At 34.8% G+C, this 66,612-nt stretch overlaps 9 protein-coding genes and 1 pseudogene across 11 annotated transcripts; 9 read left to right on the top strand and 1 right to left on the bottom strand.

Moving 5' to 3' along the window:
• Positions 1–1,599: 1,599 nt before the first annotated feature.
• Positions 1,600–6,702, top strand: LOC147941035 (uncharacterized; annotated as a pseudogene).
• Positions 6,703–7,535: 833 nt separating this feature from the next.
• On the top strand, positions 7,536–10,696 carry LOC147941034 (uncharacterized). 2 transcript variants are annotated; one of them, XM_087460201.1, is made up of 12 exons: positions 7,536–7,890; positions 8,169–8,349; positions 8,450–8,512; positions 8,610–8,715; positions 8,798–8,902; positions 8,993–9,069; positions 9,177–9,297; positions 9,395–9,467; positions 9,603–9,794; positions 9,870–9,990; positions 10,077–10,298; positions 10,413–10,696. In XM_087460201.1, exons 1-12 carry the CDS (start codon positions 7,817–7,819, stop codon positions 10,458–10,460), a joined length of 1,383 nt encoding a protein of 460 aa, XP_087316327.1. In that variant the 5' UTR covers positions 7,536–7,816; the 3' UTR covers positions 10,461–10,696. The 2 variants fall into 2 exon arrangements, with proteins under 2 accessions (XP_087316327.1, XP_087316325.1); XM_087460199.1 differs by having other exon boundaries at positions 7,567–7,890; positions 9,395–9,500.
• Positions 10,697–12,306: 1,610 nt separating this feature from the next.
• On the top strand, positions 12,307–13,334 carry LOC147941033 (uncharacterized). The gene is made up of 2 exons (XM_087456592.1): positions 12,307–12,523; positions 12,638–13,334. Exons 1-2 carry the CDS (start codon positions 12,461–12,463, stop codon positions 13,217–13,219), a joined length of 645 nt encoding a protein of 214 aa, XP_087312718.1. The 5' UTR covers positions 12,307–12,460; the 3' UTR covers positions 13,220–13,334.
• Positions 13,335–20,575: 7,241 nt separating this feature from the next.
• LOC104700722 (protein SOSEKI 3) lies at positions 20,576–23,575 on the top strand. The gene is made up of 6 exons (XM_010416283.2): positions 20,576–21,160; positions 21,245–21,314; positions 21,398–21,513; positions 21,587–22,499; positions 22,704–22,994; positions 23,079–23,575. The coding sequence occupies exons 1-6, from the start codon at positions 20,965–20,967 to the stop codon at positions 23,134–23,136; spliced, it is 1,644 nt and encodes a 547-aa protein (XP_010414585.2). The 5' UTR covers positions 20,576–20,964; the 3' UTR covers positions 23,137–23,575.
• Positions 23,576–27,956: 4,381 nt separating this feature from the next.
• Positions 27,957–29,474, top strand: LOC104700721 (transcription factor FER-LIKE IRON DEFICIENCY-INDUCED TRANSCRIPTION FACTOR). Its single transcript, XM_010416281.3, has 4 exons — positions 27,957–28,522; positions 28,607–28,807; positions 28,891–29,067; positions 29,161–29,474. The coding sequence occupies exons 1-4, from the start codon at positions 28,037–28,039 to the stop codon at positions 29,260–29,262; spliced, it is 966 nt and encodes a 321-aa protein (XP_010414583.1). The 5' UTR covers positions 27,957–28,036; the 3' UTR covers positions 29,263–29,474.
• Positions 29,475–29,554: 80 nt separating this feature from the next.
• On the bottom strand, positions 29,555–33,132 carry LOC104704432 (cation/H(+) antiporter 8-like). Its single transcript, XM_010420526.3, has 4 exons — positions 32,273–33,132; positions 31,169–32,185; positions 30,381–31,046; positions 29,555–30,206 (listed from the first exon to the last, which is right to left on the bottom strand). The coding sequence occupies exons 1-4, from the start codon at positions 32,687–32,689 to the stop codon at positions 29,736–29,738; spliced, it is 2,571 nt and encodes an 856-aa protein (XP_010418828.2). The 5' UTR covers positions 32,690–33,132; the 3' UTR covers positions 29,555–29,735.
• A 4,244-nt stretch (positions 33,133–37,376) lies between these two features.
• Positions 37,377–38,806, top strand: LOC104704431 (uncharacterized). Its single transcript, XM_087458363.1, has 2 exons — positions 37,377–37,548; positions 37,996–38,806. The coding sequence occupies exons 1-2, from the start codon at positions 37,377–37,379 to the stop codon at positions 38,694–38,696; spliced, it is 873 nt and encodes a 290-aa protein (XP_087314489.1). The 3' UTR covers positions 38,697–38,806.
• Positions 38,807–40,049: 1,243 nt separating this feature from the next.
• On the top strand, positions 40,050–42,188 carry LOC104700720 (superoxide dismutase [Cu-Zn] 2, chloroplastic). Of its 2 annotated transcripts, XM_010416280.3 has the most exons (8): positions 40,050–40,483; positions 40,864–40,925; positions 41,019–41,058; positions 41,147–41,242; positions 41,341–41,372; positions 41,460–41,535; positions 41,746–41,799; positions 41,965–42,188. In XM_010416280.3, the coding sequence occupies exons 1-8, from the start codon at positions 40,216–40,218 to the stop codon at positions 41,988–41,990; spliced, it is 654 nt and encodes a 217-aa protein (XP_010414582.1). In that variant the 5' UTR covers positions 40,050–40,215; the 3' UTR covers positions 41,991–42,188. The 2 variants fall into 2 exon arrangements, with proteins under 2 accessions (XP_010414582.1, XP_087314115.1); XM_087457989.1 differs by lacking the exon at positions 41,746–41,799 and having other exon boundaries at positions 40,066–40,483; positions 41,460–41,561; positions 41,945–42,188.
• A 9,108-nt stretch (positions 42,189–51,296) lies between these two features.
• On the top strand, positions 51,297–52,636 carry LOC104700719 (zinc finger protein ZAT5). Its single transcript, XM_010416279.3, has one exon. The coding sequence runs from the start codon at positions 51,647–51,649 to the stop codon at positions 52,508–52,510; it is 864 nt and encodes a 287-aa protein (XP_010414581.2). The 5' UTR covers positions 51,297–51,646; the 3' UTR covers positions 52,511–52,636.
• Positions 52,637–61,037: 8,401 nt separating this feature from the next.
• LOC147941032 (uncharacterized) lies at positions 61,038–62,450 on the top strand. The gene is made up of 4 exons (XM_087458362.1): positions 61,038–61,623; positions 61,723–61,857; positions 61,971–62,158; positions 62,211–62,450. The coding sequence occupies exons 1-4, from the start codon at positions 61,038–61,040 to the stop codon at positions 62,448–62,450; spliced, it is 1,149 nt and encodes a 382-aa protein (XP_087314488.1).
• The last annotated feature ends 4,162 nt before the right edge of the window (positions 62,451–66,612 follow it).

The following is a 66,612-nucleotide window of genomic DNA, read 5'->3' as shown; positions in this document are numbered from 1 at the left end:
ATGCTTGGCCATGATTTGGGTTGTAGTGACAATCAATCCAAGATGTACGATGGTGTTGGTCTCTTGGTCAAAAAAAAAAAAAAAAAAAAAAAAAAAAAAAGAGGAGGAAGATGAGAAGAAGGACGTGACTCATGTTGTATTGGTTAGTGATTTGGTCACGTTTGATTCTTATTGACTAGCAAGTTTGCTAGGGCGGTGATGAAACTTAGATGTGCGGTGTGTTGAAAGATCGATCATAAACCAATGGTGATCGTTGGTATCTAAAGACAAAGAAGAAGCCAGTTGGCTTGTTTTATAGATTCGGCCAGAGATTATGTTTTTGGCTAGCACAAGTGTTCCGTGATGATGATGTTTAAGCCGATAACGGCCATCACGTCTCCATGGTGTTGAAGATTGATGGTGATGATGTTTTACCAAGTTTATCCTAATTATGGTTTATTGCTTAATCGAGCATAACCTTAGGAATTGACTCTATGGCTGAGTATAAATGCCACGAAGATGACTCTACGACCGAGTATAAACGCTGTTGATGACCCTACGACCGGGTATAAACGTCGATGACCTAACGGCTGGGTATTGTAGCCGCATTGAACCCTACGACCGGGTATAAATGTCGATGATGACCCAACAGCCGGGTATAAAGCCGTTATTTTGAAGACTTGTCCAATCTCACCCGTGTTACCACGTATGAGCTTGCCGGAGGGTATTGGGAGATGGTGAACCGGAGATCTACCGAGATTGACGGTCGAGATGATAAACCCGAAAATGGAAGTCATGAAGATATTATTTTAGAAGATATTAGATAAATGTTAATATTGATTTAAGAAGTTTAGCATTATCGTATAAATAATATTTAGTTTACATTTATCCTAATCTTAATTTAGGAAACTCATCTCTATATAAAAGAATGTATTTTGTACAATTACAATTATGAGAGTCTAATATAATTCTTCTTTTAACACATTATGTGTCTTTATTCTCATCAAATCCTTCACTAGTGGAGTAAAAAAAAGTTTTGCATTTGTAAACAAATCCAAATCACTAGTAAATCACTGGTCAATCATACATCGCTGAATTCGTTACTAATCCAGTCCGACGCTTAGACTATTAAAAAGCGACAAATACTTTTAAAATGCATTAAGGCTACAAAGGAGACGTGAGGATGGTCCATTCATTCCCACAAGCTAACATGGTAAACAACAAACATTTTTAATCGAATCGACCAATACAATCGGTCAAAAAATCTCATGGTTGAAACATTAAAATCATTCATAGTGTCGCATCCAGAAAAAATATTTTAACCGGATGCAAACGTATGTTTGTGACAAACTATGTTTCACAAACGTATGTTAAAAGTTCAAATGGTATTTAAATTTAGGCGATTTTCAATCAGCGATCTAGATCCTTTAATTTATGTTGGAACTTGGAGACACCAATAAGTAATATTAAACCGCACAATAACTTTAAAGTTCCAAGTTACCAAACCACACAACTTTTTGTAAAAAAATTTACAATAGAATAATTAGGTATCATCGAACTTTGCTGACGTGGCAAGACGAAAAAAAGGGCAACTCTAGGTTTTTTGCGTTTCTCGCACGTATGCTGCAGCCAGCGACTTCTCGGGCCATTACCGGGGAGGCTTCGCCGTCGGTGATGGATCCTGGTTCTCCACGGGTGGATTTGGCTAGTCAGACTTTGAAGACGACAGAGGAGGATGGCTCTGTTAATCAGGGTCCGCGTGAGGACCGCCCTGTCACCAAATGCTCGTATGTGAACGTCGTTCGTAAGCATGTCTACACAAAACAATCCTTCGTTCCAGTGGAAGTGGATGGTCAGATGAAGGTTGTAGTCCCGAAAGAGGTCTTCGATGGAGCAAAGCCACTTTGGGAGGATTTTCTGATTGGTAAGTTTTTAAACGCAAAGGCTCCTCATGTGGGGAAGATACATATGATAGTCAATAAGATTTGGCGACTTGGAGATAAATCCTCGTTGATCGATGTCTATGCGGTAAATGATAACACGGTGAAGTTTCGAGTACGAAGTGATGGCGTGCGGAGGCAGGTCCTTAATAGGGGTATGTGGAACCTGATGGACATCCCAATGGTGGTGTCTAAATGGTCTCCCTATGCAGAAGAAACTCAACCTGCAATGAAGGCTGTCCAGCTCTGGGTACACTTAATGAATGTCCCTCATACGATGTTTACAGATAAAGGTCTTAATTTCTTGTTCAGTGTTGTGGGTAAACCGATCAGACTGCACCCGCAAACAGAAGCTTGTATGTCTTTTGATGAAGCACAAATGCTAGTTGAAGCAGATCTAACTAAGGAGTTACCACGGGAATTTGTCTTCACTGGTGAGGAAGAGGGTGAACTTGACGCTGTGGTAAGGTATACTTATCCCTGGCTACCACCTTGTTGCGAGGGCTGTAGTAAATGGGGTCACACACGAGACTCTTGTCTTACATTAGTTGACACTGTTACTCAAGCACCATCGGATACGCCCTTAGTGACCAACTCTCTGCCTAATGCAGCTCCAGCAGCTGTGACCTCTGAGCTTGTCGAAGTAGAGACTAAGGGTGCTAACGATAAAGAGGTTTCTCAATCGGAAGTGCCTCCAGTGGATGACACAGGGGAGGATCAGGGGTGGACTACCCCAAAGTCAGGGCGTAGCTAGAGTAAACTTAAAGGCCCACCTACGGACGGCAAATCTCTCTTATCGAATACCTTATGTGTCCTCAGTAGACAAGAAGATGGTGTCGATCCTGATGGAAGTGGGGTGGCGGGTGTTCCTGCGGAGGAGGCCCAAGCACCACCGTCTGACATACCAGCTCCTCAAACAGCGGACAATTCTGTTACATCACAACTTAGGCCGTCAGAGGTAACTACGACCTCGTCTCAACTACCTACTGAAGTTTCTCTGCGAACTATCTTTACAACGTGATTCCAAAAAAGCACTTTCTACCACTTCAACTCAATCTGCTAGGACTCAACCTAGGGATCAGAGGAGAAGACATCCCCCCAAACATAATTGATGTCGAGCTTCTTCTGGAATGTTCGCGGCTTAAACAAATCATCTAAACATTCCGCTGTAAAGAAGTGGGTAGCTGAGCAGGATTTTCAGTTTGGTTGTGTAGTAGAGACACGGGTGCGAGAGAGGAAGGCCAACTGGCTTCGTCCTAAATTGTTTAAAGGTTGGTCGTTATTAACGAACTATGAATGCAATAGGCGAGGTCGTCTTTGGGTGGTGTGGAGACCGGATGTCCGTCTCACTCCTTTCTTCAAAAGTGACCAACTTATTACATGTTCAGTCAAATTGGAGAATGAAGAGGAGGAATATTTTTGTTCGTTTGTCTATAGTTTGAATACTGCAGAAGAGAGACGCCGCTTATGGGATGATTTGCGAGCTCACAAGGACTCACCAATCATCAGTAACAAGGCATGGTTAATGTATGGGGACTTTAACAAGATTCTAGACTTGGAAGAGCACTCTCGTACGACTGCTCATCCTACTGCTCACTCTAGTATGCGTGAGTTCCAGCAACTGGTAAATTATTGCACCCTTGTGGATATGCCTTCCCATGGGCCTCTATTTACTTGGTGTAATAATAGGGAGCATGATTTAATATCAAAGAAGCTGGACCGCGTTCTAGCAAATGATGTATGGTATCAGAAATTCCCCCAGTCTTACTCTGTTTTTGAAGCAGACGGCTGTTCTGATCATCTGAGATGTCAGATAAACCTCAATACTGCTGCAGTGGGAGCAGTACGAGGTAAAAAACCTTTTAAATTCGTCAATGTTGTAGCGGATATGGAAGAATTTCGACCTCTGGTGGAAGACTACTGGGCAACCACCGAGTCTTTGCATATGTCCACCTCCACGCTGTTCCGCTTCACAAAGAAGTTAAAAGCTCTTAAGCTGCAGCTCCGCACGTTGACCAAGACCAGATTGGGTGATCTTGTTAAGAAGGCAAAGGAGTCTTATGATGACCTATGTCAAAAACAGGAAGTGAATCGTTTAAACCCTTCTCCTGCTAGTATGGCTGCCGAGAAAGAGGCGTTCGAACGATGGGAACGGATTGCAGGTCTGGAGGAGAAGTTCTTAAAACAACGTTCTAAGCTTCATTGGTTGCAGATTGGAGATAAGAACAACAAGGCGTTTCATCGTGCTATATTGGCAAGGCGTGCACATAACACTATTCGGGAAATTCATAAGCCTGATGGTAGTGTTCTCACTAAGGGGGAGGACATCAAGGCAGAGGCCGAACGTTTTTTTCGCGAGTACTTGCAACTTATTCCCAATGACTTTGAGGGGGCCACTGTTGAGGACCTGCAAGCTCTTCTTATTTTCCGCTGTTTTGAGGATGACCGGAGTAAGCTTATAAGACAGGTAACATCGGAGGAGATCCAAAGAGTTCTGTTTTCTATGCCTAACGATAAGTCCCCAGGCCCTGACGGCTATACTTGTGAGTTCTATAAACGCACATGGGATATAATTGGCTCAGAGTTTGTCTTGGCGGTTCAGTCTTTTTTCGAAAAAGGTTTTTTACCAAAAGGAGTCAACTCAACCATCCTCTCCCTCATCCCAAAGAGGTTAGATGCCACAGAAATGAAAGATTATCGACCGATATCCTGCTGTAATGTTCTCTACAAAGTCATCTCCAAGCTTATCGCTAACCGGCTAAAACCAATTCTCCCCAAGTTTATCGCAGGGAATCAATCCGCTTTTGTCAAAGACCGCCTCCTGATAGAAAATATTTTGCTTGCCACAGAGCTTGTGAAGGACTACCACAAAGATACCATCTCTGGACGTTGCGCCATTAAGATAGACATCTCTAAGGCTTTTGATTCAGTCCAATGGCCTTTCCTGGCTAACATTCTGGAGGCTTTGGCGTTTCCACCTAAATTTATCCACTGGATTATGCTCTGAGTCACTACTGCTTCTTTTTCAGTCCAAGTGAATGGAGAATTGGCTGGTTTTTTCAATAGTGCAAGAGGATTACGCCAAGGGTACTCTCTATCTCCTTACTTATTTGTAATGAGCATGGATGTACTCTCAAAACTGCTTGATAAAGCGGCTGGTTTAGCAGCATATTGGCTATCATCCCCGCTGCCGGGAGCTTGGTTTGACCCATTTGAGTTTTGCAGACGATCTTATGGTCTTATCTGATGGGAAGATGTGATCAATTTCTGGTATTGTCAAGGTTTTAGATGTCTTTGCAAAGTGGTCAGGTCTGTGTATAAGCATGGAGAAGTCCACGGCTTTCCTCGCTGGTGTCTCAGCTGCTACACACCAGACCGTTAAGGATACGTATCATTTTGACATTGGAGGGTTACCAGTCAGATACTTGGGCTTGCCTCTCCTTACTAAGTGCCTCACTGCAACGGATTACCAACCTTTGCTTATATAGATCAAGAAGCGTATAGGGTCCTGTACTAATAGCTTCCTCTCGTATGCAGGTCGTCTCAATCTGATAAGTTCTGTCTTATGGAGTGTTTGTGCCTTCTGGATCTCTGCTTTTTGTCTCCCCCATGCGTGTATACGAGAAATCGACAAGCTCTGCTCTGCCTTTCTCTGGTCTGGCCCTGAGTTGAATCCTCATAAAGCGAAAGTTTCTTGGGAAGAAGTTTGCAAACCAAAAAGGGAGGGTGGTTTAGGCTTGCGCTCCTTAAAAGAAACTAATGATGTTTGCTGTCTCAAGTTGATTTTGCGTTTGATTTCAAAAGCTGATTCACTTTGGATTAAATGGACTGAGAGGAACCTGCTCAGGCGTGAGTGTTTTTGGTCAGTAAAAGAACCATCCACCCTCGGTTCTTGGATGTGGAGGAAGCTTCTCAAGTTCTGACCCACAGCCAAGCTTTTATGTAAAACTACAATAAAGAATGGGTGCACTGCATCTTTCTGGTTCGACGCCTGGTCTGACATGGGGTGCATGGTGGATATTACGGGGAACAGAGGTTCTATTGATATGGGAATCCCCATAACATGTCTGTGGTAGAGGCTTGGGGAACACGGCGCCGGCGCCAGCATTGAGCAGTTCTCCTCAATGACATTGAAGAGGCTCTTCATGGTTCATGGCTCCATCGTACTGCAGAGGCGGATGTGGTGCTATGGAAGGGAAACAATGATGCCTACAGACCAAAGTTTTCCACGCGGGACACATGGAATAATATCTGCCACGCTGCTGCAACTGTATCTTGGCACAACACCGTATGGTTAATGCACTCTACACCCAAACTCTCGTTTTGTGTTTGGCTTGCAGTGCACGATAGACTGTCTACAGGCGATCGGATGCTCAAATGGAACTCGAGTGTGTCTGGGACATGTTACCTCTGTCACAATGCGCTGGAATCCAGGAACCATCTCTTCTTCACATGTAGCTTTGGCTCAGAGATTTGGGGAGCTACTGCAAAAAACATTCTCAAGGATAAATATACAACGGATTGGCACTCTCTCCTCCTATCAGTCAGCGGACAATGGCATGATCAACTTCAGAGCTTCCTGGTCCGTTATCTCTTTCAAACAGTCATCTATATCATTTGGCAGGAACTCAACTCCAGGCGGCATGGACAGTCACCTAATCCAGCAGCCCGTATAATCACAAAAGTGGATAGACAAATGCGAGACCGGCTATTATCTCTTCTACTCTTAGGGAATAGAAGATATGACAAAGGCTTGCAAGCATGGTTCTCCTCTCGTTCTTGATTCTCATTTAGTTTTTTTAAACCATACTATTTTCAACTATAAATTGCACAAATTGTAAAAACGTTATTTTTATTTTGAATATAATTTAACATTAGTTTCAAAAATAAAATATTAATGAAAGAGTATATATCATGCGTGTTGAAACCGAGGTATCACCATATTGCGTGCCAAAGTTTCCAATTTGTAACGCTAGAACACTGTTGGTAATGGGCATCCAGCAATGTGACCACAATTGGAGTAGTTTGGCTAAATTTCTACTTGGTCTGTAGGATAGAGCCTGCGATGAGCAAATTAAATAGGTACACTTTGTTGTATGAGAACATTAGTGGATGGTTAGATGGTGTGTGAGAACTTGCCATGACCACGACTGGGTAAAATAACCGGATCGAAAAACCGAACCGAAACCAACCAAAAAAACTGAACTCAATTCAGAACCGATAAAATATCCAGTCGAATTCTCAACTTTTATATTCGAAGAACCAAACTCAAACTCGAACCGAGAACCAAATGAATATTTAAAGTATACTCATCATATAAAATTTTAAGTACCAAAAATTATAATTATAAATTCGAAAATATCAAATATTTTAACACTAAAATAATCAAAATATCAGGAAATTTTGGTTATCACTGTTACAATTTAACCAAATTTTATTCAAACAAATTTAAATATTTTTAACTTTTATTCAAACAAATCTAACTATTTTTAATTTTACCAATATTTTGGATACTCAAATCCAAACCGCAACTAACCATAATCGAATCAAACCCAAACTAAAATTCCAAATTATCCCAATAAATCCTAAATTTTTCTATCCAAAAAACCCAGAATTAAACGAACCTACTCACTCAGAGAACCAAACCGAATGACAATATTTTTACTGGTAAAGTAAAAAAAAAAAAAAAAAAAAAAAGAGAGACAGAGAAACAGAGAGGTAGGGACTAGGGAGAGAGGGTTAAGTAATGTGCTGCCTCTTTTAAACAGTCCCCCTACTTCGCGCTTCCCAACGCTGCAACTTCTTTTAAGGGTTTCATCTGAACGAAGGAGGTCGAGTAATCCCCCCCTACCCACCCTAAAACTCACAGAGACAGAGAGAAACAGAGAGTGTTAACGATGGATTTGGATGGACCACTTGATTTCGAGGACGAAGATCCTCTGGTTAACCCACCAGCGATAACTGAGAAAAGGTCAATCCTTTTTTTTTTTTTTAATCTTTAGCAACAATTCGAATTCCCTAATTCCTCTTTCTTCAACCCATCCTCTGTTTTCGCTTCAACTGTTGTCATTGTAGTGAAATTTTAAGTCTTTGTAGATTAGGGTTTTCTCGAATTTTTTGGATCCAATTTTATCTGCTACTGTAGAAAAAAAAAAAAAAACTTGGTCTTTGTTTAAGGGTTGATGTAAAGTTTGTTCCTTTAGAAATTGTCACAAAGCTTATAACTTTTTTATATGTTCACAAAAACAGGAAGAAGGCTATTGGTTTGGATGATCTTCTATCTGATTTTTACAAAGAGAAGAGTAAGCTTATTGACAAGCAAAACAAGAAGAAACGCAAAGTCTCTAAGGTTTACGATTCTGATGATGATGATGATGAACAAGGCAAAGTAGCTAAGCTTTCTCAATGTGTTGATGAGGTTCATAATCAGGTATACAGTCAAAAACATCCTCTTTTAAAGTTTTTGACATTTACATTTTTTCATGTGCAATTATTTGGTCGTAATTGTATGGTTATTACATGTTATTTAGATGAATGAGATAGGTGGTGAAGAAGATTATCAAGAATGGGGGTTATCTATGTTTGGAGATCAGGTTAGTCTGATTTGTTGATCATGTTTATACTTTGTTTTCAGAGTAAGTGTAAGTGATGGTTTGTTTAAGATTTGTACTTGTTGATGTTACTATACAGAAACCTCCAATACCTTCACCGCATGTTGATCTCGATAGCTGCTACTTGTTGAAAGAGTTTATGAATAATCAGTTGAATCTGATGGTGGGTCTTAACGTAGATGAAGGTTAGTTTTCTTATGAACTTATCGTCTTTTAGTTGATTATGTTTTACTTGAGAAGATGATATGTTTTCACTGTATAATCTAGGAACGACGTTTCTCGAAGGATTGCTGGTTAATGGCTTGCTCACAAGACTGATCTTGACGTGTGCACGAGTGGAAAAACTCATATGCAAATGGACGCTTAATATATGTGTGTGTCTAGTATCTCTTTCTTATTAAAGTTTCTTTGTTTTATGGACTTTTTGCTTACCTTGTGGTTTTGATGTCTCGGACTTATCAGTGTTGTATTCGTCAAAAGAAGATCTAAGATCATCTGCTTGTGACTTTTGGTGTTCCATATTGTTATCACAGAACGAGGTACGTTTGTGTATTTTCTTTCTTTCCTGCGCTTGCTTCCGTAGCTTATTACATTATGTTTTGACTGAAGCTAACTCTTTCGATTTTAAACAATGTGGTTTAATCAGGTTAATGGAGCAGCTCCTGTTGAAATTAACTGGCTTCCTAACTACCAGGAACTTAAAGAAGCTCTTGAAACATATGGGTTCAGAATTAATTCTTCACAAGATGTTGAACTAACAGAAGCAGGTGTGTTTCATGTTGATCCTTGTTCTTTTATTGGTGGTTGTATTTTCTTTAGGCTTTAAAATACTAATACTGTAGTGTATTTACTTTTGGCTTCAAGATTCTGAGTCTCAAGGTCCTCCTCAGAATATTAGAGCTTGGCTCAAACTTGTCACAGCCTGTTGTCTAATTAGGTTTGTGGATCCTTCATTTTCATTGCCGATTCGGTAATTCTTTTGTTGCATTTTCAGTATTTAACTGTGGCAGGACTTAGTTATTTCATACATTTTGATTACTCCTGCTTTTTCCTGGTGCTTCATTGGTTTCAGGTGTAAAAATCCCATTTTTTCCACTTCACAAGTTGAACAGATAGCCGAAATCCTTGTACTACTGCTCTTAGATCGCGGTCTTCTAGGTCTTTCACTTCTCTTACAAGAGTGCTTAATATCTGTTGTTGGATCCTTCAAAGATGAAGAATGGGTTTCAAGCTGCAAGAAAATAGCAATCACTCTTGCTTCCAGGTTCGACCTCTCTCCTATTTTCTCGTAGCATCCTTGGCTTACACAGTTTGCTTATCTGGTTTGGTGCATATGCAGAGTTCCTCAAGACATGAATTGTTTGAGGATAGTGGAATCCGTATCAGGTGTTGATGCTCGAAGCAAGTATCTGAGAAGTTCCATCGCAAATCAAATACTTGTTGTCTTACTTGACCATAAGGTAACCATGAACTAAATATCAACAAGTTAAGACTGTAGCAAATGAAGGGTTTTATATACATTTTCTGGCCTTGATTATGTTAACAGGACAGCGACGAAAATTTGTTGAGCTCGCTGATGTCTATCAACGTGAAAGAGAAAGGTTGCAACCTTTTCAAAACTTACATTTTCGTGGTTTTGGCGGAGAACTGGCTCTTCTCCAGTAAATTGGTAGAAGAAAAGCCGGTACTGAGGGACATGTGGGCTGTTTTTCTAAGAAACTGTTCTTGTCAGATCAACAGCACCGATCTTAGGCCTTATGCATCAAAAGTGAGTAGAAAGCCAGATCAAATCAAAACTTTTTCATTCTCTTTCTCACTTGGTTCATGTTTTTGATTACCTGGTTCATCTGAGAAAGATTTTGGTTTCGTTTGTCACTAATAGGTTCGTACCAAAGCCGCCTATCTTCTTCAAGGATGCAGCAGCAACTGAAGGGGGTACATCTGACACTTTAGCAGTAGTTTTCTGAGTAAACTTCGCTAATCGTAGCTTTTGGTATAATTGTAGTCTTTACCACTAAAAACTAAAATGTAGAACCCTTAATCTACCCTCCTTTGCATATCTTTGTGTCGTTGATGGATACTAAGCAAATCTATAATGCTTTGAGTGGTACTAAAATTCTTATATCGTTTTGGGTTTTGTAGTAATGATAGCTATCGTTCTTGAAAGAGCTAGTCGTCAATGAAATTAATGCCTGATGAAAAAGTTTTACTGTGTTTTTTGTTCTGATGTATTGTAAGTTTACTAAATGGATAAGTTAAGTTCTTGCCTCTTTAAATCTTATGGTAAAACTAATAGATGAAATGATTGTAGTCAGGTGTCCTTTTCCACTATAGAAAATATGCAGGTTTTATAAGAACAAAAATCAAAGAATAATAATAACTCTCTTATTATTAACTTTAGAAAATCTCTCAAAACTAAAGTTCTCTCACAATTGCTCTCTCGAAACTCTCTCAAAACCCAAGTCAAACTCTCAAGCTCTCCATGTTTATGTCATAACTCCATACACATATTTTATATGAGAACACCATAACAACAATCCTATTCCAAATAGGAAACACCAATGTCTAGATAACTCCTAGACAAGACTTAGTTTATCTTTTCTCTAATCGTAACTCGATTAGGACTAGGATATCTTTCTTCCTCAAGCTCTTCTCAAGCTTAAACCAACATCCACATCGCTTATGAAATCTCTAAAAATGCAACAAAATATTGTATATAATAAAATTGAAATTAATTTAGATCTGTGAATAGAAACAAAAGGGTAGATGTTAGGTTATCGGTTCTCTCCTTTTGCTGACCAACTTTTCTCTACCTATGTTCACATCATCACACACACACATACATTATAATTCAAAGTTCAAACCTGAGGATACTTGAGTTATATGATACGAGTGTATAATAATTACACGTACGTGTGAATTCACATGCGGCAAATGAAAATGCGTGAGTGTGGACAGGTGTGATCGACTCAGCTTTTAGAGAATATATGTTTCGGAATGTGGCAATAATAAATGCATCGACGTGAAAGCTATTTTAAATTTACCTATTTAAAAAAATATTTTTCTTAGGGTCCCATTGCCTTTGGCACGTATTATGTAGGAAGAGGTGAGGTTGCCATAAATTATGTAGGACAAATATTTTAGAAAATTAATTTACTAGAAAGGACCCAAAATATAGAATTTTAAAAACACGAATGGGCCAATTTAATCTTGTCGTGTATACAAGATGAATGTAATGCTTTTAGCTTGTTTTCGAACAAATCATACTATCATAGTATATTTGAATTTGAAAACTTAGTAAACATTATTTCAATAGTGAAAAATGATGTTTGTTCAGTGAGATATTGCTTTCATGATCTTTTTAAGATATCAGAAAGACAGAAACTATAGTATGATATTATCAGTTATTTTTACTAACCCCCATGAATATTGAAGTGGTTTCGAGTTATAGGCTTTCCGCTTTCGGCAAAAAAAAAAACTGTGTATAACCAGTTAACCACAATTAATGTTGTCCAAAGAGATGTTTTAGTAGCCGCAAATATTATCTTACATGAACAGTGTCGTGATGATTTTTTAGATGATGATACTTTCTCTCTTTGCAAGTTTGCAACGTAAAATTCTCTGTTCCTCTCAAATCGAGGCCGAAGAAGTCCAGTGGAATAAAGGAGGATATTGTCCAACATAATCATAATTACCGTTAACGCGTTATTTTGTTTGTTTGTTTGTTTAATTTGTATCTGTTATATAAAAAATACCAAAAAGGACGAAAAAAAGTCAATAAAGAGTCTCTATGATGGAAGAAAGGTTTCAGACATTTTCTTGAATCTTGTCCCAACCCCCTTGTGAGTTGTGACTAATCTAAAAGCAAATCAAATAAGTCATATAAAACTCACTCTCTCCCTCTCTATAGAATTTGATCCATTGAGGAAGATGGAGAGACAACAGCAAAATTATCTACTTGGTTGGGCTCACCAAAACCAGTGTGGTATAAAGGTAAACTAAACACCAGTCTACATACTTCTTTAAGAGATTCTAATTCTTTCTTATTATTATAGAATAGATTGCTCATTTGCTCAAAACTCAAAATGTTAATTTTGGTACTTATAGACAATAGAAGAGTTAAGGCACTCGCTTCTGCACACAACAATGGAGTTAGAGCAAACAAGAATGGTGGCCAATGAAGAACTCAATACCAAAGACGACCAGATAATGCAACTCAAAGATCTTCTCAACAAAGCTATCAAAGAGAGAAATGAAGCACAAGAGAGATACAAGAGGCTTCTTCTTGATCAAAACTTCATCCTCCAACGCCAAACCGACGAGGAGCAAGATCCAAACATCAATGGCTTTCACTCATCCGACGGCGAAGAAAGCATTGTCTCATCTTTTGAACCGCCGATGGGAATCGAGTTAGATTTCCCGGAGATGACATTACCGGAGAAAGGGAAGCTTCTAAAGGCTGTGGTGAAGGCAGGGCCTCTGCTCCAGACTCTGCTTCTAGCTGGACAGCTTCCACAATGGCGTCATCCACCTCCACAACTTGAGTCCTTTGATATCCCACCGGTGATTATTGCTGAAGCGTCGCCATTGTCACAAGATAGTTGTGGGAATAATCTAAACAGGAAGAGGGTTCACTGTGACGAGTCTGACTCCAAAAGAGAAACCAAGTACCAAAGGCTCTTGCCTTGATCGTTTATGTACTCACATTTTATTCAAGGGTCAAGTATGTATAAAAAGAGTTTGTAGTCTTTGCAAGGGTCCTTGTATGACAAGATTTGGAGTTTGAGTGAACCATTTTCTCCCAGGATCATATCTTAAACTTGGTAATTCTATGATCCTGGCATTATCATTTTTTTAGTTTTCAGGTTAACCGCGAGTTAGCTTGTGACCCGCAAGCCAAAATCAGGCTAAGACTAAAAGTGAACTGGACCGGCCCATCACAATTACCCTACTCTCTTGTGTATTTGTGTGTAAGAAAGGAGACTTTAAGATATGAGATGATGTATGCCAAGCAGTGGAGTTTGAATGAACCCTTTTCTCCCATGTTGGATTGTTATAGTAGGTCCGGTCCGGCTTTGATCAATCTTGCCCGTGGGTCAACCCTTTTCATATCATGTTTTTTTTTCAAAATTGATTTACCAGTGCAAGCTAGCTAACCTAATACAACGATGCCACCACATACGATCATCTCATATCGTTTGGTAATTATATGATCCTGGCATTATCCTTTGAATATTTTCTAGGTTAACCGCATGTTAGCTTGTGACCCCCTAGGCAAATTCAGGTTTTAAATGGGCTAGACCAAAGTGAGCTGGTCTCTACCATTCATAATGACCCTACTCGTTTATGTATGTGTGGGTAAGAGGAGGACGTGTGAGAAAGAGACTTTAAGATATGAAATGATGTGAGGTTGATGAGCGTACAGTGATTGGGATTTGGTTACCCACAGATCTGAATTAGTTTCCTCTAAGAAGACAACTTTTTCAGCGAAAGTAACAGTGAGTTCTTGCCAAAAGAAACGAGTAGGAGTCGGTGGATCGTAAAGAAAAAGTATGAGGACCCCGTTTTCTTGGCTTTACTTTGTGCACTATCATTTGACTAATTCACCCACTAATATCATATTTTCCAAATACAAGTTGATCACTTTTGCGTACTCTTAACATTAATGGCAAAATACATAAGCTATTTAGGAGAAATGGTAAAAAAAATAGCGTCTAGGAGGAGAAACTTTTTTATGCTCTTACAATGAAATAAACGGAGAAGTTAGTTTGATTCATAATTTTGTGTGTATGAACCTAAACGACAAGAAAGTTCCCATCATTATTTCTTTACAACAAACAAATCAAAATTTTCTTATAATGAAATGATGAAGAAGTTGAGTAATTAATTTCTAGTGGGCCTAAATTGGGAATGAAACAACAACTTGTCTAATCTAATCCAGGACACTTTTACTTTTTTTTTAGAGATTTCTTTTAAATATTTTAATATCTCAAATTTGTATTTTGTTGAAAAAATCTCATATCTTATTATAAAAATGAACATTTTCACAAGAGATGGATACATTTCAAAATTCTAATTATGGGGTCACAAGATGGTAAAGAATAATTTTTAGATTGTTTGCTTTGAATTATATTTTCGAATTAAATTATATAAAATTCATTGAATTAAACTTATTATAAAATATATGGAAAATTTTATTAAATTATACAAAGTATTTTTTTTACACAAAAACACACTACTTTTTTATACATTGAATAATCAAAGTCTGAGCTGTGCTTCCATTTTAAGACACCTCGAAACATGATTTTAGTGAAAATATTTACAGTGTTAATCACTGTTTTTTATTTTGTTTAGTTTATTTTCATATTTTTAGTGTAATGCATATTTTTAGTGTATTGAATGCATTAGTTCATTTTGCCAAAAAAGAAAAAGAATAAACATATTAGTTCATTGAAATAAATCGTAAACATTATTAATACTAAAAAAAATATAATAAATGTAATCATACTTCCACTATTACGGTGCATCTTTATGAATAGTGGAAGTATGATTATAGTATATTTTTTAGTATTAATAATGTTTAACAATTTATTTCAGTGAACTAATATGTTTATTCTTTTTCTTTTTGGCAATTCAATACCCTAAAAATATGTGTTTTTAACTTTTAAGGACGTTTTGAATATATTAACAAGGCCCACTAACGAAATTGGGTTCCAACGAAACGAGTTGGGTTCCTAGATTTTATTTGGTTGGTCTTTCTATCATTTGTCTTTATCCTCTCTTATGTGCTCCAAAAAAATTGGAAGAGACAAAGGAGAGGAGAGTGTGTGTGAAAGAAACAGTGTCAATAACAAACTTAAAAGGACAGAGAAGCACCTAAGTCACATTTGTCCGTCCCCATGTGGTTTTAAATAGGGCCATGTGAAGAAGAAGAAGAAGAAAAAACCTTGAAGCAAGACAAAGAAACCTATTTCTTTTCTAACAATACGACGAAAGGTAATTATATAGTTAAGAGTGGTTCTAGTTTTGATGGACTGATAATCCAAAAGAGAAGGTAATCCAAAATTGTTGTTGGATCTTGAATGAATAGGAAAAAAATAGAAAAGGATGTTGGCTTGGCCCAAGTTAATTTTAGAATAATCTATGGCACATCTAGAGTTGGCTTTAAAATGTATACGACTACAAATGTGACTGTTTATACTACATATTTATAGCTCTACATATACTTTCGGCATTTACATGTTTGTATGATACAATCACTAAAAAAATGAGTTTCCGATTGAAAGTTTAATCTTTATAGCGGAAATGAAATTTGACTTATTGATTCTATACAGCACAACATTAATTTGCCATAGATCATCATAATTATATTTTTTTATCTTTTCATTCATATGATATCACCACATATCCGTTTTTGAAAGTCAATTATTACATGCATAATTGGTTTCGATATGCTAATAAAGAAATAAAGCATGCACGTAAATCTAACAAGAGACATCTTCATGCACGAGTTTTTATTCCATTTCAGCTTTCCACAAAGAAAGAGAAAGCAAATAAATCGCTTTAACCTTTTCTTAAATAGCAAGTTAATGCTCGCATTTAATCATAATATTTATTTGTTCCTCAAAGAAGATGCAACAATAAAAATTTCTCTGGAACATCTATCCATATATTCGGAAGGGAGATTATTACATGAAAGTCGTCATAATTGGCATATTGATTGTTACGTCTTACGTGAACGTTGCCATAATTGGCAAGTTGGTTGAAGATACAATTCATTATTTTGAGACATTGATTAAATTTCAAAATTATAGTTATGGTTGGTAAATTGTTTACATTGAAGTAAAAGAGAGATACGGGTATAGTTACCCATTTAAAAACTCGCAAAAATTAATACCAAAAAAATACCACCAAATCTTTCTGTGTCTAATTAAGTCTAAAATACCAACAAACTTAACGATACTGACCAGTTTATTCTATTTATTCTAATTATTACTATCTATGTTTCCATAAAAAAAATCGTTTTAAGGTTTTAAGTTTGTTTCACAAAAAGTGACGTTTTACAACTTAAAAAATCATATCCCTTTTTTATCCCCTACCATTTGTAAACTCGTAAGTATATATATAGTTGCACCAATAATTTTTTAAAAAATTATGTCATCTATCGGACTCAACTTACTATATATGACTGATTCACTTATTTACGGATTTCTCATATAATACTAGATTATGACTCGTGTTATAGTACAAGTTGAATTTTTTATTTATTTATATTATAATTTTAAAATAAAATATAATTTATATGATTATTTTTAAAAGTGTTTTCGGATAAAACATTATACAATAAAATCATATGGTAAATATGATGATTTGAAAAAAAAAATTATTTTGTAAGTTTTATATTGTTTATGACAACTCGTCCCGTGACTCCAATAGCCCACTGCTAGCTTGTCTCCATGGACCCAGGCTGGTCCTGCAGGGCATCGATCCTAACCCCAGGTCAATTGGTGACAACTTGTTCTATGGAAAAGTTGTTAAAGGGTGAGGATCAAGGTTCGAGGAACGTATGACGCACCAATAACCTACTGGTGGATTTGGATAAATAGTTCCATTTCCACGGTGAGGGGTTAGGATCGATGCCTTGCAAGGCCAGCTTTGGGTATGTTGGGGCGGCTAGCGGTGGGCTAGTGGGGTCCGCGGGACGAGTTGTCACATAAAAAAGACTGAAACGACTCCGACCCGTTTTTTTTAAAATAATAAATAGTAAATAATAATAATATTAATAATAATAATAAATAAACTACAAGTAATGGTACCATACCCACTGCCACCTAACCACAATCACAACCAACAGCGGAATAACAAATACCAATATCCAATAAATATCCAATAATAAACCAATAATCATAACATAAATAATATCCAAAATTCAACCAACATAAAACATAGAACCAGCAACCTAGCAATGTTTCTATGATCCAACTTTAGCAATCTAGCAATGCCAGACAACAACCAATCGAGTCCCTAGAACATCCTCCTCTTCATTGTCTTGATTCCACGATCACATTTTGCCTTTATCTGCACCACAAACACAAATTGCAATGCATGAGTATTTTATAAACACTCAGTAAGGCAATCTTCTCATCTACTGGGCTATACACACAAGCAATAGAGACATCTCTAACCATCAACCAACAATCAACAATCAATAATAATAAACCAGGACTCTGCATAGACCAACACCAAACATGCATCGACCGACACCAGTTGGGGTTGCGTCGACCGACGCATGATATGCATCGACCGATATAACGTTCACTTGCATCGACCGATACTCCCAATGCATCGACCGACGCATGCTCGACATAGCACAAAAACCCTAAAGTTTACGCATCGTCCTCGCACAAAGTGCATCGACCGATGCATTGCCGAGCATCGTTTTCCTCCGAAGCTTCTCACCGGATCTTCGTTCCTACAACCACAAAACTCGATCCCAAGCCACAAGAAAGCTTCCTAACGTCCCAAATAACAATCTAGCAAGCCTAACAACACATAACAAGCAAATCAGAGAGATCTCCAACTTAGATAAGCTATGGTCATGCACTTACCTTTGCCAAGACGATTATGAACCTTAAACAAACAAGAAAACACATCCAGGAAGCTCCTACAACGATCCCAGCTATAGATCTCTACATGAACAGCTTCCAATCTCCCAAAATCCCTAAGAACACTCAAGAACACTTTTCTGTCTTTCTTTTCTCTCAAAAACGGCTAAACTCCCGAATGAGACCAAACACTCGAGTTAAGGGTTTTCCCTAACCCAAAACGCAGCGTTTAACTGGCCTTGCATCGACCGATGCAATCCCTAAACCGGGATTTCGGTTCGCGGATGTTACATTTTTAATTTTGTAATTTTATGTATGATAAATGGTTATGTTTGTTATTTGTTTTTATTTTAATTTTTGAACTTGTTTGGTGAAAGTTTTTTAATATGACCCGTGATTAGGTAATATTTTATTTTCAATTGCACATTAAGATCTCAAAAATTACGATTAAGTGTGATAAATTACCAATATTTTATTCTTTTTTACGCCTAAAAATATATTTTTATGCCTAATAGTGTATATTTTGTAACAATATATGAAATACTAAATATTTTATTTAGGAAATTGTATAAATCATTAGAATATTCTCTTTAAAAATATTCTATGAAATAGTCTTAAGTATATTCATATAGCCCACAAATTGACCAATTAATCTATAATGTTTTTTTGTAACCAACCTATATTTAATGTATAACCTAGTTTGTAACCAACTTATAAAAATTATATAGTCTACAAATTTTTTTTTTTAGTTGTTAGTGCTTATTTTGTTGATTTTTGTCTTCTTGATTGGGTCACCAATTTTAAAGTTTTCTAATGTATGATATTTTAGTTTAATTGTTTGGGTTGTTGAGTTTTAAAAAAACAAACTCTAATATAAAATTTAATATTTTCAAATCTTACAATTTTAGAGTGCAAGTTCTAGAATTTCAATATTTAGTGTATAACCAAACAATACTCTGATATAGCTTCACTAAACTATTACTCCCTATGTAACATTTTAACCGATGTTTAAATTTGAGCAACTTTGGTAGATAATCATGGATCCAAAAAGAATCAAGAAAATAACTATGAATCAGTTTTCTTTAGTAAATGACTCTTTTTATGGTGGGGTAGGTGTAGAGTAGTTACCATATTAACCTTCTAATTTACAAGTTTTACAAAATCTGAAAGTTCAATATGAGATATATTTTGTGACTGGAAAAATGCAGAGAGATAATGCTACAATAAGTCATAGTGAGTACCCAAATTAAAGCTGAGGTTACAATTAGAAGAGATGGTGGTTGTAATTGTTACAGAGGTGTCTATGGTGGTGAGTGAAAGTAATTACATAGGTGGTGATAGGGTTATTTTAAAAAATAGCATGAATCATGTTTAAATTGCATGTAATTATCGTATAAATAGCATGTGATGTTACAAAATAGCATTTTTGGTTGGAGTAAATAGAAAAAGCATGCAATATTATCATTCTTTGGAATATATCATGTCATTTATATAAAAAACACTATGAATTACAATAGTTTTCTAAAAAAAACATGGTAGATAAACACTGATACATTTAAAAATATTAAAACACATAGTTCCTCTAACAATGTTTGTCCCGATGTTGGAGGAGATAAAGAGAATGAGAAAAGTAGAGCAATTGGGAAAAGAGAAAACAAGATGATGGTGATGATTTAGGAGATGGTGGTCGGAAGTGATGGTGATGAATTCGGTGGATAAAAGATGATGGAGAAGGCGGTAATTGTTACGGAGATGATGGTGATAAACTCGGCGGAGTAGATTTGTGTTGGTGGTGGTGAGTTTTTTTATTAGGCTTTCGATTAAGAAAAAAAAGGAGAGATATTTATGTACTTTGATGAGAGAGAAAGAAGAAGGAAGCAAGAGGAAGAAGAATAAAGATAAAGGAGAGAAAGAAAGAGAAAGAAGAGAGAAGAAGACGGGAGGAGAGCAACGTAATTTTAAGTTATATAGGGGACACACGGACATGAGTGATAGTTATTTTATGAATTATTTCTAAAAGTATAGTCATCTAGTATATATACTCTTTAAATTTTCTACACACGAATCAATATATAATTTCTATTTAATTTACTTCTTTTACATAAAATACCATTAAAGTAAAATAAATTCAACTAATAAAAAAACATATTGTAAAATAAGATTGGCAAAGAAAAATACATATAAATGTTTACATATAAAAAGTAGAAACCATCACTTAAAAATGAAACAATTTATTTTTGCTAAAACATCACTTAAAGTAAAACAAAGGTGGTATAATATAATTCAAAACTCTCTTTTCTTTATATACAATTAATTTAAAAAATCAAAATTTTATTATGTATCCAGACTATCCAGTAAACATAAAGAGCAAAAATATTTGTGAGTTTTTTTTAATTAGATAGGATTTTTCTCAAAAAGAAAGAAAAAGAGAGGGTAAAATGAAGATAGACAAAAGAACGAAAAAAAATTCACACAGTGTTCTCAGTGTCTTTTTCTCTCTAGTTACAAAACAAAAATAGCTATGTCTGAAAAAAATAAGCTTTAACTCTCTTTCTCTCTCTCTTACACTGTTACTGTCGTCTCTCTGTCTCTCCCATTAATCTCCACTGCTCTAAAAAAAAACCATTAATTACTAAACCCATCTCTCTCTCTCTCTCTTCTTCATCTTTGAGGAGCTTCTCTTAACTCTCTATCACAGTTTCGTTTCTTCATTCTGTATTTTTTTTTTCTTGTCTCCTCCAGATTAATAATAGATCTGATTCGTTTCAAGAAATGAGACAGAGAGACTAATGTCGGAATTATCCAATTAGGGTCTTTTTAAAAAGAAACATGGAAGCAAGGATGAAGAAGTATAGCAGAGAAGTGAGTGCAGAGAGAGCAAAAGTATGGACTGAGAAGTCACCAAAGTATCATCAAAAGATTAAGAAAGTCCCAATTGTTTATTATCTCTCCAAGAATCGTCAGCTTGAGCATCCTCATTTCATGGAGGTTCTGATGTCTTCTCCTAATGGATTATACTTAAGAGGTAAATGCTAATAATGCTTTTTTTTCTTGGGGAGATTTTGAAGAATTATGAAGAATCAATTGTGTTTCTTTTTGGGTTTTGTAGATGTTATAGAGAGGCTTAATGTTCTTAGAGGTAGAGGAATGGCTTCAATGTACTCTTGGTCTAGTAAAAGGTAATGTAACTTTCTTGATTTGACTTCATGAAGCAACAAGAGTTTCAGATTTAATGTTTTAATCTATTTATTTAACTCTGCAGAAGCTACAGGAATGGTTTTGTTTGGCATGATTTATCAGAAGATGATTTGATTTTACCAGCTCATGGGAATGAGTATGTTCTTAAAGGTTCTGAGCTATTTGATGAATCCAATTCAGGTGAATATAACAATTTTTGTAATAATTTTTTTTTTTTCAATGAAGAAGCTTTACAGAAACCTATGTTGTGCAGATCAGTTTAGTCCAATTGTAAATACAGCGAGTCAAAACATGAAGCCGATAGTTGTGGAGCCACCATCATCTAGAAGTAATGATGATTCGTCTTCGTCTTCGAGTATGAACAATGGGAAAAGAAGTAATAAGCATTCTCAAGAAGATGATGAGCTATCTCCACCAGCTCTTCGCTCTGTCTCTTCTGGTGTATCCCCTGATTCAAGAGACGCAAAGAACTCATCTTCTTGGTGTTTAGCTGAGTACAAAGTGTATAAGACCGAAGGACTCGCAGATGCGTCTACTCAAACCGATGAAACTGTGAGTGGTTGTGGTAAAAAGCCAATAGAGACTTTTAGTAGAGGTGTTTCAACTGATGATGATGGATCATCAGAGCCTGAAACCAGCGAAAACAATCTCGCGAGCGAGGCTTCTTGTGCGGCGGGGAAGGAGAGAGACAGTGGGGAAATATCAAGAAACTCTGTCTCGCCGCCTTTTTCCAATAGTGCTTCTTCCTTGGGAGCAAAGACTGATACTTTGGAGTCTCTAATAAGAGCTGATGTTAGTAAGATGAATAGTTTTAGGATTCTTGAACAAGAAGATGTTCGAATGCCCGCTCATTCGAGGCTTAGGGCCTCGAATATGCTGATGCAGTTGATATCTTGTGGTTCAGTATCAGTCAAGGATAATAACTTTGGCCTTGTTCCAACTTACAAACCTAAATTTGGCCACTCGAAGTTTCAGTCTCCTTTCTTCTCCTCATCGTTTATGATGGGAGACTTTGATCGTTTGTCGGAAACACCGAGTCTAATGGGATTGAGATTGGAGGAGAAAGAGTATTTTAGTGGGAGTTTGGTCGAGACGAAGCTACAGAAGAAGGATGCAGTGGATTGTAATGCTTCTCTTAAGCGTTCTTCATCCTATAATGGTGACAGGTAGATTTCTAAAATCAGTAGGAAACAAAGGTCCTGATACTGTTTGAATTGGATGTTGTGTTATGTTTTGAGTTAAGACAGTTCTTTAATGTTTCCACTAAAAAATACAACTTCAACGTGTATGCCATTCTAATAGGTTTTGAAGTTTAGTAAAGTCTATCTTTGTGAATCCTTGAGAACACATCTCATGTGAGTTTTTCTCAGGGCATCCAACCAAATGGGTGTAGCAGAGAACGGGGACTTGAAACCTGGTGGTTCGAAGTACAATCTAGGATCAAGAAAAGCTTCCTCTGTATTCAGCAAGCAACACCCACGCAGTGAGTCCTTGAGATCTCCTGTCTCAGAGAAGAAAAGAAACTCATCAGAAGATACAACCAAGAACATTCCATGTCCCACTAAAACACATGAAGTTTGCAGTAAAAGAATAACCGAATCTTCGAGGAAGCCTGATTCATTCAGAGAAGACGATGAGAAAGTGATCAAGATCGACGAAAGGTAAAAACATAAACATCTTAAATTCTTGTTCTTGATATGAACATATCAGATTTATCTAAAGCCTATATGTTGTATCTTGAACAGGCTTGCTTCAGGAGCTCGGGTTAGAATCGAATCAAAAGTACCTTCAGATGAGCCCTAAACAAGGTTTTGAAAAAAAATTAAAAGTAAAAGACCCTTTTGCTGGTTTGTTTTGTGGCGGCAACTTTTTCTTCATTTTGATTGTAAATCTGGAAAGGTGGTATGAGTAAAAGAGAAAGGGCAAAAAAAGTTTTCATAAAAAGCCTAAAAAGATCAGAGAGAGAGCACTAAATGTTGGTATTGGGCAGAGAAAAGTTGTAAGTAAATTGAGAGAAAGAAGTTTGGTAGCAAAAGGTATTAATGTTTTGATGTGATCATGTGAGATGGAGAAAATGGACCAGTACTGTTACTGATTGATTGGTGTGGTCATTGTTTACCGATTGGTGTGGTCATTGGTAGGTTGGTTTTATTTGTAATTCCATGCCATTTCGGTTATCTGAATATCCGACACATCCCCTTTATTGGTGTTCATGACTTATATCCAGTGTTGTGTTTCTAAAGATGTGCCGATAGGTCACAGCAAAAATTGAATTTGTTCCATGTCTGCTACACTAGTAAAGAAAAGAAGTTGTCATCATTTTCCCATATTTATTGGGTGAACAATATAAGTAACTAGATTATTATTATTATTATTTATATTTTATATTGTATTTGTTTGTTAAATATTGGATTTTTTCCAAATAGAAAAATAACTAAATTTTCTGACTGTTTGTGCGGCTATATGTTTATATTAATTTTTAACCCGCAATATACTTCATGACAATTTGTTTGTTATATTTAGTTTTTTTTGTTTAGCGTTCAAGATTCTATTTTGATTTTTAATTATTATAATAAAAAGGATCTAATATATAGTAAGTCATTTATACACTATGATTAAGTCACATTTTTCCTAATGATTTAATTATTTAAAGCAATCTTAGTTAAATCAGTTTCATTTTTATATGTCAAATATTGTAATATTAATAATGTTAATAAATAATAAAATGAGAATTTAACCCGTGTTAATACAAATTTATTGATACTAGATTTTAACCCGAGGTACACCGCGAGACGATACATTTAAACAAAAAAATGAAAATTTTAACTGGTATTTGTTTGTTAATTTTGTTTGTTGGTTAATTTTAGTATTTAACTCGCAGTATACCGCAAAATAATTTATTTTAACATAATCATTATTTAATCAAGTTAATTAAATATGTCTAATATTATGATATTGATAAATACTTTTGATGAATACTTTTGTACAATCAACAAACAGACAAAAACATCACTTATAATATAGTGAATATATATTTTAGAGATATGTATGGTTGCTAATGTGATTATATTAGTTAGGAAATTACTAGTTAGGTTAGTACAGTCTCTACGATATTTATAAATTTTTATGTTATATTTTATAAAATATAAATTAATTGATTAATTTGAAGAGATAGTACTTTATAATCTATTGTGGTAAAAGACATAACTGTAAAATTTGAAAAGATTCGAGTTGAGATGACAATTTTGAATTCTATTTGGACACTTTCAAAGAAATAATATCATCAAAGAAATTACAAATGCTTTTTTTTTTTGCACTGGGAATTTTGTTCAAGGGGTGTTGTAGTATCAAATAATTTAAGTGAAACCATTTATAAAACCAAAATTCATATAAAAATAAAATAAGTCAAGTACTATTGATATATATTTATTAGTTTGGGTATACCTCTTGATTAAATTCATAAATCCAGTTGTAGATCTACTAATATTTAGTTTCTGTTTATTGGTGACTTGTTTTTGTCAACTCTGTTTACTATAGATTAAACTGGCATAATAATAATGATAATATTATTACTATTATTATGTGGACATAGTCCATTGGTTCTGGTTATGGAAGTCGTGGGATATGTTACTCAAACGTTTAATTTTCCTTAAAGTTAATCAACAGCTAGAAGGAATCCTGAATTGGTTGACCAATTTTTTTTGGTTTTACATTATATACGTAAAATATTAATATCACAACTAAAAATACATAAAACTAGTTCCTCACCGGCCAAAACTCTATAATAGTTTATAGTATTGTGTTTCGTTACTCGATGTGTTTTTTTTTTGTTTAAGCATCATATTGTCTGTTTGTTGATACAAGAACCCAAAACCGTGCATTGAACAGGCTTCTTCATAATTTAGTTGCGATTATCCGTAAATGATTAGTATTTAGTACGTTGGAAATGCTATTAATATTCCATAGATTCAGAGCCGGCTTAGTAACATTAAAAGTATTTTGATAAGATCTTAGTTTTTTGGGACCCAAAAAAAAAAACTTCATCATTTTTGGAATATTTTTAGCTAGACCAATATAATAATATGTTCAGTCTTTTATACTCTCTAAAGAAAGAAGCTCGATGTTTGTGAAAGATGATGGGTTGATCTTTTGGCTTGGCTCACGTTATCCAGTAGGAAAAATAAAGTGTTTTGCCTTGTTTATTTTGTATATTTTAGGGTAAAATTGATTTTTTTTTTCTAACAAAACAAAAAAAAAAATGTATTTTAGGTATAAAAATAACTCAACTAACCCTCAAAATTTATGAGTTAGTTTAGCAATTAACCTCTTAATTTGGGTCAAACTAGTTTTTCCCTATAATTAATGTAATTTAGTTTTATATCATTTATATAAGTTACCTAATAAATAATGATAAAAACATTTTATATCTATTGAAAGTTTATTTGCATCAATATTGATTTGTATCCATTGCAAAGAATAATGTTAATTCTACATAAGTTAATAATTTAATATAGATAATGTTAGTATTTCCATCAATTTATCATTGATATTAACATTTTCATGAATTCATAGTAGATTTCTTAACAACAAATCTGAGTAGGCTCGAATGTTTCATTCAAATTTAAGGGCTTATTAGCTAGATGGTCAATTGTTGTGCAAAAATTGACAAAATTCCTATGTGACATTTTCGTGATTGGAAGTAGTAATTTGTAGTCCAAAAACCAACAAATTCATCTTTGCCAATTTTTTTTTGACAAATTCATCGTAAAATAAATAAAAATAAGATTATGTAAAAATAATATTAAATTCATCAGAAATCCAAATGATAACCTCAATTAATTACTTTAAAAATAAGAAAATTAAAAGTTATTTACTTTTCCAAATCTTGTGTCGTGTGGATCTTGTGACGAGGCTCTGCCATGTGGTAAGTTATTCATCAGTTTGATCTTGTTGCATTGTTGACTTGTTGTATAGATCGGTAAGTTGTATACAGATCGGTAAGTTTCAAAATCTAAGTTATCGTAACCGTTTTTATGTTTCTTGCATTGTTGATTGTTGTATAGATCTGTAAGTTTCAAAATCTAAGTTTTCGTAACTGTTCATCACCAAACCAGATATATATGCTTAATATTATTTTTAAAAAATCAAACTGAACTAAATGAACACCCCTTTTAATATGGTTTATTCGATTTATATTTACATAACCAAAAACTTTTAAAATAAATTACGTTGTAAAAAATAAATAAAAATCAAACAATATATATGTAACAGGAAGTGGATGGATAAACTTTCCCTCTGAATCCTTTCATACAGTTTAGAGAGACACATACAAATAAATAATACAACAGTACACTGACATAAGCTGCGTATAATATTATTTTCAGTATTCTGAACCTAACAGCCTAGCAGCACCAATAATGTATGATCAGAATGTCAATTAGTTTTATATGTTTCTCTTGTTTTGAGTTACATTTTTTTTGGTGAGGGTAGAAATTATATATTATATCCAAAAATATGATAAATGAGTGTGATATATTATGTAGTGAGTATAATGTTTGTATTTTATTATTTGATAAGAAGAATTGTATAGATATGAAGTAATGAAGAAACAACAAATATTTATATCTTTAACACAAAATAAATGAAATAGAACAATCTAAAAAATATAACTGTCATGCAACACGACAAATCAATCATTTGATAATGGCAAATTTTATATTTAATCAAAAATTATATTTAATAGACAGGTCATGCATGACATTATGAAAGACGTAAACTGAATATATAATCTAAGACCAACCAATAACAAGCGTATATTTCTATATCGATTTCTTAAGTCAATATATTAATCTGAAATTTCTTAAGTTAGTTTATTTACATGCCTCCACATACAATACAGTAATCATATCAACAAATGAAAATTTTCATTCGTAATGGAAGGAAAGAAAAATCCTCAAATGTGGCATCGGTGGTTCACCTAGTCTATATGTTGTTGGTCATAAGAAATAAAAGAGTCTTAAGAATCCCAAATTCTAATATTAATACTGGATAAAAGATCAATGAGTCTATTTCTAGATTCCCATTCTAAACATAAACAAACAATAAATTGAAAATATGTTGTTTTCGCCGTAGTTTACACCATTGTTTCGATAAGATAATGAAAATGTTTGTAACGAAAAACGACACTTTAATCAGCTGTAAATTGTATCTCGATGTTCATCAATTATTGTACTAGAAAAAATCAAATGCGGGTCCAACAAACCGCCTCATTGACGAGATGATTATACATTAATACACTGATAACAAACATCACTCCTTAAGAAATCGATAGGCTGCGACAAACATGATTCAATAACTAATGGATCACATTTGTAGATTGATTTGAAAGAACAATGCGTCAAAATAATCATTTCGGTACAAGCCTTTGCTATGAACTTTGGTCCATATCAATGCACAACCCTTAAAAAGCGAAAGTTTGATGATAAATTAAATATAAAATGATTTGTACTATTATGTCAAAAAAAAAAAAAAAAAAATCACTATCATATTCACATATACTTCTTAAACTAATAGAGTTGATGATTGTAACATAATATTTATGTGTATATATAAACTCATTTTGTCTCTCTTTCGTTGTCAGAAACTTTCATAAACAGTCTCTTCTTCATTACCACAAACAGACAAAAAAGAAAGAAAAAGACAAATGGACGGAAGAGTCAACGCTCTTTCCAACATGAACGATCTAGAACTTCACAATTTCTTGGTCGATCCAAACTTCGATCAGTTCATAAACATCATACGAGGAGATCATCATCATCAAACCATGGACGAAAACCCAGTTCTTGATTTCGACCTTGGTCCATTACAAAGCAGCCCGTGTTTCATCGACGAGAGCCAGTTCATCCCTACACCTGTCGATGACCTGTTTGACGAATTGCCTGACTTAGACTCCAATGTCGCTGAATCGTTCCGTAGCTTTGATGGTGAGAGTGTTAGAGCTGGCGGCGGTGAAGAAGATGGAGAAGATTACAACGACGGTGATGATTCATCAGCCACTACGACTAATAACGATGGAACCCGTAAGACTAAGACTGATCGGTCTAGGACTTTGATCTCTGAGAGAAGGAGGAGAGGTCGAATGAAGGATAAGCTTTACGCTTTGAGATCTCTTGTTCCCAACATTACTAAGGTAACAAATCACAACATTTCGTGACACAAAGATTTGGTGTAATGAAACTGTTAGATAATGGATTTGTATGTGTGTGTCATGTAGATGGATAAAGCATCTATAGTTGGAGATGCGGTGTTGTATGTTCAAGAACTTCAATCACAAGCCAAGAAACTCAAATCCGATATCGCGGGACTTGAAGCTTCTTTAAACTCTACTGGAGGGTACCAAGAACCTGTTCCTGATGCTCAAAAGACTCAACCTTTTCGCGGTATCAGTCCTCCTGTTTCCAAGAAGATCGTTCAGGTAAATCTTGAAAAGCTATATTGATAATCTTGAAACACATCAAGAACCTTGAAAATAAGTATATATGTTTCTTTTTGTGTTAGATGGATGTTATTCAAGTGGAGGAGAAAGGGTTTTATGTGAGATTGGTGTGTAATAAAGGAGAAGGTGTTGCTCCATCTCTATACAAGTCTTTGGAGTCTCTAACAAGTTTCCAAGTTCAGAACTCCAACCTAAGCTCTCCTTCTCCTGACAGATACCTCTTGACATATACGTTAGATGTAAGAAACCAACTTTGTACCCTTTTAACGTTGTTTTTGTTTCCGAATATATACGTTTTACTTAACGAGTTTGCTTGTTTTTGGTGGAAACAGGGGACATGCTTTGAACAGAGCTTAAACTTGCCTAACCTGAAGCTTTGGATCACTGGATCACTTCTAAACCAAGGGTTTGAATTCATCAAGCCATTCACTTGATTTCTGTAACGTGAGTCAAAACCCGGTTCTGCATCTCATTGATTGTGTTCCTTCTTGCATGTTTTGTAACTTCCGAAGATCTAATTTTAATTCAAGTGAAGATGTAATCGAGGTTGTTGATTCTCTCTATTGAATAAACACCGTGTTATAGAGTAATTTAGCGGCAACTTGTATGGTTAAATGAAGTAATTTTTATGTTTTTTGTTTTATAATCACAAGTCTGAAGTTTGGCTTGCAAATTATGTGAGTGACCCTCCTTGATTAAATCGAAGATTAATGTTGCTCTAACCTATAATCAAAACATTCTAAATTTTTCCTTAATGTTATTTCTGATCTACAAAATATAATCCGCAAGTAACAACAATGAATAAATGAAATGAAAATACCCATTTTTTTTTTGTGTGTGTGTAGATGCTACAAATGAGAGATATATGTAACAATCAACCACCAAGTATAGTGTGCTTTCTCCCCTTCTAATCATAATTGGCTAGTGAACGTTGTTGTTGCACTACTAACACCGACGTTTTGCTTGGGAAATCTGGCGAGGCCAAGAAATCACCAATGACTCCAAGCTCCTCAAACTCGCACCAATTCGCTATACCGCTAGTCGCCTCGTGGTTCTCACCGCAGCTTCTCCCCACGACGAAAAGATCGTAATCGAAAGCCATGGAACGTAGAAGCATTGACGTATCCGCTCCATCCAAGATCTCTTGTTCCATGTAAATTGTTGATCTTTCTTCTTTTACCATTCCTGAATCATTGCTTTTCATCAACTCTCTTAGTTCAACCATGTCAAGCATTTGATCCCATCCTGTCGCTTCTTTGCTCTTTCCCGATGCGACGAGACGTAAAACTGTTAATGTTACGTTCTCTTGACGGGCCATTCTCTTCGCAAAGGCCAGCGCCTCTCTATCATCTCTGCCTCCCACGAATACCACACACACCTGCCATCAAATAGCACTGTGTACTTAGTCTTTATATATTTAATAGTTAAAGCATCTGAAACGACCAACATGGAAGCATTGTGGATGAGACTCGACTAACAAAGCGATTCCCAAGCATTAGGTTGGTTTCTAATACGGACAATAATAATTTTAAAAAAAATGTAACTGTAATACCTTAACGCTTTGTTGCTCGTCTTGTTTTTTGTTAACGGGATGGCGTTCGACAAGGATGCCAACAGAACAAGGAGCTTGTTTCAAGACGTTGAAATTGAGAAACCTGATCATCTCAGCATCTGATACGATGGATGTTCGGTCGAGTGACCAAGTCCGATGGAAAGGAAGAATGATAAGTGAGACAGCTTTATCAAGAGCTAACCAACAAATATCATCTTGCATATGGTTGGAGTTTGCGATGCAAGTGAACGTGTCTATGGAGATAGAACTGGAGACGTAACGGTGGAAATGTTCGAAAGAGAGGATGACGTTTTCAGAATATTTTTTCCCTGACCCAATTCCGAGTTTCTGAACTTTGTGAGAGATCAAAGTGGGAACGTCTTGACCTTGTAACTCGACGAGGTGGAGCACGTAGCATGTGAGAGGGCTTTCTTCGGATTGATAAGAAGCTTCGAGAAGGTTGATCATGGAAGATATGTGGTCTGGTCTATGGATGCATACAAGAGTCTTTAGCTCTCCAGTATTCTTCATACTCTCTAAATTTCTCTTTTGATAGCACAAGAATTGCTTAGATGGGTCGTAGAGAAACCCGATCACCACTGGTAAGACCACAGAGTTGATGACGATGCACAAGACTAGGATTGAGTATATATCTCTTGATAATGCCTATACCAAAACAATCAATAAGAAGAATAATTAAATAAAAATCTTTCTATTTTTTTGTTTTTTTTTTTTTTTGCAAGAAAATCATAATCATATATAATTGAGAGATGAGATGAGAGACTAACTTTGAGGCTGAAAACGTAAAAGTAGAAGCTGAGTTCGATGATACCCTTGTGAGACATGATAAGAGAAAGGATAACCGAGTCTCGCAATGGCATTTTGTAGACGTAAGGTACAATCACTGCGACAAAGAGCTTCAATAAGAAGACGAGCAGGACAAGAGACGTAACCGCAAATTTCTTATCATCGCCGCTAAAGAATGTCAAAGCGCCTTTCCAAGATCTAATATCAACCCTGAGCATAGTGGCTGATAAGAAGAGAGGCAATACAATACCAAAATTAAAGCTCTCTAACCGTTCGACCAATACAGATCCAATAGGAGGTCCACTAGGAATGGCGAGACCAAGAACGAAAGCTCCAAGTGCAGGATTCTGTTCAATTAAGTTCCAGTACATACACGATAAGCAAAGAAAGACGAAAACCACATAGATGTATTTGTCTTCGATTGGTCTCCCTTCTCGTTTCCGCTTGATCACTTTGAATAGGAATGGTCTCACAACCTTAAACGTCATGAAGAGATATAAGGCTATCTCTACTAGCAAAGCCACAGCATTAAAGATTGTACTTGAAGCAAGAGAAATGTTCACCAGCATGATTAGGAGTCCAACCAGATCAGAGATTAAGGCTGAGGATAAAGCAACCCGACCAATAGACGAATGGTTCATGCCGAGGTCGCGCAAGAGTCTTGCGATCCCAGAGAAGGACGTGAGGCTTTCCATTAGCAGCACTGTGTCATATTCTCTGGAAGAGAGGGGTTGATCTTTAGCTGATCTGAACTTGGAAAGTAAGAAACCAACAACTACAGGGAAAGTAACCGCTGCGATTCCAGTGACTCTTGCTTTTGCTTCAGACTTGAAGATTCTCTGGACGTCCATTTTCACACCTTTGAGGAACCAGAACATCATGAATCCGAATGATCCAAGGCATCCTGGAATGTCGATTCTGTTTTTAGGGACCAAGATCTCTCCAATGATCGAGTTATTACCGGATAAAGTAAGCATAACATTCAAGAGTAGTCCCGCCTTCAATGCATCAACGGTTTTGTCAGTATTTTAAACACGTACAAAAAGATTGAAGAAGAAGAATAAAAAAAAGAAGAAGATACTTACAAGCATCATAGAAGAGAACTTGGGAACAGAAAGACCCAATTTCTTGAACAGGATAGTAAAGGCTTGCCAAAAGAAGAAGACAAGCAAGATGACAATCTCGAGATTCGGAAGACGGTATTGCCAAATATTAAGACCTACCGTTTTCAAAATAAGTCTCTCCCAAATACCATCTGAAGTTAGCTTAGAAGGATGCTCCTCACAAAAAAAACCATCCCCTCTTTTACTTTCACCATACCAAGCCATTTCATATATCCAATTTAATTCAGGACTCATCTGCATAACATCACCACCTTCCATTCCCGACATCTCACCACCACCACCTCCCATTCCCGGCATCATGTCGTCGCCTACTACAAATTCGCCGCCTCCACTATAATCCCCCGACATCCCAGGTCCTGTCCCATTCCCCATGTCCATGACTTTAAGAAACTTGTGAGAATTATTGTAAAAAATGGGCAAGACGAAAACAAAGAAATGTTGGGTTCCTTTTGAGAGTACAAAAAAAAAAAAAGAGAAACCATATTATGTAAACAAGGGCACACAGATGTATATGCTGTTAATAGGTTAGGCCGTTACATTATAACAAACTTTGGACATCTATAGACATGTATAGTTTTAGACAGTTTTTGATTTGTTTCTCTCTACTATAAATAGTATATGTCTTCAGCTTCTTACAAGTTAAACCTAAAACTCAGAAAAATTGAATTTATTTAAATAAGATGATTGTATTTTTATGGAGGTAGAAAACTTCAAAAGCACATTTTGTCTGGAGAAAAAAGTCATCGGATCTAGCTGAGATGTCCCAATCCCAGAAACTTGTTCCAGCAATCATGGCTAAAGATGGCATTACCTCCTCGGCTCTACAAGACATCTGAATCAGATTACTAGACCATCTCACTCTGACACAAATAAAAATATTTAATAAAATTCCAAAATAGAGGCCACAAGGAAGTGTACCTGAAACGAGTCTAGTGACCCTTATCACGTATCTGTGCACTCTAAGCTTCAACTTTTTAAACCCGACTTTAAAAGCATCTTATAGGCAACTGAAGAATCATTTTACTCTGTGCAGATACTAAAACAAGTAGAACTCATTTCCCTTCACATAATAACTTGCGGGCAATGTATGGTTCAGAACAACATGTTTTGTGAACATCATGTGAGAACCATTTCTGAGCTGATAATTAGAGAGTCGCAGAGAGTTTCACTTTACGGTGGTTCTCATCGAGATTAGAGGTGGGCAAACAAAACCTTAACCCGAAAAAACGAACAGAACCAAAACAAAATAAATGATGTGATTTTGGTTTTTAAGCCTATTTTTTTTTTTTTCGTGTGTGTGACTATTTTAAAGTTATTTAATATTTAGGGTTTTCTAAATTATTAAGATATTAAATATCATTTTATAATACCTTTCGATTGTATTAGTATTAGTCTTTTAAAGATATTTAAATATATATATTTTATATAACATGAGAAGGTTTTTTTCTAACTTTGACTGCCAATGTGACACTTGGCGCTATATATTTGTGACACATGTCTCTCTCACTAATTAATTTTAAATTAAATATTTTTATATACTTTTATTTATTTATATTTTATATGGTGGAGAATTTGCTTTAAAAAATAAAATTCACATTGTTACAAAAATATATTTCTTCCAACTTTTTAGTTTTAACATATAATATATTTCCTAATGAAAGCATATACCAATAACTTAAAAAAAAAAGCTACTGATCAAACCAATTAAAAGAAAAAAAATTTGCATACTTTTAAAGTGAAAATTGAAACCAAATTCATTTATGATAGACAAATTTAAAAATATAGAATATGTACTAATATATTAAAAGAAGATAAAAATATCATAATGGTATCATAACATAACCTTCAGTTTTAACATATAATATATTTCCTAATGAAGCATATACCATATAACCTAAAATTAAAACTACTGATCAAACAAATTAAAACAAAAAAAGTTTTAATACTTTTAAAATAAAAAATGAAGCCAAATTAATTTATGACAGAATAATTTAAATATATATATATATGTTCTAATATATCTAAAACATCACATTGTATCGAGATAAAATTAAATTATATTTTGTATTCTATAAGTTACATTTTGACTCTCTTTAAAACATATGTACTAAAAGAAAATAAAAATAACAGAATTGCTTAATCACCCAATGAAATAATAGAAAATAATAGTTTACAAAATAATTTAATGGTAATTATAGTATTGATTTTTAAATGATTAGAAAATAGAGATAATATATCGAATCTAAAAAACATTAAATTTGACACACTTTTCTTTTCATGAATTTTGTTCAACATTTAATGCGAGATATAGTATAAGATATTTCATAAATTTTTATGACTTTAGCCATACTTCAATATGCATTATTCCAATTTTTTATATTAAGGGTGATTACAAGATTAGAGAGTAAACACTTGAGCATATGATAAATTGTGAGTATACATATTAATTATTCAAAATAATCATTGGTGATTCTTCTGTTACCTTGTAAAACATATTTTCTAGATTCATAATTTCATTAGTATAGTACAAAATTCAGGTTTTAGAATCCATTTATTTATTGGATGAATTTGAGTTGGTCTGATTTTTTTTCTCACATATCTTATTTTAAAATCATCAAATCTGATGGAAAATTCAACATATAGATATTATAAGTTTAAATATAGTTAATTAAAATAAACATTTAGATGTAAGTTAAAATAAATTAGAAATGAAGTTATATCAGAAAAATAAATGGAATGTATGTATTGTTGATATCAATTTTTCTGATTTTGTCTTCTCTTCCATGATCTACACCAATTGACATGTTGGAAAGTTCATTTTTGACAATTAAAAGAACATAATGAATATGAATAGAGACAAGGACCGAGAAATAACCCATCATCATAGAAGTATAACACATTTTAAGCATTCATATAGAGTTACTGATTCACAAGATGTTAGGAGGCTAACTGAAGAAAATCAAACCGTAGCAACATATTGTGGAGTCAAAAAGAAAATCAAATATTAAGATTGAGTTGAAGAATATATAAATTTGTAAAACCACTCGCAAAAAGATAAATATTTATCAATTATTTTTCTTTACGATTGAGACTAAAACATAATTTTTATTTATTTATTTTCATGTTTACTGAGTTTCGATAATAATTTTCATGTTTGTAAACTATTTTCAATACTCAATTTTTGTTTCGAATGTCTAATATATGGCCTCTACACAAACCTCATGTGTACTACGACTATCTCCAATATATATTCTATTTTTTACTCTAAAATAGAGCATAGTTTTTTTCAATGTATCAATCTATTGTATACTCTAAAATAGAGTAAGTGTAAAAATTAAAGTTGCATATAGAGTAATCCTACCATTTATTCTATTTAGAGTAAGATATAGAGTAGGGTTAGAGCAAATGTTACTCTATAACAGAGTATTGACTTTAAAATAGAGTGGGCTTGGAGATGGTCTAAGAACCTAACAATTTATCACAAAACCATAAAATCCAAAACAACAAAACTTTGAAGGATTTAATTACTTCAATCAAAAAAATTTCTGATATGTTTTGTTTATTTTATTTTGCGTCCAAACATTAAGAACCATATATATAAAGCCTTTATAATAAAGGACCACATATTAAACATCTTTTTAAAAAAATTCATATAAAAAAATACATTTCAAAAATATATTTCTAAATTTAAGATATATCATAATCAATAAAAATAAAATAAAATATATCTCGCGCATCACGCGAGCCTATTTCTAATATATATATTTTGATAAGTGTTGGTCTAAAAAAGATGAAAATAAGACATTTTACAAACAATACTAATTATTTATAAGGTTTTTTTAACTAGACGATGGAGGCATACTTGCTCAACCGCCATCATACTATGATCATAGTATAATCAGTTTTTTTAAATTGTCAATATAACCAAATGGTATGACCAGCTTATAAGGTTTTTAAAATTCATTTATTATTAATAAACAATTATTACATATAATATAACTATGTTATAACTATGAAATTTGTCTATTGTATATATCCTTAGGAATTATTCTACTGACTTTTTTTTTATTCCGATTTTTAATTTGCCAATATTTTTATTAAAGAAAAAATATTGTTTTGGAATTGAAATACCATGTAAAAAGCCTTAAATGTGTTTCAGTGAATTTTGATGTGCCTATTTTTATAGTTGTAACAGGAGCTGGAGAAGATGGAAGGGGAAGAAAACGAAGACAAGCTTAAGAAACGCTTTGGAAAAGCTCGAGAAGGAGAAGAAAACGATTGAGAAGTTACCAGATCTGAAGTTTGAGGATAAGACAAAGATATTGAGACAAGCTTGTTTCAAGGCTAACCATAAGAGGAAGAGAAGACTTGGCATGTCCACGTAAGTCCATCACATCATCTTCTTCTTCTTCCTCTGTTTCGGGTTTGAGTTATAGTTAATTGATGTTGGATGATCGTTCTTGAAGAGGTAAGAAAAGATGATGACGAAGAGATGAAGTATGTCTTAGACTCTTACGTTACGTGGTTTCTATTTGTTTATGTGTTATGTAACGTGTAAATACTATGTTTTGGACTCTTAATTGCAAAACGATGTTGACTCATTATTTTTACTAAAGTAGTACGCATATATTAAGAAAAAAAAAAACAACCTCCCTGTTTTGTCTTAAACACTTAGTGAATATGTTAAATTAAAAATCACATTATAACATTGCTTCTAAACTTTTCGTAAGTATAATAGAAATTCACCTTTAAGAAAAAGGAATTTATCAAAATTCAATAGAGGAAAGTAAAGCTTAGAAAAAGGACTTAAAGTAATTTTCTTCTTTTAAAAAGATAATAAATGGAAATCGTAATGGACTTTAAAAAAAAAATGGAAACTGTTATCTCAAAAATCCCACTAGAATTAGGAACCGACAAAGATAAGAGTCTCTCGACTATAAATATATGAGTTAATTCAGCCTAAACCCTTAAACAATCGATTCAATTTCTTCTTGGGTGACCACTAACAAAGAGAAGGAAAAAAAAACAGAAACCACCAGATTTGATTTTGTTTTTGTTTTTAATCATGGTTACACTTACACGCGCGGATTTTAACCACCAAATCAAATACGATCCTGAACCAGAAGATGCGGGCACAATTAGAGTCAATGCAAGGATCTTCGGTAAAGATGGTAAATTGACATTCACGACTTTGTCGTTTGTTCACCGGGAGGATCGCCCTCCCAATTCGAAGAAAAGTGAATTCCCACAAAAAATATCCACCTAAAAAAATTTCTGGGGTTACTTGGCATAGTCCTCTAAAGACTTATTTAGATACTCTTTCTTCCGAGTCCGGCGGTCTGGCCCTCGCTGTTAGTATTATTTTAGGGGCGGCCGCTAGAACAAGCATCGAGTGCTACATGATGGCCCCCTCGGAGTTCTCCTCTCTATTAGCCCATAGGGTATACTCTCAACCATTACTTGCCCTTTACTAGATTGTCTGAAACTTGCTAAAGGTAAGGCCGGCTTTCTTCGCATGCTTGAGCGCCCCTCATGATTAGACCATGTTCCTGAGATTTGATAAAAGAAAGGTGCATTAGCGGTTAATACGTTGCTGTTAGATGTTCTGGACGAGAGAGTAGGAATAGGTCAACGAATGCGTCTCGGGCCGGATTGACTAACCTAACCCTTATCATATATTGAAGAAACGGATCAAATCTCGTTAGAGTACGAAATCAAACACGATCCTGCACCCGAAGATGCATGCACAATCAGAGTCACTCCAAGGATCTTCCTTGAAGAAGGTGGTGAAGTCTTGACATTCCCGACTTACAAATTCAAATTCATCAACGATGACCACAACGAGATTCAAAGCATAGTGGATTTGAATGACTTCTTGATGGAAACAGGGCTCAACGACCACTATATTGCACATGCGATGTATGTAATTCTCTATGTTGCTGAAATCACTTGTTCCGCAAGCAATGGGTATTCTCATGGGTGTGCTTTAGAACTGGCGTTGGATGTTTCTATTCTCGATGAGCCTCGTATTAATGAAGAAGTGGTTCAGACTGAAGAGGAGCTTCAGATTGAAGAAGTGGTTCAGACTGAAGAGGAGGTTCAGATTGAAGAAGCGGTTCAAGTCTCGTTGGACGAAAACAACAATATCCAGTTAGTACCTGCAAGCAAGCTCGTGGTCAAGTCTTTAGCCAGGAAAATGTACGACAAGGTTAGTTCTACTGGTAAAACGTGCGCAATTTGTTTTGAAGAATTTGAAGATGAAAGAAGTGTTGTTGTGATTTTACCTTGTGGACATGTCTTTGACGATGAGTGTGCCGTAAAGTGGTTTGAGATCAATCACGTTTGCCCACTGTGTCGTTTCGAGCTGCCATGCGAAGATCAATGAACTAGTTCCGTAACAAAATTACCACGAGAATGTAGATAGGATTTAGGGTTACTTACTATAAAACGAAGCTTTGTTTTCTACAGTTTATACAAATCCCTTTTCTTTTTAAGTTCGACTTTTTTTTTCTTTCTTTTCTGTGACTTATATTTTGGAGAACACAATATTATCATAATCAAACTGATAAAAATCATAAGAGTTTTGCAAAGCTAAAATTAAGCACTTAGCCAACATCTTTAAAAGGATAATATATAAAATATTGATCGTCTTTACAAAATTTATGGTTCCTAGAGAACATCTCTTATACACAAACTGCCTAAAACTTCCGATCCATGAGTATATGCCTCAGACACTCAGGCATAAGTCCATTCATGCATCCATAGGATATATTGTATACGTGATTAGTTCGGTTGCTGCAATCACCAACTATACAGTTATACAGAGACATATTCAGCTTGGTGTGTTATATAGCTTAAATAGGTCCAATGGAGCTATGAAACAGTAATCTGGTTGTAAGAAGTATGTCCAAACATTGAATCTGGAACCCAATTTTGATGATGTGTTGTTAAGAACTTATAGGAATTCTGACAACCTTTTTGATACTAATTTTTGTCTCAACTTATACAGGTTTTCAAGATTTATTTAAACCAAAAAAAATGAAATAACAAAGGGGAAATCAAAACATTATTTGAAACTAAACTTCTATCCGGAAATAACCAAAAAAAAAAAAAAGGATCACTAGCTAGTTCAAATTCATTTTATTTTGTTAGTGCTAAATTTGTTTTTTTTTTTATTTTTATAAAATTATATGAACTTTAATCTAAAGATTTTTTTTAAAACCTCCCAAAGATAACTTCCATCTTTAAAAAAAAAAAATTAAATACTTCTAGTGCCTAACGATTAAATATTAAATATTTCAAACAATCATCCTAATGATTTTATCTATGATGGTTGTATAGTATGTTCTTGACCAGATTAAAGCCGGATTAATCCGTATTTAATTCATCATTTATCATTGCTGATCAGTATGCACTATGCAAACTAAAAATCTTCATACTAGTATGCATTTAATCATAAAACTCCATATCATCATCTCATAAATTTATTGTTAGTCCGCTTTTTTTCATTCTACTTTCCAAAAATTATGTACTAATGGTAACAATGTTGTAGCTAGTGTCTACTCCATACTATAGTTCGACACTTTGTTTACCAACTGCAACATATTAAATCAACCATTGAAAAAAATATTGGTTTTGCTAAAGAGATCCTTTTAATTTTCAAATCAAAAAGTAAGCAATAAAGTGAAAAAGAAACGTGTGAGACACTAAGTTGAATCAAATTGTAAGTCCTAAAGTTGGTAAACTGGTAAGATGCATTTAAATTTTTGTGTGGGCCGAATTGAGAAACCAAAAATAATAAGAGAAAAACCTCATCTCTCAATCTCAACACTATTTGCCCACTCACTTCTTCCAAACGTCAAAACCAAAAAAAGAAAAACACAGCAGCCAGAGAGCCAAAAGCCATGGCTGCCAACACCATCCTCGCATTCTCATCTCCTTCTCGTCTTCTCATTCCTCACTCATCCAACTCTTCTTCAAGTCTTCTTCGTTCCTCTTTCCGCGGTGCCTCTCTTAACAACAACCTTCACCGTCGTCCCCAATCCGTTTCCTTCTCCTCCAGAGCTCCTTCGAAAGCGTTGACAGTTGTTTCCGCCGCGAAGAAGGCTGTTGCAGTGCTTAAGGGTAACTCCGATGTCGAAGGAGTTGTTACTCTTACCCAAGATGACTCAGGTCCCCTCCTCTCTCATTCCTTTTGAGTCTCTCTCTCTCTCAATTGCTCAAAGTTTATATTTTTCTCATCTGGGTTCCTATTTGATTGAGGTTGTGGGCATGATTAGGTCATTCCTAGTGCTTAATCTTCTCAAAGTTTCATACTTTTTTTTTTTTCCTCTCATCTGATTCTGCTCTGTTTTGTTTGGTCACTACTCTGTATATTAACAAAAAGGGATTAGCTTTAGAATAAAAAGGCAACTCCTTTTTGCATTTAACTGTGATTACTTGGTGATACAATGGTTCTGTGAAGTTTATACAAAGTAATCTAATAGCTGTGATATAAAGATTGGGTCTTTTGCTAGTTTTTTTGACTATGTAGATTGTTTAAGTGAATGCAGGTCCTACAACTGTGAATGTCCGTATCACTGGGCTCACTCCAGGGCCTCATGGATTTCACCTCGTAAGTGTGTCCCTCCTCAGATGAATGAAACATGTTTTCTTATTCTATAGCTATATATAGTGGTTTAGTAATGTCTTTTGTTTGATTTTGCAGCATGAGTTTGGTGATACAACAAATGGTTGCATCTCAACAGGTTCTTTACCAATACTAATACCAATGGCAGATTCATTTGATTAACAATATGGAGATTTGTGTTCTAAATCGATCTTATATTCTCGTAGGACCACATTTCAACCCTAATAAGATGACACACGGAGCTCCTGAAGACGAGTGCCGTCATGCGGGTGACCTGGGAAACATAATTGCCAATGCCGATGGTATTTACATCCTGGATTCGAAACTCCCATATGTTATGGCTGCCATCTTTGATGATTTTAAAACTAGTTTGAACTAAGTAGTTTACTTGTAACAACAGGCGTGGCAGAAACAACAATCGTGGACAATCAGGTTGGTGTTATCTTCCTTTTTAAGTATTTTGCCTCTCGTATATTGTCTTGTAAGAAGCTTTTGTTTACTGTTAAAACATTTTTGCAGATTCCTCTGACTGGTCCTAATTGTGTTGTTGGAAGAGCCTTTGTGGTTCACGAGCTTAAGGATGACCTTGGAAAGGGTAAACTGTTTATACTTCTGATTCTCGTTACATTAATTTGACACTGCTCGCACAATTCTTGTGGCCTGTGAACAGTTTGCTGATCTTTGGTTTTAGTATCTTAATTTCACAGAGTTGTTAATGAAAAGGGTGTCACTTTCTAAGTTTATAAAAGTCTTTAAAGCCAAGTTGTGATCTGATTACATCTCTTGGTTGATATGACGAATATAGGTGGACATGAGCTTAGTCTGACCACAGGAAACGCAGGCGGTAGATTGGCATGCGGTATGGTTAAACTTTCGATCTCTTTATATTATTAGGCTGTAATTGTTTCAAAGGCCAACAACTGTGGTTTCATTTGAAGAAAACACACTTTAATTATAACATATTAAACGCAAATTTGGTCTCTGTGTATCGGTATTCTCATGAGTTATGGTGGTTCTTTCGCAGGTGTGATTGGCTTGACGCCGCTCTAAGTGTGAGCTAAGTAAGTACTCTTATGTCTACTGTTCTATAAGATGTCAGAATCTTAGCAAATAATGTTTGGCTGAATAAAAACTTTTGTTGTTTATGTTCACTGCATCAGTTTCTCTTTTCGGATTTGTGATAGTGATGTGTTACTTTTGAATCTGCGTTTGATCGGTTTTAGTATATTGTTTTGGTGGTTTGATTTAGAATCCTTTTTTATTCAGTTCAACACTTTCGAAATGATCCATGCGTATTGATTGTTTGTATTTAGATAAAGTGACTTTAACATTAGTTTTAAAGAAGCTGATGATAAGCATAATTTTCTCAATAACTTGTTAATTGTAACAAACTGAACTGAAACACGTGAAGAAAGTGACTAAACAAAGATAGGTGTGAAGTGTATCATCTTAAGCTACATGGATTTGACTATGTGAGTGATGTAAATTGGTGAACAGTGCAATTGGAAAAGTCTTTTAAATGGTAAAGAGTTGTTTGAACTTGAGAACATGTGAGTTGTTAAGTATTGACTATTGAAATTAAATAATAAAGTTTTTAGATAATATTAAATTCTAGTGTTTATTTATTGCGATTGTAATTGTTATCTTTTAGAGTTTGTAGTCAAATGGTTAACCTCTAATTCGGTTATGCACATGTGACTCCTTTGGACTCAGAATTGTTGGTTTAAAACATGTGATTTCATCACAAAAATTGAGATGTTGTAGTAAAAATTAAATTCTATCACAAAGTTGGGATTATATGTTTTGATCATAGAATATTTTTGACATGCTCAGAAAACATAAAGATAATTCATAATTTTATTATGAAGTAAGAGAAATGTTCATTTGAATGTATAAATACAAACCAAAATTCCACCCAAAAATGGACTAATAAGATGATTCAGAATGGATGGATTGTACCTTACCAAAAAAAGAATGGATGGATTGTACCTCTTTAAACTAGTTTTTTATCCATTACAACTTGTGCCAAAAATAAACCAAATGAATATAAGATCTTTTGATTTTGATCAATAACATTTCTGAACAATGGAACTGTTAAATATAACTTCAGTTTGCTATGAAAAAAATATGGAAAATTTGTTGAACCATTGATTTTTGCTATTCGACAGCTTATCAATTTAGAGCCAATGTCCGTATATAATAATTACACAAAAAAATTTTATTTTTGGTTAAAGCTTATAAAATTACTGTTTAAAATCATCATAGTTACCTTATTAATTTAGCATTGATAAAATATAAGAAGCCTACTCGAACCATTGTGAACCAAAAAGAAAGAATACCAATTCTATGTTTTATCACATCCAAAAGATTGTAGGAAAAATATATATATATAACATGGCTTTGACTTAATTGAATTTTGTTCAATCTCGTAGGTGAATTATTAATCTCATTTGAGTTACTCAACATTGAACATTTTCTTCCGCAACCCATATGTATTTGTGTTTCAATCTAAAATTTTCTATTTTTTATATACACAAAAACATAGTTAAAATCAGATAAAGATGTAGTAAGAGCAGGATCAGCTTACCCACTTGGTTGGTCCAATTTGTATGCGTCTTCCGAACCGTCTGTCTGTTACTTCAACTACCTTATTAATAAAATATGAATATGTTCATGTTATATTCTAATTTTGCTTTCTCAAAATTTTCCACTAACTTGTGAATATGATAATTTCATTAATAAAGTCATCTATATATATATATATAAAATTGTGACGTTGTTCGACTTACTAATAACAATTTTTTGAATTATGCATTTTCTATCTATAAGTTGAAGTCCTTACCCAAATGGCATAGTACATATAGCTATCATCCCATGATTGTTTTTTTCTGACACAATGATGTGACTTCTATTTATGGGTTTCAAGAATTTCAGATGATCAGATCTGTTGGTCTGAAATTTTCCAAATGGAACACTTAGAAAATCTTGCAGTTTTTTGACTTGTTACACAATCATTGATGAGTTCATTAGATTTTCAAAACACAAATGAAGTTAATCACCGTAGAGATTACTATCTCAGAATATCTATTACTAGCTATACCGTTTTATGAACAAAATACTATATGAAGAACCGAATATTCAACCAGATTCCAAGTCTTGGTTGGCAATGTCCAATTTTATCACTAAACTGTGTATCACAAAATCAGAACCAAACCGCAAAGCCCTGAAACACAAAGTGGTTACAGCCGGCTTAAATGGTTAGGTTAACCAAGACAAACTTTAAGTAGGAGAAATATAGTTCTAGCTAATTTTGACAGCTACATAACATGAGTAATACACATGCATATAATGTATATTATATATGTACACACACACAATCATATGTATTTTATACTAACACTCAAGACTCACCAAGTAGATGTTGAGCCATAATTTTTTGCTTGGATTTTAGTTGCATTACATTATCCTCTTTATCTTTTTTTTTTTAATCGTTTAAGTTATATATATCTTTCTGTTATTGATATTTGGTGTCAAGTATATAAAGACACATCTATATTAGGTTCTGATTATGATGTGTTTCTTATCTTTCAAGGACTATACAAATTGATTGATGGCTAAGTAACTATCTTACTATTTCAACTATATTATTCAAAAGAATATAATTTTAAAAAGTTCTGGAAAACACTTAGACGATATGGTTGACAAAAAAAAAAAAAAAGACATAGACGATATGATCTAGATGCTTATCCCTTGTCGTAGTGGTAGATTAACTATTCGAAGATAAAACTCACTAAGATACTTTTTAACTGGTATGAGCATTCTATTCCAACTCTAGATAAAACTAGAAGATATGTCTATTGAATCTTGTTATACTGTACTTTTTTGTTCAACACAATTTATAGTTTTGAAAAAACTTATACAGATTATAGATTAAAGAATATATAAATAAATAATGGGCAATAGCACGAATAAAGTCGAAAGACATAAATGAAACAGCTAGTTAGGAAGAGAAAGGAAGTGTGTGGTGAAGTGGAGTGAGTAAGAAGTAAGAGAGTGAGGTGTAGTTGGAGTGTTGAAGTGTGGTGAGGTGTTGTGTTGTGTCTATCCACTCCTTTTCGGACAAAAACTTCTTTTTATATATTATGTCTTAATGCCCCACCACCACTCTCTCTTCTCTACTATTTGGTATGCCACCCATTTTCTCACCTTATATTTATATATATATTTTATATTTAAAGAACTTGCCTTCTTTTTTCACATACATGCATGTATATGTTTTGTTGTGTGTCGATATTTTTTAGTCACGTTTAAAAAGTAGAAGTTGAAACAAATTTTTGAACTTTTATTTGTTATAGGTAAACATTAAAAACCGCACTAACCAAAGTGTAAGTATGAAGAATCACTAAGTTGTGTGTAGACTAATTCGGATGCTTTTGAAAATGAACAAATTGATTTAACTATAGTTCAAATATGGTAATCTCTCTAAAGTTCACCATATTTAGATATGCAATTAATTGAGTTACATCGGATCTTAATATTCTTTGATTAAAACCTAACACATCTTAACAAAAAGTGAAAGCTTTATGCTTTTGACAAATCAAGCAATGGTATTTTTAGGTGACTTTATATCTTTCTAAAAATATATTTATTATTAGGTTAATTAATAAATGATTTAATATTGAGAATGTAAAAGATATATTAGTATATGGGAGTTGTAGAGGAAAACAACAACCTGCAAGTGAAGTAAAGCAAGCGAAAGAGTGGGTTGGATCCGGTTTTGTAGAAACAAGATCTTCTGGTTAATCCTAACTTGGAAGCTATGTCACATGTAATGCCAGAGACTCATACCCACCAATTATATATTAGATAAAAAAATTTTAAAAATAACAAAAAGAGGAGTTGGCATGTAGAAATAACGTTCAAATTAACCGATTTACATATGTGTTTAAACGTATATTGTCATTTTAATCTGAAAATTACTTAATTCGTCATTTAAAACTTTTTGCAGTGTTATATATTTCGTATAAATTTCTACCGTATAGAACATATAATTAGTCGCTTAATTCCTTTTAAACAGTCTAAATAACGCTTCCTTGTGGCCAAAAAGCAGTATTAAGCCTATAAATTAGTTTTTAGGTAGTATTAAGCATTTTTAGTTCAAAAAAAAAGGGTAGTATTAAGCATTTAAAATACTATTTTCCCGAAAAAATACCATTTAATCAAGATACAGTATTTAAAACAATGGTTGGAATGAGTTGTGTAATTGGTGGTACAACTAAAGATGCGGCGGCGGTGCATCTTAACCCTTACGTGCCTCACACTTCCTTCTCCGTTGTTTTTTTACGCTAAGACCATCATTACTGATAGTTACTTATACTGATACTTTTATTAAAAAATTAATAAAAATAAGAGAGAAGAGGTAAGAAGGAGAAACGATTCTTCCTAAAGAAATTTGAAAAATGATACTCTTAACATATAGCACAAATGTCACTTATTTAGTGGAACAAATATTAAAAAATAAATAAAAAAAGAAAATCTGTAGTAAAGATAAATTTTTTTTTTGAGTAACGATACACGGTTACTCTTCAGTAATGATGCTCTAAGTATTTTTTTCTTTCTCTCTCTCTTCGCTAACTTACATTTTCTTATACTAACTTCTACATCAAACCTGTTTACGTCATATTTATGTGTTTATTTGCTTTTTATTCTCAAATTTTAAATATAATGGTGAGTTCAAACATCTACGTGTGATTTCCAAATTTTATAAATGAAAATTTGTACTAATAATTCTTAAATTGCACTATAAACATATATGTATTTCTAGTTATTTAGTAATGTTGTATATGTTCTATATTCCAGTTGAAAATAAATGAACTGACTAATGTTAGAAGGATTTTTTTTTTCACATTATAATGTTTAGTATTAGGGAAGTTCAGGAATCATTCTTCTCATTGTCATGTTGATGGATTCTAGAGGGGTTCAGACCTTTTTACGGGTTTGGGTTGGTGGTAATGTAATAGTGAAGATACGACATTACTTTTGGGAGCCGATAATAGAGACAAAGTTCTTCACCCCTATATTCGAAGTTACAAGCTTTGATTTGGGCTATAAAATCCCTCCTAGCGACTGGTGTTAACTGTTAAAATTATGAGACGGACTGTGCAGAGCTAGTTGCGATGGTGCAATCTCCAGACGAATGGTCCTCCTTCTCCAATCTATTGGACGATTTCAGCATACTCAGATCTTCTTTCCATTCTTTCACTCTTACCAGGATACCCCGTACGTCAAACGAGAGGACATATTGTCTTCTCGTTCTTCGAGATCTTTAATTTCAGAAATATCATTTGTAAACTCTTATCCTCCGGTTTTGGCAACCAACCTTTGAATTATTTTATAATTATTAATTTTTAGTTGACAAGAAAAAAAAACCTATAATTACAAAATATCTAATTGTATACACAATTGGTTCAAGTATATGTATATACAATTACAAATTACAAAGTATCTTCACACACCAAGCAAGCAAGAAGCAGGAATCACAAATAAAATGTCCTTTAGGACTTTATATCTATGGTGGCTCCCAACTTATATTGCTTCTTACAAAAACAATATTTTTCTTTTTGGTTAATGTTTATTACAACAAAAAAATAATATAATTTTCTTTTGATAAACGTAAAAGAATGCTCATTTAGTCATTTTCAGGCTCTACGTTTGTTTTCTATAGGAAAACATCGTAAATTGGTCAAGCTACCACCATAAGCTTAGCCACAAGCTTGGCTTAAGATCTTTGAACTCATGTGTCACTTGGTGTTGTCTTTGTTTTGTTTTTCTCCTTTTTCTCCTTTTTCTCCTTGTGGTTATACAAAAAAAAAGGTTGTAGAGATCTATAACTAAATTTAATTGTAAAATTATTTATAACATTTCAGAAAATAAACTACTTAAAATGGTGGATGACAAATTTATTTTAAACAAAGTTAAAAATAAAAATAATAATAAATAGGATAATAATTTATGTTTAGGAAAATATGACGCGGTGAGTAAAAAATTAGTAGCTTTTAGCCACACACATCTGTTGGTGTCGTTGCTTTACGCAACATCATGCATCTCTTCTTCTATTGTTTACTTATTTTTTATACTTTTTTTCTTCTCCTTATTTATGATTAGCAACCAAATCATTTCAATTATTTCCTCATTATGCATATCGGAACGCATATAAGTATAAATCCGTATATACAATTGTGTATCGTCGTGACTGTAAAATTGAAACTGATATCATTAGTTTTGTTAGGACCACTAAATATATATTGATTTGTATATGAAATATCCATGTGTGAGTGTATCTATTAAAATTGTTCTGTAAAGGATGTGAGGGCCACTTTAAGTACAAGACAATAAGGTTTGGAATAGCCCAACGTGATTAAGAGTAACTTCCTCCAATCATTTCATCGTGTTAGAGAATTATTGCGCCTAATCAAATTTTATTAATAATAATACCTAAGTCTCTTTATTATATATATATAGCTTAACGGTAGCATTTATTTGGTACTATCAAGATTAAAATTTAATATTTGCGGCTAGGGAAAGAGTAAATATCAATGAAAGATCGTAATCATTTAATTGGTATAAGTTGGTATATTCCAGTGGCAAGTGGTAACACTTTAGTTGCATACACACACATCAATACAAAAAACAAACATGAGTATGTATAGTCCATAGTGGCATACTTATTATATAGAAGGCAGCGATCCCTATGTAAAGTCAAAATGTTGAATGAAATTAGCAAAATATTCCGGTGAAGGAAAGAAGTGATGGGGTTTAGTGTATGTAACATACTTGCATCCCACACATAACCTTTCCTTAGCCCAAACATTATGTTATTTACATCCACTTGAGATATAAATATAATCTTTTATCTTTTATCTATCTAAAAAGATTTCGGCTAAATAAATATGTCTTATTTGCAACAAAAATATATCTCAGTCATGATTGGAGAAAATATTAGTATTTAATATCCCTTTGATATAAGTTTCATTTTGATAGTTTTTCAAGTGAACTAATTTTTACTTATTCCCTTTCAAATAAATTGAATTTTGCATTTATTTTTTATGTATAGTTTTATTTTTTTTAATGAATTTTTAGTAGGAACAACTGTGTTTTTCATAGTCAAAATCTATAATAAATCTTAAAATAATATTTCCTGTGAAAAATTATAAAACTACAAAATTGTTCTGGAATGGTGCAAGTGATATGTACATCATAAAAACATTTAGGAGATGTTAAAATTATTTCATGTATTTATCTTCTTTTACTTTGAGAAGGATTTTGTGGGAATGTTAGCCACTATGCAGAGCCGGTACTGACAATTAGTGGGCCGCAAGCTCCAAAAAAAGCAAAAATAGGTGACACCGAGCTTTGAACCCATTACCTAAATATCAATATTTATACCTTTTACCAACTGAGGTAAAGAAAATTTTAAGAAATTTAGGGCCGAAATATTAGTTATTCCATCGGCCGCAAGCACATGCTTGACTTGCTTGGCTTCAAGGCAGGCTCTGCCACTATGTCTTGTACCTTATGCATATATGGGTTAAAACCTCAATTTCCCATTGTGAGACTTTAGAAAGTATGATGAAAAAAATGTCTAATTTTGCTGGAATATATTATTTTAACCTAGCTAGTGTTGTCTAGTTAATTTAAACAGTTATTTTGTGGTACCTAAAAATCATAATTTTTCTGTCTTTCATCAATAAGATGTTTTTGTAGAATGCAAACTTCTTAATAATAAAGAACTAGTTTCACAAACTCTAAAGGTAAATCGCAAACCAGATTGTTTACAGGTAAATCGCAAATATATTATACTCCGTAGTTGTATTATATCGTACTATCGTAGAGACAAACCATTATTGTAAAATAAAAAAATAGTGCTGGGAGACTATCTTTTGTAAACTTACTAAACTTACTAATTCTAAATTGTATAGAGTATTAAAATTTAATGTTCTGTAATTTTATAGACTAACAATCTGGAGTACTAATTTTGAAATTATCTCTATGTAGACTACTTATTCTAAAATCTATATATAGATCATTATTATTTTTTATGTGTTATATATGGAGTTTATTTGACCTGCATGTGGTTAGTTGTCACTTACCCACACCATACACAAAAGAATGTAATCCCAACTAGACAAAAAAAAATTAAAAAAAAATTTCTAAGTTTTAATTTTATTTTATTAACGTGGTCTCTAATTAAGTTGTTCATCTCAATAAAACCATTTTACTGGCAACTGTTTCAAGTCTTAAGATAAGTAGATAACCAATTGATCACTAGCTTTCAACCCTCTCTACATCTAAACAAATGTTAATTAAGTTGTTAATATATAAAAAAAAAAGAGAATAAATAATTAAAAGTCGTGGTGTTGTCTCTTCACATTAACAAAGACTATGCTTACAATTGTTTTTAGCCTAACATGCCACCGATGAATGCACCTAATCCTATAAACACCGGCCACTGCATGTCGCCTCCTAATTATGAACCATGTATGTCTGTGAATCATTATTTCCTTTGATAACCTTACAGGAGTATTCTAAAGTCGTCACAACCATTAATAATATGTAATACTTATATACTATATTCTTTTTATTTGCTGTCGTGAACATTTTTATCTTTAGTTCTATCCCATTTCGGTTTACATCGAAAGCGTCGTTCTGATGACGTGGAGCTAAAGTGCGTGAAAGTAAAATCTTTGCTTGTCCATAGAACTGAGATGTTCACACTCTTAAAGAAAATAAAAACAAATAACAAAAACGTGAATTGGTGGCCTAAGTGCCACTCAACACTACTAATGAACCTTTGCCTAATTCAGTGGTTAACTCATCACGGGTTTCACTTTCCCGTTTATTTCTCCTACTTTTGCTTGAATCATTTTTTTTTTTCACTCGGAATTAATACACTAGACATAAATATAATTCTATGTTAATAATTATGCAAATATGGATTAATGATTCAAGATCTAAGAGTTTGATTAATCAGACCAATGATATTAATATGTTTGTTATTAGAAAGTATGTACTAGAAGAAGAAGCTGTCTAATAAAATAATACTAATTCAAAAAAAAAAAAACGTCATGAAGGGTTGACTTCTAATACATAGATCTTAGGTAGAGATCAGATTTCGAAGATATGGATTAAAAGTAGATACAACAGAACAGAAACTAGAAAAGAGGAAAGACATATGAGACTATATATTTCTTTTCTCATGTTAGTAATATTTTTTTTTCATCATTGAAATTTGTTGATTTTATGGTTATGGAATTTGGCAGAGAAAACGCAGAAGTGTCAGGTAATGGGTATAGAGTGAACCGTCAAAATGTTATTGGTTAGCTAAAAAACATTATAATATATGTAAAGTGGATCGATGTGTAAAATCTTTTGTGGAGTAAACTAAAAAGATTAACAACCACCAAACTTATAACCTCTCTCTTTTTTTATTTTTTCCGATAAATATATATATAAGCAGCCCCACCATCGTCTTCTTCACTGCCTCTCTCCTCTCTCTCTTCTCTCTTGTTAGTTCACTCCACATAATAAACACCAGACATCTCATTCCTTTCATCAATAGTTTCGAGATTTTCTTGAATTGGGTTTGTTTCTTGATTGGTTTCTTGAATTGGGTTAGTCTTTTTTTGTTTTTGTTGCTTTTTTTGGATATGATGATGGGTCAAGATGAGGTTGGGAGTGATCAGACGCAAATCATAAAGGGGAAGCGTACGAAGAGACAGAGGTCGTCTTCGACGTTTGTGGTGACGACGGCGACAACCGTCACCTCTACAAGTTCATCGGCCGGTGGGAGCGGAGGAAGAGCGGTTTCTGACGAGTACAACTCGGCGGTTTCGTCTCCGGTGACTACTACTGATTGTACGCAAGAAGAGGAAGACATGGCGATTTGTCTCATCATGTTGGCTCGTGGGACAGTTCTTCCATTGCCGGATCTCAAGAAATCGAGAAAAGCTCATCAGAAGATTTCGTCGGAGGATTCGAGTTTCTACGTGTACGAGTGTAAAACATGTAACCGGACTTTCTCATCGTTCCAAGCACTTGGTGGACACAGAGCGAGCCACAAGAAGCCTAGGACGTCGACTGATGAAAAGGCTAGATCACCCCTGATGCAGCCGAAGTCTAGTGCCTCAGAAGAAGGGCAAAACAGTCCTTTCAAAGTTTCCGGCTCAGCCCTAGCTTCTCAGGCAAGTAACATCATCATCAACAAGGCAAACAAAGTACACGAGTGTTCGATCTGCGGTTCCGAATTCACTTCCGGGCAAGCGCTCGGTGGTCACATGAGGCGGCACAGGACAGCCGTACCCGCGGTTAGCCCCGTTGCCGCTACGGCTGAAGTTAGCAGAAACAGTACAGAGGAAGAGATTGAGATCAGTTTGAGCCGTTCGATGGAGCAACAGAGGAAATATCTACCGTTGGATCTTAATTTACCAGCACCAGAAGATGATCTAAGAGAGTCAAAGTTTAAAGGGATAGTGTTCTCAGCCACACCAGCGTTAATAGATTGTCATTACTAGTTGAATTGTTTTTACATAAAACGATGAATATTTGTGAATTCTCTTACTTTACTTACTATATTGTTGATCATTGGGATTATTTTTCGAAAAATTGAATCAAATATTATTATTATGATTTTTTTAAAATAGAGGAAAATGAAATGTGCAAGTTATAATGAAAGAGCTAGGAGAGGGAGAGGAATATAGTGGGAGTTAAGTAAAGGGTTGTGTGATAGTTAGATGATCTACTTGTTGAAGTAAGAATAGTTTGAGTAAGCAAGTGGTTAGTGTTCTCTCATCTCATGGTTGCCTTTCATTCACGAAAAGCAAGTGACTTCCAAGGCATCTTTTCTTTCCCTCTTTTTAAGGTATTTTTTGTTTATTTTTTATTTTTTTCCTCTTTTAACGAAATTGCAAAATGAAGTAATTAAATCGTTGTTTATTATTATTATTATTTTAAAAAAACATGTGAACAAACTATTCGTATTGCTTGTAGACGCCTCTTTCCCCCACGATTACTTCAGATTATGCGTTCGCAGCCATACGCTATATATCGTGGTGTTCTACCACTTCAAACAAAATAAGTCACAGCATAAAAATACAAAAACTCGTAAGATATCTAGAGAAATAGAGGCATAAAATATCTATAATAAACCAACATATAGTAGTTCAGTGACTAAAGGATTCTTCACCATGAGGTGAGAATGATAAAGTTCTGATTTATGAAACCCTTTACAACATTTAAAGATGTCAAAATGAAAATGACAAAATTAGCTGATTTCACTTCGAAAATTAGTCTGAATTTAGGTCCGGAAGTTCTGGTTATAAATATTTTTAAAATAGATGTTAGCTCCATAAAAGATTTTAATAATATCTGATTTTGTGTACATCATAAAGTTTGTTTGAGATTCCACTTAGAATTTACCTCATTATAAAGAAAAAAATTCAAATAAAATATCTAACTAATTTGTTACTTTGTCTAGATAATAATGTCTCCTTTATGACTTTAAGATGTAAGGAGTAAGGGCCAATGCTATCTTCCCCTCCCCAATTCAGAACCAACATGTTGTAATTACGCTTATAGATCATATTTCCCAATGTTAATTAGTTACAAAAACGTAATCATATAAATGTGAACTGATTAAAAAAAAAGAGGAATATAAAGGCAGTCGACACGAGATGGACGTGGTGATGACCGGCTAGGGTTTGGCAGGAAGATCACCACCACAACTAATAGACGTGGATTAGGTTCTTCTTTGGTTTTGGGTTGTTATTTTTTCTGGTCACCACATTCACACTTTTATCTAAATATATATATATATATATATATATAATGTAATCAAATATAACAGACTTACAATTATTACAACAGAACAGAAAAACTAAAAAAAGCAAAGATTCAAATAATTCAAGAAAGGAAAAAGATAAAACAGTGACAGCAGAAACAGTCACAAGATTCACTCACCGCTTCACTCCTCACTCCTTATAAAAAAATTATTCTTTGCAGTTGTATCCATGATCCAACTTTTCATTATTGAAATTAATATTGTCCTCTCACGATCTTAGTTTCTCAATCTTAACTTTATTTTTCTAGCTAGGAATATATTTTATATATAAGTGAGAAAATTCTAGAGCTACAATATAAGGTAGATACTATTCTGCTGGATGTGGTTGCTGATCACTCTCATGATTCTTCAAATCACTAATATTCATGTACATATGTATTTTATTTTTCTGGGTCAATATATTTATATGTGTGTATAAGCAACAAAAAGTCGCGAAAAGAACATTTGAATTCAAAACAATGTCATTTACATCTAAATAAATATTTAAATTTTAGATACGTACTAACGTTTTCTTACCGATACACACAAGTCCAATAGACAAATAGGACACGGGTGCAAAACTTGTTTTTGTTGGTGGGTTAAAGAGTCAAAATCTTTACTTAACCTCGTTATATAAATATAGTGGTTAAGCTTTGAAATACCGTGTAGATGCGTTTTGCAGATATTTGCATTGTAAAATACTTGTGTAGCCTCAACTTCGGAATATATTTCACTACTAGTGGTAGAACACTATTCATATCATCTTACATTATCGGTTGAATTTGAATCAAGACTCCTAAAAGATACTAGCTTGCGGCTATAATTAACTCTATATGTAAATGTTCTGAAAATTTATATTCATGTTGCTTTTTTTGTTTGTCAGTCATTGTCTCATACGATCGTGGTTTGGTCTTATATAGGGTTCACTCCAAACCTCTGTATATAGGTTCGATCTTCTGGCCCATTATTGGCTTTGAAAAATAATTCTTTAAAGGTTTCATAAACTTTTTTTTTTAATTAAGGATTTTTTCTTAACCTTTTCTGTTTAATTCAAGATTTATTTACCCTAACACTCTTTAAATAAGCTACTATAAAAAAGCTAAAAACTATAAATAGATCACCTATGTATACGTACGTTTCCTTATCGTACGGTCATAATCTTCTTATTAAACAGATTAATTTCAAATATAAGATATAGTATAATAAAGTTATGGGGATGGACCAGGTTGCTTTCAGTTCTAAGCCAACTCGTTACGCCTAATTAAAATATAAGACCCTTACATTGCAAGTCATGTCGCACCACCCGTTCTCTCTAACCACTATATGTTGCCATTTGTACCCCTGAGATTCACAAATAATTGCATAGTATCATATGATAGAAACATTGTTGTATTTTTGGGTTAAACATGGGTGATGATTCATTTAATACATCAATGATATATAGACTATTAGAAGAGAATATGTTTTCTTATAATAGCAGTATTTTGTGCAAAATGAGTTGGAGGATTCAGTTGAGAATAATAGATGCGTTGGAATTAACAATGTTACCTTTTTAAACTCGACGACTCAGAAACGTTGAAAAGGAACTGTGTGGATAATTTTCGTTATCTATTAAAGGATTTAAATGAAATGGACGGTGCAAAGAAAGTTGATTGAACTAAAACATTAATAAAACGAATATGGTTAGTGCCAATTAAGTGAAACAAAATAGATTGAATGTGATGAGTTTATTGAATTAGACCTATGTCGGATTGAGATTACAATTACATTAATAAAACGAATATGATTAGTGCCAATTGAGATTATTGAATGTGATGAGTTTTTAAAATAGAAATTAAATGAGACTGTCAACAAATTAAGGTGTATATCTCCACGTACATTCAACTATTTGTACTTATAAATTCATATTTGTATATATGTGCCTTTGTTGGTGCGTGTAGGTATCTTCGTGAAAAGGATTTAGCCATTTAGGACATCTAAAAAGCTACACCTCCCTTCCCACATTTTTTCCTCTCTGATAGTTTTCTTTTTCTTGGTGGTTAAATATATTTGATTTGTGGTTTAATTAAAAATATTAATTTGTCAAAAAAAAAAAGTTTTAGGACATCTGAATTGAAAAGAGTTAGAATATATTGAACGTCAACTAGATGATTCTCTCAACCAAATTCGCTCTATCAAGGTCAAATAATTATCTTTTTGTTTTTTTTGTTTTTGAATCAGCTGTTTCGACTTCCGCCTCCTTCGACTTCAACCCTAATCTCTTCATCCTCTGTTAACTTCCGCCTCCTTTCCGCGTCGTCGGTCGATCCCTCACCGACTCGTGGTTCTGTTCTTATGGGTAAGAAGAAGAAGCCTCGTCCGATTGTCCCTCTTCCGCCTCAGTTCCTCCGCCAAGCTCCCAGTAAATCCTTCTTAAAAGCTGCTTTGAACGAGAAATCCAGACCCTAGACCCTAGATCCTAGACTCTAGACCCTAGACCCTGACTTTGTCAAGGTACACGCCAGCGTAGCAGGGGGGCTTCTGTAACACCCCGACCCTAGAATTCCGTACCAACATGTACTTATTCAATATTAAACGTAGGGCCTATTGATTTTTATTTCGTTCATTCAACAATATGCGTCAGTGGTTAAGTAATAACGGGTTAAATCAAATTTAAATATGCATCCAAATTCCATGTGAGGTTCTAGTACAACGAGAGTCATGCAAATAGACTATTACATCGTCTTAAAATACCATACCGAAAGTAAAACAACCCAAAACCACCATCCTGTCTCTCCCTTCCTTACCTTCGTCACGCGAGCTGGTCATCCACTTAAATCCAGATTCTCAGACCATTCTTTTCCTGCGACCATAAAAGGAGGCGAGCGGTAATCCTGTCTCACTAGGCTCAGTTCAATAATCTCAATCCGACATAGGTCTAATTCAATCAAGTCATGCATGTCAAAAAACCCATAGGATAGTTGTCCAAGTCGTTTAGACCAACAATCTATTTATTGCAGTAAAAACATTAACCAAGACAAGCAAGCAATTAAGACTAAATAAACCATCGGTCAAAAGATCGACCAAAGAACTTGGTCACAGTCACGCACTCACCTTCGGTTTCCAACCCTTGGTGCTAACTATCAACCTTACTAGTTCGATTTCCTAATCTGATCCCCGCCTCTACACGGACAGATCGAACACCATTACTAACCGACGTTAAGACCGTAAAATATCGATGGACTAGGTTGAAGGATCACTTACCGATCTTTCCTTCGACTAAGACTCTCGGATACTCGACCCCTCTTAGGAAATCTCGGTCTTTGCTCGATGGATCTCTCTTTGTAACGACAGCTTAAGGATTTCTATGCGGTGCTCTCTCGAGAGCTTTGGGTTATTATCCTATTTATAGGATCGACTAAACCGCCTTGAGCTTTCCCAAAACGATAAGCCTTATTGCTCCCTAAGTTCCCATTTCTTTCGCGTATATCCTTATCCTACCTGGATTGCCTTTTCCGCAAGTTTCCATCTCCCTCGAGTTTCCTTTTCTGTGAGTCGGCTTAAATCCTTCGCAAGGACTCTGAGTTCCTGGGCCATCCATTGGCCCATAGTCATATCTATTAATCTTTGTCCCATAGGCCTGAACCATCGTTCACCGATGCGATCATTTATCCGACAGTTCCCACTTCACTGTCATTTATACTGTCACTTACACTAGACACTTCACTATCCCATTTCATCCAGAAACTTACATGCTTGCATCATCAATCACTGTAAACTTGGGATTTGTTTTCTTCAATTCAAACATCTGTTCACTACTGTCACTTCATTAGTCTAGAACTCTCCATTCCCATTCGGATCCCCTTAACCTATCGAACCCATGGTCAGTCGCCAACTGTACCACCGTTCGTCGCTACGTCTACCGCGACACGTACCACATGCGTACAATTGGTTCACCTAGAGCAGGTCGTTACAGCTTCCCTCTGTCCATATGGAGTCTCTCACCTCTAAGGTTGTGGCTACAGATTTCTCTAAATCCGTTTCAGATCTAGATCTGACCCTTGCCGTTTGCAAGAATGATCCTCCTCGAGATGCTTCAGTTCCGGTCTCAGGATCTCCTCCGGTGGCTGCTATGACTCCGGCTGCTACGACTTCAGTTTCAGCTATCTCTGTTCCTGCTATAGTGGATTCTGCCTTATCTTCTCAGGTTGCAGAGGATTCTGTTTCCTCTTTCTCTCCTCTTGATCTAGTTCCTGCTGCTGCTCCTACCCAATCAGATAAGGTGTCTACCATTCCTCCTCGCTTATACGCGAGTGTTGCTAAGCCAGGAGCAGCATTGGAAAAAATTGGGTGTCCAACGAAATAGGTCTCTGGTGTTCTTTCTATTCTTATCCCTGACGAGAGTGTTGCAGCAGTTAAGGAGGAGTTCAAGGATGTATACGCCCAGTTCCACGGTCCTCCATTGGAGATGGGTCGGATTATAGGAGTGGTGAATGCTCTATTGGCTTGCTCGGGTCCTAGAATCTTTGTTCATCGTATTGGACTTGGCACCTTTTTGCTTTGTGTCACTAATGCCTAATCTTGCGCGATTCTTTTGAGTCACAATTTGTGGAACATTGCTGGGCATCCTATGTTCGTAGCCCCATGGTCTCTAGACTTTACTCCTGAGAAACCTCCGCTAACTAAAGCTCAGGTAGTGTGGAGTTCAGGGGTATTCCATACTACTTATTCACAGATGAGATCTAGCCAGAATTGCCTCTGGTGTTGGTTATCCTAAAGCACTTCGTCCTAAGACTAAAAGGAAGGAAACTTTTGAGATTGCAAAGATTGTGCTTGAGGTGGATTTGCTTGTAGATCTTCCTTCTAAGCTTGTATCAGGTTTTAGCGATGGGAGAGAGCTTCAGATTGATGTCTCTTACCCTTGGCTTCCCACAAAGTGCAGCTCTTGCGAAGGTTTTGGTCACTCTGCTTCCTGATGTCCCAAGCTCTCCACAAGAATAGATAAGAGAACCAATTCCAGATCAAAGAGTAGAGGCGAACGTGGTGGCAGCAAAGGCCCCCGTCAAGGCAGGCGTGTTACCAGATCAAAGAGCCCTGTTAAAGAGGGCCCAGTTCCTAAATCTTTGCGGGTTCATTCTCAAGAAAATATTAGAGCCTCACCTAATGAAGAGCAGTGCCAGTGGCAATCTTCGAAGTTGGCTATGCCTTCCTCTTCTGCACTGGATATTGTAGCTGAGGTGGAAGAGCCTTTCACTTTGGTAATTATGTTTTTTGGATGGAACATTGGAGGTTTAAATAGCCATAGAAGGCAAGTAATGACTAAGCAATGGGTTAATATCCATAAGCCTATTTTTGGAGCTTTTTTGGAAACAAAGATACAACCAAGGAATTCAAAGAAAGTTTTGAAAGCGGTTCCTCGTCGTTGGAAGTTCTTAGGGAATTTTGACTGTCACAATACGGCGAGAATTGTGGTCATCTTGGATCCTAGAGTTACGGTGGTGGTTTATCAAGAATTTGCTCAGGCTATCACTTGTGGATTCTTCTTGCAGGCAAAGAACATCAATCTCATAGTTACATTTGTGTATGGATTTAATCTTCCAGAGGAGAGGACTTCACTTTGGGAGGAGTTAGTCCATCTCTGTTCTTCTACCCCTCTAGCACGCAATCCCTGGGCAGTTATTAGAGACTTCAATCAGATACTTCAGAGCGAGAATCATTCTGGTTTTCCTGTGCCGCCTATAGATTTACTTGGAGTCGACAAATTTGAGTTTGTCGTCCAGGGGGCTAATCTTTTCGAAGCTCCGTCTAAGGGTTTACGCTTCACCTGGTGGAACCATAGGGAGGAAGAGCCAATATCTAAGCGCATTGACCATGCTCTAATTAATGAGCATTGGACTAGGACCTTTTCGGATGCTTACTCAGAATTCTTGTAGCCAGGTCAGTATGACCATGCCCCTAGTTTGTTCTTGATCTCTAATCTACACCGAGTGGTTAACAAGCCTTTCAAGTTCTATAATCACATCGTGGACCACTCGGAGTATTCTGGTCTCATTGAGTCAGAATGGTCTGCCAGTTCCATTATTGGGTCCTCTCAGTTTAAGTTCGTGTGTGCTTTAAAGCTACTAAAGCCTAGTCTTTGTATGCTGAACAAGACAAATTTCAGTGGGATCTCTTTAACAGTGAAAGAGAGGAAGTCACAGCGATTCAAAAACAGATTCTAGCTGCTCTATTTGTTAAGTTAGCAAGAGAGGAGAATATAGCTTCTGAGGCATGGCACAAGCTCTTGTCAGCGGAGGAAAAGTTTTATATGCAAAAATCTCGCATTTAGTGGCTGGCCCTTGGTGATAAGCATACTTCCTTCTTTCACAAGATGGTGATGTAGGGAAACTCCCAAAATCATATTCATTTCTTCGGGGATGCTGATGGAAGTAAAATCACTTCGCCAAAGGAGCTTAACCGGCATACGATTGACTATTTCAAGTCAGAGTGTGGTTTTACAGATATGCAAGTATCGCCTGCTTCTGTTGAATACTTGCAGGCTTTATTCCCGTTCAGATGCTCTTCCTCCTAGTCTCATGATCAGCTACAAGAGGTGTCAATGGAGGAGACTAAGGATATTTTATGTGCCATGCCTCCGAATAAGAGCACAGGGCCGGGGTGCTTCCCGATTTAGTTCTACAAGTCAGCCTGGTCTATGGTTGGGGGTGATATGATTAGTGCAGTTCAAGAAATTTTCTGCAATGGTCGTCTTCTTAAAGACATGAATACTACCGTCATCTCTCTTAATTCAAAGACCCCTGATGCTTTTGCACTCTCTGAGTTTGTCCTATCAGCTGTTGTAATCTAGCGTATAAGATTATCTCTAAAATCTTGGCAAATCGCCTAAAGCCCTTACTTATGGAGTTTATCTCTCCAAATCAGGCACCGTTTCTTAGTGGGAGGAGTTTGGGTGAGAATGCGCTGCTAGCCTCGAAACTTATCGGAAACTATGAGAATAATTCTTGTCAAAAAACCTCACTGCTCAAAGTGGACATCCAAAAGGCGTTTGACACGGTTTGTTGGGACTTTGTGCTTAAGATCTTGGAAGCCCTGCATTTTCCACCGCTTTTTAGGACCTGAATTAAGGAAAGCATCTCTACTCCAAGGTTCTCGATATCCATTAATGGCAAGCTGATGGTTTCTTTGAAGGGAGACAAGGATTGAGGCAGGGAGACTGTACATCTCCTTACCTCTTCATCATGGTCATGGAGGTGTTATCGAGAATGCTTGATCTAGGGTTAGTGAAGGGTGTGTTTTCAGCGCATCCATTGTGTCTCTCCCCTCAGATAACTAACCAAGCTTTTGCAGATGATCTCATGGTTTTCTCTGATGGATCACATTACTCTCTGCTTGGCATCACATACATTCTTCAGCAATTCCTTCATCTCTTAGGGTTGGATATGAATCCGACAAAATCTGAGCTCTTCTTAGGCGGGTTTGATGAGTTAGAAGCTGCAGGATTATCAAGTCTAATTGGAGTCAGACTTGGCACTTTCCCAACTCGGTATTTGAGTCTTCCTTTTAGCCCAACAAAGTTAATAATGTCTTCCCTTCAGCCTTTCCTTCAGAAGATAACTAGCCACCTCCATTCATGGACTTCAAAATACCTCTCTTATGCTGGAAAGATCCGGTTCATTGTCTTTGTTATCTATGGGAAGGTTAACTTTTGGATTCAAGTGTTCGTTCTTCCCAAGGGTTTCTATAAGAAGGTTGATTCACTTTGCTCTGCTTTTCTTTGGAAGAATGCGACTGATTCTGCTAGAGGGGCGCTTGTTGTTTGGAAGGACATTTGTTAAACAAAGCAAGAAGGAGGTCTGGGTACTCGGTCCCTTGAGGAATTTGCCATTGTGTTCAGATTGAAGCAATTCTAGTATCTTTTTTCAAGAACAGGTTCACTATGGGTGCGGTGGTTACATCACAACATCTTTGGCAGGAGGAGCTATTGGCTTATGGATACCGCTCCTCGGCTTTCTTGGAATATTAGGAACCTGATTGAGATTATACTACTTTCAAGGAATTGCTCAGGTGTCAACCAAGAAACGGTTTGAAAGCTTGTTCTGGTACGATTCCTGGACTAAACGTGGACCCTTTATTGATATTTTTGGTGATATGGGTCCTAGGGAGTTACGAATAAGCAGGGAAGCTTCTGTTTGGGAAGGTACTTGTGAAGGCCAATGGCACTTTCTTATCTAACGTCTCCCCTCCATCTCCCAAAAGAGGTTCAGACTGGTTTCAGTGGAGACAGCCGTCTGGTACTTTCTCTGATAAATTCTCTGCCATAAGCACTTTGGCAGCAAATTCGGGTGATAACTCCGACCGTGACGTGGTACAAAGCAATATGGTTTAAGGAGTCTGTTCCAAGGTTCTCCTTTATTCAGTGGCTAGCAGCTCAAGGTAGGCTCTCGACCAGAGATAGGCTCAAGCAATGGGGAATGAATGTCCCTTCAGCTTGTCTGGACTCCCATGCTCACTTGTTCTTTGAATGTGAGTTTTCAAGGTCTATTTGGGTCACGTTAGCGGGGAAAATCTCGCTGAACCCTCCCTCCAGCTCTCGGCGGCAGCAAGCTGGGTGCTCAGTGTCCAATCGTCCCCGACTCACTATGATAGTAAGATCCTAAAGCTCCTCTTGCAAGTCTCAGTCTATATGATATGGAAAGAGCGGAACCAACAAATCTTCTAAGCAAAGCAAACGGCTATCTCTGTTACCAAAGCTCTTATCAACCAAACCATGCACAACCGTCACATATCCTTCTCGTTGGAGGACCCCTCAGTCGACTTTCTACTTGGTTTTTATTTTGGTTGTGTCTCTCGCCCGTTTTAAACTGTGACTTAAGCTCAGTATGTATCAACAATTGTTCCATTGCTCTCTCTAGAGTTTGGTGTGTTTTTTGGTTTCCATTGTACAAAATAAATCTTATTTTATTAGTATAAGTTTAACAAACCAAAAAAAAATTATCTATTTTGAAGCTATATATATACACACATGGAATGGAATAATTCAATCAAATTAATGTACGTGCAAATTTATATTTTGTTTATGATTGTAATCTTTTGCTTGTTGTTTAGCTTGAGGATGGGAAGACAGAATTCACGTTATAATAGTAAGAAGTAAGAATAGAATCAAAGAGGTGTAGCTTTAAATAAGAGACACAAGGTAAGCTCTGGATACCTAAATAATATATATATTAGGAAGATAATAAACCTAATAAAAAATGGTCAACTTTGAAATAAAGTAACGTTCACCAGTAATAGTAGCTGTTTTTAGTTGTCTTTCTTAGGTATATGTCCACATATAATCCATATGCATATATAATCAACAAAAAAAAAATCATTACTCATCTATACTATTAATCTATACTATTAATTGGGAAGTACATTTAGGAATAAAAAAAAACAATAAAACAAGTCTGTCATAAAATGCTCTTCACATAAAAAATTTTAGAGAACACACAAAGAGAACGACAAGGGCAAATTTGTAAGATTAAATGGCCATGCCACACGGATCCTAACCGAGCCGGTTTAAACATATTCGGATCCTGTTTTGCAAGATTGACTGTCGAATATATACTCTCTTATCCAATCACGCCAGTTGCCTGCAAAAGAAAAAAGAAAAGGATTAAACCAACTAGAAACAGAAAGATATGATAGTTAAGGAAAATATATGATTGAATTAAAATTTCTATAAAAAAGCTAATTGCCTTAACTATCATCAATATCAATCTCATTCCATACAATACCAAACAATTAAACTATAATCAATATCTGCTATTTAATCGGACTTAATCATCACCTAAATCAACAAATCAGCCTTCACAATATTTTTTTAAACAAATTTTCAAAAACTAGAACAATTAAATACCTAAACATCCTATATATTTACATCTCAAATCAATATCTCAACCAAATCAGTATCCCTAATAATTAGTAACTACAATAACTATTAACAGGGAATATTAATCATAAACCGTAATATGGGCATTAGTTTACGTAGGATTGAAATCTCATATGATTGATATTTTAGCAAATAACATTTAAATATAACTACAAATATGGAATATAATCCTATCAAATCGAGAAAAATACAGAATGATGATTCAATTTTTTCTAGACATTAAATAGAATAGGAAATTAAGATATTCGAATTTATGAGAGAATATCTTTAAAACAGAAACTAAATATCGTCAACTTGAACATTGTGTACAAACTTTTGTATATAAATATAGCATCCGGTTTCTACCTTTTTAGATAATCTAAAGCTTTAATTTCTTTCACTCAAAAACATCGATTACAGAAAAAAAGATTAATGGATTCACATACCTTAACGACATTAAGCCCTTGAAAACAAGTTACTTGATCCAAGCATCCAAACCAAGATCCTTCAATCATGGAAGCAATTCACTAAGCATACTAGATATGAATCTCTACGTCTCTAAGAGTATAGTAGATATATGCTACTAATATTTCTTTTTTCGTATGTTTTACATCAATATTAAGTTTTCTAATTTGTGATCCTAACAATTTTGCAGCTCAAAAGTAAGTTTGTACATCAATAATAAGTCTGTAAATCAGAATTCTCAACTCTAAGATTTTCAAACAATCAACAAGCGGTAAGGATTTATTTATATCTAAGATCTACAATACTTTAATTTTGTTTTAAATAAATCATGTTAAGAAGAATCTCATTTTTATTTCAATATTTTATAATTGTATAGAACCTGTCAAAATTTTTGTTTTCACTTTTCTTCGTGTAAGAAACAAACTATACAAAAATTTTGGTTTGTTCTAATATGTTTTCTTTATAATAATTGGAATGGGTAAACTTTATGGTTCAAATAGGTTTATACATGTGGTTTACTCACGTTTTCTATACAACGGTTTGTCAATAAATCAAGGTGAACATATATAACTAACTTTTATATCTTGGTTTTTGCTAAGCAACTATACGCCATTCAAATCACTAAATATTTTTAAAATCTCACATTTTGGTACGACAACATCAACTTCGAGACATGATAGATTTGATGAGCTACTGCAATCAGAAGGGTAAAAAAAATATTCAGGTACTCTTATTAATTGTAGAAATTGTTTTCCTATTAATGTTAGGCCATATCCAGATTTGAAATCGATGATATAGTTAATCTTACATCGTAATGAATCCTACAAAATTAATCTTATAAAATGAATCCTAAAATCATAATGAAGTATGAAGACATAACACATTTTTACTTTGACGTAGAGTCTGGAAAAAATCAATAGACGAAAGATTACATTATATTAAAGCATCAAATTCTTGCGTAGGCCTGGGCATAAAAACCGTACCCGAATATCCAACTCGGAACCCGACCCGAAAAACCGGGTTCAGGTTGGGTACGAATTTGCCTATAAAACTCTATTGGGTTCTATTTTCTAATATCCGTGGGTTCGGATTAGGATCGGGTAATACCCGGTACCCGATTGGGTACCCATTAAACCCGAATATATAAACATATTTATAATATTTATCATTAATATAATGCAATTACACCAAAATTATGATTATAATTTTGAATATTTCATTTAGTTTTATACCTAGATATCAAAAATAATCAAAATATCTAAAATATTTTGTTATGTAAGTCAAAATTTAACTAAATTTATTTAAATTTAATTATATTTTTTCAAGTACTCGATAGTTCGGATGGTTCTAAAATTTGTAACCCAAACCGACCCGAACCTGATAGTACCCAAACCGAACCGAACCCATATATCTAAAAATACCCAATGAATTCTATTTTTCTAAACCCGTTTACCCGAATCCGAATGGGTAATACCCGAACCCGAACAGATTACCCGAATGCCCAACCCTATTCTTGCGTGTCATGGATTCAGTTCAAATTGGGCATATCAATTTTCCTGTCCAAATTGAAAATAGAAATTAGATATTTTAAGATTATTTGAAGATGTCCAGTCTAAACATAGAAAATTTCTGGGCACATTATTTTTATGTCAAAGCACATGTATCTCAGTAATCTTTGTGCGAGCCGTATTCGGTGAGAGTCGCACGTACGGAAACGAGGGGGTTCGCGTCTATACGTGTAGTGTGGTGGATTAACAAGAATTTTTTTAAGTATCCTTCTAAATCTATGGCATGAGTATGTGATGAAGTAAACTTCGTGAATTACATCTTAATCCAGACTCAAACTTAAAATTTTTAGTAACTATTTATCACTTGATATGGAGCTGAAGTGTACAGGTATAACGAAAGAAGAAGCTCAAATGGTTGATCGTATAGCGGCAAAATAGAAGCCGACGGTTTTGGTAATCGTGGAAAAGCCGACGGGTTTGATGATGATGGTAGATAGAAGCTGATGGTTTGGCGGTGGAGACTATCTATCGACGAAGTGAAACATCAGTGACATCGGCGGCTAGGAATCCGAGTTGAGAGAAAATGATTCTTCTCGGCGCGGTGATGGTGACTCAAAAGTCAAAAAGAACGTTTGTGTGGTACGTTGAACCCAGGCAATATCTAATCGGAATGGGGGAATCTTATCTAACAATGGGCCTATGAAGGAGATGGCTCATATCGCTTAAGGCCATTGACCGTTCTAACTCTGTCTCTTAAATATAATTATTATCTACACACTTTCTATATGCATGTCTAACTTTGGGTTTGGTTAGTGTAGTGTAAATAATTTTCTTTATTAATATATAAGCTATATAATATCAATACATTGTTCATTTCCCAATCTTATGTATTTTATATAAATATATAAAACGTATGATTTTTGGAAAATATGAAAA

This window comes from Camelina sativa, chromosome 7 (assembly GCF_030686135.1).
Source record: "Camelina sativa cultivar CO46 ecotype springtype chromosome 7, ASM3068613v1".
Taxonomy (NCBI): domain Eukaryota; kingdom Viridiplantae; phylum Streptophyta; class Magnoliopsida; order Brassicales; family Brassicaceae; genus Camelina; species Camelina sativa.
This window is presented reverse-complemented; position numbering and strand designations above follow the sequence as displayed.

What these genes read in the sequence shown, in the direction of transcription:
- LOC147941034 (XM_087460199.1), top strand. Translation starts at nt 7,817, where the DNA reads ATGGATTTGGATGGACCACTTGATTTCGAGGACGAAGATCCTCTGGTT. An exon ending in TTGATGAGGTTCATAATCAG is followed by an intron (nt 8,350 to 8,449) that starts GTATACAGTCAA and finishes CATGTTATTTAG; the next exon opens with ATGAATGAGATAGGTGGTGA. An exon ending in TGTTGAACTAACAGAAGCAG is followed by an intron (nt 9,298 to 9,394) that starts GTGTGTTTCATG and finishes TTTGGCTTCAAG; the next exon opens with ATTCTGAGTCTCAAGGTCCT.
- LOC147941033 (XM_087456592.1), top strand. Translation starts at nt 12,461, where the DNA reads ATGGAGAGACAACAGCAAAATTATCTACTTGGTTGGGCTCACCAAAAC. An exon ending in AAAACCAGTGTGGTATAAAG is followed by an intron (nt 12,524 to 12,637) that starts GTAAACTAAACA and finishes TGGTACTTATAG; the next exon opens with ACAATAGAAGAGTTAAGGCA.
- LOC104700722 (XM_010416283.2), top strand. Translation starts at nt 20,965, where the DNA reads ATGGAAGCAAGGATGAAGAAGTATAGCAGAGAAGTGAGTGCAGAGAGA. An exon ending in TAATGGATTATACTTAAGAG is followed by an intron (nt 21,161 to 21,244) that starts GTAAATGCTAAT and finishes TGGGTTTTGTAG; the next exon opens with ATGTTATAGAGAGGCTTAAT. An exon ending in TCATCCTATAATGGTGACAG is followed by an intron (nt 22,500 to 22,703) that starts GTAGATTTCTAA and finishes AGTTTTTCTCAG; the next exon opens with GGCATCCAACCAAATGGGTG.
- LOC104700721 (XM_010416281.3), top strand. Translation starts at nt 28,037, where the DNA reads ATGGACGGAAGAGTCAACGCTCTTTCCAACATGAACGATCTAGAACTT. An exon ending in TTTCCAAGAAGATCGTTCAG is followed by an intron (nt 28,808 to 28,890) that starts GTAAATCTTGAA and finishes TTTTTGTGTTAG; the next exon opens with ATGGATGTTATTCAAGTGGA. An exon ending in TCTTGACATATACGTTAGAT is followed by an intron (nt 29,068 to 29,160) that starts GTAAGAAACCAA and finishes TGGTGGAAACAG; the next exon opens with GGGACATGCTTTGAACAGAG.
- LOC104704432 (XM_010420526.3), bottom strand. Translation starts at nt 32,689, where the DNA reads ATGGACATGGGGAATGGGACAGGACCTGGGATGTCGGGGGATTATAGT. An exon ending in AGTTCTCTTCTATGATGCTT is followed by an intron (nt 32,186 to 32,272) that starts GTAAGTATCTTC and finishes GATGCATTGAAG; the next exon opens with GCGGGACTACTCTTGAATGT. An exon ending in ACGAGCAACAAAGCGTTAAG is followed by an intron (nt 30,207 to 30,380) that starts GTATTACAGTTA and finishes ATTTGATGGCAG; the next exon opens with GTGTGTGTGGTATTCGTGGG.
- LOC104704431 (XM_087458363.1), top strand. Translation starts at nt 37,377, where the DNA reads ATGGTTACACTTACACGCGCGGATTTTAACCACCAAATCAAATACGAT. An exon ending in CCCTCCCAATTCGAAGAAAA is followed by an intron (nt 37,549 to 37,995) that starts GTGAATTCCCAC and finishes CATATATTGAAG; the next exon opens with AAACGGATCAAATCTCGTTA.
- LOC104700720 (XM_087457989.1), top strand. Translation starts at nt 40,216, where the DNA reads ATGGCTGCCAACACCATCCTCGCATTCTCATCTCCTTCTCGTCTTCTC. An exon ending in TCTTACCCAAGATGACTCAG is followed by an intron (nt 40,484 to 40,863) that starts GTCCCCTCCTCT and finishes AAGTGAATGCAG; the next exon opens with GTCCTACAACTGTGAATGTC. An exon ending in TGTTTATACTTCTGATTCTC is followed by an intron (nt 41,562 to 41,944) that starts GTTACATTAATT and finishes TATTCTCATGAG; the next exon opens with TTATGGTGGTTCTTTCGCAG.
- LOC104700719 (XM_010416279.3), top strand. Translation starts at nt 51,647, where the DNA reads ATGATGATGGGTCAAGATGAGGTTGGGAGTGATCAGACGCAAATCATA.
- LOC147941032 (XM_087458362.1), top strand. Translation starts at nt 61,038, where the DNA reads ATGGAGGTGTTATCGAGAATGCTTGATCTAGGGTTAGTGAAGGGTGTG. An exon ending in TGTTGTTTGGAAGGACATTT is followed by an intron (nt 61,624 to 61,722) that starts GTTAAACAAAGC and finishes TTTCAAGAACAG; the next exon opens with GTTCACTATGGGTGCGGTGG. An exon ending in ATAACTCCGACCGTGACGTG is followed by an intron (nt 62,159 to 62,210) that starts GTACAAAGCAAT and finishes TCCTTTATTCAG; the next exon opens with TGGCTAGCAGCTCAAGGTAG.